Below are 72,089 nucleotides of genomic sequence, written 5' to 3'. Positions count from 1 at the left end.
GGGTGTGGCCACTTCTGAATTGCCTCAATCTTGTTTATCTGAGACTTAATTTTGCCCCTCCCGATGACATAGCCTAGGTAATTGGCATATTCTTTCCCTATGGCACATTTTTTAGGGTTTACAGTGAACCCCACATTCCTCAATGTGTCCAGGATTGCCTGTACCTTTGTTAGATGAGTACCCCAGTCAGGGCTGAGGACCACAATGTCATTTAGGTAGGTTGCAGCATACTTCTTATGCAGAGCCAGGACCAATTCCATAGCCCTCTGGAAGGTTGCTAGTGCCCCCTGCAGTCCGAAGGCCATTCTGGTGTATTGGAAACACCCATCAGGCATCGAGAAAGCCATCTTCTCCTTGGCACTCTGGGACATGGGGATCTGGCAGTAGCCCTTAATCAGGTTAGGGGTTGTAATGTACCTCACAGTCTCTCAATAAATTCATCCACATGGGGCATCGGATATGCATCACATTTGGAGACCTCATTCAGCTTGCGGTAATCATTGCAAAACCGCCACTCACTGTCGGGCTTCGACACGAGGACAATGGGACTCATCCATTCACTTTTCAACTCACCAGTCACACCAAGGTCTAATATCCTTTTTACCTCATTGTCAATTACCTCCTGAAGTGCTTCGTAAATTTTATAGGGCCTGAGGTTCACCCTTACATGTGGCTCTGTCAGCACGTCATGCTTCACCACCTGCATATGCCTTGGCCACTACGAGAACAGGTCACAGTTCTGCTGTAACAGTTTCCGATACTGTTGTCTCTGGGCTGGCCTTAGTATTTCTGCAATGGTGACATCGTCTACTGTGACTTTGGGATTGGCTCCCATGCAAGGAGTTTCCAGCGGCTACGGATCTCGCCATGGCTTGAGCAAAATTCACATGGTATATTTGGTGCATGCAGTCCCCGGTTGGAACTGCCTCAGCCTCACTGAACGGTTATACACCATTACCTGCGCCTCCTGTGCCTGGAGAAAATGCTCCTTCACAATCAACATGACCCTTGCGACCTGGTCCTGCATTTGGGCCACATGCTCAATGATGCTTCGGTGGGGTTTATCTTCTGCTTCCCAGGTCACCTTTACAACATTGAGAAATCTCCGAGAGTGTCATTCATATAGCAGGAAATTCCCTGAAAGAGAACAACAGGTACAGTAGTAGGCAATCCCAGTCTCGGCCATCTCTTTCCATGACCTTCTTAAGCATCAACTTCAAAGTTCTGTTGAATCTCTCCACCAGGCCATCGGTCTGTGGATAGTACACCGATGTGCGAAGTTGTGTAGCCTGGAAAGCCTTACACAACTCCCTCATCACTTTAGACATAAATGGAGTTCTTTGGTCTGTCAGGATCTCCATTGTCAGGCCTGTTTGAGAAAAAAGATATGGACTAACTCCTGAGCGATGCTCCTGGCGAAGGAGTTTCTAAGTGGTACCACCTCCGGATACCGTGTGGCACAGTCCATCACTGCTAGGATGTATTGGTGCCCTCTGACTGGCTTATCTAGGGGCCCTACAAGGTCCATGGCAATCCAGTCATACGGGACCTCTATAAGGGGTAGCGGCACTAGGAGACTTCGGAAATGGGACATGGGAGCAGTAAGCTGGCAAGTAGGGCAGGGCGGCAGTAGTTAACAATTTCTCTGTGACAGTAGCATCTCCTAACAACCTGTTTATGAGTTTTGTCTACTCCCAGCTGTCCACCCAAAACATGAGAATAGGCCAGGTCTAACACCCTACGTTTATAGGGACCTGGGACTAACAACTGCTCCACCATGAACGGGTCCCTCAGCTTAGTGACCCAATATAACAGCTCCCCATTTAAAGCAAAATGTGGAAACCTGGTGTCAGCCCCCAGCTCTTGGGCAACCCCATTTATCACAGTCACATTTTCCAATATCATTTTTTAGTGTAAGATCCCGCATTTGCTCAGTCTCAAAATTTCCACCAGAAACCCCCAGTTCAGGAAACTCGGCCTCACTGGTCACTGTTTCATCCTCATCAGCAGCAAGGACACACAATTGGAAATCTTCCACCTCTCACTGATGGGAATTATCAGGGTTGAGCTGGCTTATGTCTGAGTCACTTAGCATTCCCCCTTTCCCAAGTCCCAAAACAGGCTGAAGTCCCGCCCAATTATCACAGGCTGTAATAAGTCTTTCACCACCCCTACCTTATGGGACTCAGTATCCCAGCTTGTTTTTATTGACACTCTGGTGATGGGGTAGTCCTTGGCATCCCCGTGGATACAGTGGATGCCGTGTTTTCCTGGGATCAACTGGTGGGGGAATGTGGCCCTTATCAGGGTCACCAAACTCCCTGAGTCCAACAGTCCTGAACCCAGCACTCAATTTAATCAGCCCTTTCAAGGCTGATAATCCACATTGCAGGTGGGATGAGCATAGTATGACCAGTGCCTGCCTAATCTACAATCCATTTGCTCGGAAGACAAAGGACAGTGGGCTGCTATGTGTTCAGGACCATGACACTGTCAGCAGATCAGGTTTTTACCAGCATACTTTTGCAACCCCTCAACGGCTCCTTGGGACCTCAGACTTCCCCTAGTGGTGCCTCTGCTATCCCTCTTTTTGGACTCGGACTTGCGTTTGGTACCCTAGTATGGAGATGCCCCACCCCTGACTTCCTTAGGGACCTCTCGACCACCTAGTACCTTTCTACTAGGCTGACCAGGTCATCCACATTTCGGGGTTTCACTTGGGAAACCCATGCATGCACCTGCCTTAGAAGGGAGTGGATAAATCTGTCTATTACAACCCACTCCACCATCTTGTCTGGGGTGGAGGACTTCAGTTCCAATCATTTCTGCACCAAATGCAGCAAATCGAACATTTGGGAGCGAGGAGAATTATCACCGCAATACACCCAGTGATGAACCCTTTGCACTTGGACAGATATAGTCACCCCTGAGTGTGCCAGCATCTCAATTTTTAGTTTGGCTTATTCCTGTATTCCTGCATCTTGTAAGGTTAGGTCATATTAAGGCTTCTGGGGCTCCCAGGTTAGATAGGGGGCCAGAACCTCCGCCCATTGGCGGCAGTCTCTCTCGCTCCGCTACCCACTCAAAACAGTCAGAAATGCCACTCTATCATCACCCCGGGTCATTTTATGCATTGCTCATCTTAAATAAATAAATAAACCGCTTTCTGAACATGTGTATCGTCACCTGGACTTGTGGAATGGGCTTCCGATCCCCACAAACCGCCTCGGCAAGCGTAATGACACATATCTCCTCTCCAGTACTCTACCAGTGATTTTGTCACACTGCATATAGGCAATTTACATAGTTGTATAAGTTAATCAAGTCACCCACTTGACATCTCTTCTCAAGAATAAATAAATATATTCATTTAAATCTTTCCTCATAACCAAGATCCTTCATGCCCCTTATCAGCTATGTGGCTCATCTTTTGAACCTTTTCTAACTCCAGGGCATCCTTTCTTTAAAATGGTGCCAAAAACTGAACTGCATAATCTGCATGATATTGTAATAAAGCTTTAAAGTAGTAGAATTACATGCCTGTCTTGAGAGCCCAAGCTTCTTTTAAAATATGACAATATCCTACTCATTTTAGAAAATACTGACTGACATTACATGCAGTTATTTACTTTGAGATTTACAAGTATACCAAGATCCTTCTCTACACCTAGATTCAGACAGAACCAATGGTGGATGATTCCCTATAATGAGGCAGATGGAGTCACTGTGGATGCCATAGGACCTGTGATTTGGTGGTGTCCGTCTTTTCAGGCGTGCATAAAAGCACAGTCGACCACAGTTTTGAGCACTTGTAAAAAAGACAATGCTGAACAGAGGCCAGATGTAGTCCAGAGTAAGTCTGCTGCCTCATTATAATGAATGGATCACTTGGGGATTTCATCTGTCTCATCACTCGGAGATTTAGGTGGAAAACCCAAAGTAAGTGCTCAGCATGGAGCGCAGAAAAAAAAATGTGATCCTATATTTTCCAAATAAAAGCTTCCACTCAATTCACAAAAAAGCAAGTACCCACTCAGGTCCGTCATCTGAAATATACTGGCCTCCATGTTACTGGTAGGACAAAGGCTCTGGAAAATCTAAATGGCTCCTCGCCCCTCAAAAGAAATTCAGCAAATTCTGCATTCCCAAATCCAAATGTCCCACCTCTCTTCTGAGCCGCAGTGTGTCTAAAACACATATACCGCCCACATGTATGGCATTCCTGTAGTGATAAGAGCCTGCCTAATTTATGGGTGCATGTATCCAAACGTATGAGCTCGGCATAATGTACTGGTCACTACAACGTACTGGTTACTACAATGGCAGTTTGCTATTTTCAATCAGCAACATCCACTACTGCTTGGAAATATAATTTCCAAAATGTCGTTACCTGTGGGGGAGTCTGCTTTTCTAGCACTTAGGGGCTCTGCATATGGAGTCCGCAAACAGTGCCGCCATCAGGGGTACTACTGCCCTGACTGGCGTATGGGGCCCGATGACCAGAGGGAGCCCACATTGGGCACCGTCTCTTCTTGTAATCAGGCCTCAGCTTAAGGTGATATTAGTATTTTTTTATTAATGATCAGTATTGTAGTATTCAGTCACTAAGTGGTGGTAATATGGTGTCTGGCCACGGTGTGATGGTATTTGTTCCTTGTATGTGCTATTATTTGGTGACAATATGGTGGTAATATGTGGTCTGGACATGGTGTGGCAGTATTTGTTTCTTGTATGTGGTATTGTAGGTCACTGTGTGGTGGTGATATTATTGGTCTTTTTAAAAATAGAAAAATAAATAAAAATATACCAAAAGTGTATTGGATACTTTAACAAATGATTAATAGGATAGGGTAGAGTAGTGCTCTGCCAAAAGAGTCTACCTTGTCTTGGTGGTTCTAAAAAATATTTTGGCCAAAACAAAATCTGCTGGCTATATGTGTGATATGGTGATGGGAACTGTTAATGTGTGATTGGTGAGAAGTGGAGTTTTTCCAAGAGAGTGCAGTGGGGCTGTGAACATTCAAGGGGTGGAGCCTGGATGGAGTCTCAAGGGGCCCCTGAAAATTTTGCCAGTATGGGGCCCCAAAATTCCTAGTGGCAGTCCTGCCACAAACTATGCTGGGATAATCTGTGCTCCAGGAGGCAAATAGCGCTCCGTTCCTCCCGAGTCTCTTCGTGTGGCTAGGCAGTACTGTACAGCCATATGTAGGATTCCTTCTACATTCAGCAAAAATAGTGGGAAACTTTTGGTGCCATTTTTACCCATTTCCCAGTATGAAAATTTTAAATTTGGGGTTAACACACAATCTTGGTGGTAAAAATTGCCCAATGGTATAAAATTCTGTGACACACCTGTGGTGTCAATATGATCACTGCACCTGTAGATAACTTAATTGAGAGGTATAGTTTGTAAAATGGGGTCACTTATAGGGAGATCTATTGTTCTGGCTCCTCAGGGACTCTGCCAATGTGATATGGCACCCTCAAGCCAATACAGAAAAATCTGCACTGTAATATGGCATTCCTTCCCTTCTGAGCTTTGCACTGCGCCTCAAATGTTGTTTTCGACTAAATATGGGGTATCGGTGAACTCAAGAGACACTGCACAACAAATTTTGGGGTTAATTTTCTCCTGTTACCCTGTGAAAATATAAAATTTGGAGCTAAACATTTTTGAGGGAAAATTTTTTTTTTATTTTCATGGCTCAACATTATAGACTTCTGTGAAGCACCTGGGGGTTCAAGGTGCTCAATACACATCTAGATAAGCTCCTTGAGAGGTCTAGTTAACAAAATAGTGTCCTTTGTGTTGGGTTTCTACTGTTTAGGCAAATCAGGGGCTCTCAAAAAGCGACATGGCGTCCGCTAATTACGCCAGCAAATTTTGCATTCAAAAAGTCAAATGGCACGCCTTCCCTTCAAAGCCCTGCCATGCACCCAAACAGTAGCTTTCCTCAACTTATTAGGTATCCGCGTACTCAGGAGGAATTGCACAACAAACTATATGGTGCAATTTCTCCTGTTACCCTTATGAAAATGCAAAATTTGGAGCTAAAAAACATTTTTGGGGAAAACGTGTTTTTTTTTATTTTCACGGCTCAATGTTATAAACTTCTGTGAAGCACCTGGGGTTTCAAGGTATTCAATACACACCTAGATAAGTTCCCCGAGGGGTCTAATTGACAAAATGGTGTCACTTACATAGTTACATAGGTTTAGAAAAGACCTAGGTCCATCAAGTTCAAACTTTCTCCATCAAATCTACATTTTGTCACTAATTTAACTATAACCAGCAATGTTATGTGTATCAAGAAAATTGTCCAGCCATTTTTTAAAGCTGTCATAGTGTCTGCCACTACTACCTTTTGTGGTAGGTCATTCCACAGTCTGATTGCTTTAACTGAAAAGAACTCTTTCCTGTTTAGCTGCCGGATTCTCATTTCTACCACCCATAATTAGTGCTCCCTAGTAGGGTTGAGCGAAACGGGTCGTTCATTATCAAAAGTCGCCGACTTTTGGCTAAGTCGGCGTCTCATGAAACCCGATCCGACCCCTGTGCTTGTCGGCCATGCGGTACGCGACTTTCGCGCCAAAGTCGCGTTTCAATGACGCTAAAAGCGCCATTTCTCAGCCAATGAAGGTGAACGCAGAGTGTGGGCAGCGTGATGACATAGGTCCTGGTCCCCACCATCTTAGAGAAGGGCATTGCAGTGATTGGCTTGCTGTCTGCGGCGTCACAGGGGCTATAAAGGGGCGTTCCCACCGACCGCCATCTCACTGCTGCTGATCTGAGCTTAGGGAGAGGTTGCTGCCGCTTCGTCAGAAGCAGGGAGAGCGTTAGGCAGGGTCCACTAACCACCAAACCGCTTGTGCTGTACCGATTTCCACTGTCCAACACCACCTTCGGTGTGCAGGGACAGTGGAAGCTACATTTTTTTTTTTTCTCTCAGCGCTGTAGCTCATTGGGCTGCCCTAGAAGGCTCCGTGATAGCTGTATTGCTGTGTGTACGCCACTGTGCAAACCAACTGCTTTTTTCAAAGCACATATCCTCTTGTTCCTTCCTTTCTGCACAGCTATCTTTTTTGTTTGTCCACACTTTTTATTTAATTTGTGCATCAGTCCACTCCTATTGCTGCCTGCCATACCTGGCTGAGATTACTGCAGGGAGATAGTAATTGTAGGACAGTCCCTGTTTTTTTTTTTTTTTTCTTTTTTTTGTGGGAGATTAAGATTTGCATTTCTGCTACAGTGCCATCCGTGTGTGTGCCATCCCTGTGTGCGCCATCTCTCACTCAGTGGGCCATAGAAAGCCTATTTATTTTTTTGCTTGATTTGGGTTCTAAAATCTACCTGAAAAAAAAAACACTACATCCATCAGTGGGAGATTAATACTGTCCTCAGGGCTTGTGTGCCACTCCTGATCCTGACTCCTGTGAGCGCCATCTCTCACTCAGTGGGCCATAGAAAGCCTATTTATTTTTTTGCTTGATTTGGGTTCTAAAATCTACCTGAAAAAAAAATCACTACATCCATCAGTGGGAGATTAATACTGTCCTCAGGGCTTGTGTGCCACTCCTGATCCTGACTCCTGTGCGCGCCATCTCTCACTCAGTGGGCCATAGAAAGCCTATTTATTTTTTTGCTTGATTTGGGTTCTAAAATCTACCTGAAAAAAAAAAACACTACATCCATCAGTGGGAGATTAATGCTGTCCTCAGGGCTTGTGTGCCACTCCTGATCCTGACTCCTGTGAGCGCCATCTCTCACTCAGTGGGCCATAGAAAGCCTATTTATTTTTTTGCTTGATTTGGGTTCTAAAATCTACCTGAAAAAAAAACACTACATCAATCAGTGGGAGATTAATATTGTCCTCAGGGCTTGTGTGCCACTCCTGATCCTGACTCCTGTGAGCGCCATCTCTCACTCAGTGGGCCATAGAAAGCCTATTTATTTTTTTGCTTGATTTGGGTTCTAAAATCTACCTGAAAAAAAACACTACATCAATCAGTGGGAGATTAATATTGTCCTCAGGGCTTGTGTGCCACTCCTGATCCTGACTCCTGTGAGCGCCATCTCTCACTCAGTGGGCCATAGAAAGCCTATTTATTTTTTTGCTTGATTTGGGTTCTAAAATCTACCTGAAAAAAAAACACTACATCAATCAGTGGGAGATTAATATTGTCCTCAGGGCTTGTGTGCCACTCCTGATCCTGACTCCTGTGAGCGCCATCTCTCACTCAGTGGGCCATAGAAAGCCTATTTATTTTTTTGCTTGATTTGGGTTCTAAAATCTACCTGAAAAAAAACACTACATCAATCAGTGGGAGATTAATATTGTCCTCAGGGCTTGTGTGCCACTCCTGATCCTGACTCCTGTGAGCGCCATCTCTCACTCAGTGGGCCATAGAAAGCCTATTTATTTTTTTGCTTGATTTGGGTTCTAAAATCTACCTGAAAAAAAAAAACACTACATCCATCAGTGGGAGATTAATGCTGTCCTCAGGGCTTGTGTGCCACTCCTGATCCTGACTCCTGTGAGCGCCATCTCTCACTCAGTGGGCCATAGAAAGCCTATTTATTTTTTTGCTTGATTTGGGTTCTAAAATCTACCTGAAAAAAAAACACTACATCAATCAGTGGGAGATTAATATTGTCCTCAGGGCTTGTGTGCCACTCCTGATCCTGACTCCTGTGAGCGCCATCTCTCACTCAGTGGGCCATAGAAAGCCTATTTATTTTTTTGCTTGATTTGGGTTCTAAAATCTACCTGAAAAAAAAAAACACTACATCCATCAGTGGGAGATTAATGCTGTCCTCAGGGCTTGTGTGCCACTCCTGATCCTGACTCCTGTGAGCGCCATCTCTCACTCAGTGGGCCATAGAAAGCCTATTTATTTTTTTGCTTGATTTGGGTTCTAAAATCTACCTGAAAAAAAAACACTACATCAATCAGTGGGAGATTAATATTGTCCTCAGGGCTTGTGTGCCACTCCTGATCCTGACTCCTGTGAGCGCCATCTCTCACTCAGTGGGCCATAGAAAGCCTATTTATTTTTTTGCTTGATTTGGGTTCTAAAATCTACCTGAAAAAAACACTACATCAATCAGTGGGAGATTAATATTGTCCTCAGGGCTTGTGTGCCACTCCTGATCCTGACTCCTGTGAGCGCCATCTCTCACTCAGTGGGCCATAGAAAGCCTATTTATTTTTTTGCTTGATTTGGGTTCTAAAATCTACCTGAAAAAAAAAAAACACTACATCCATCAGTGGGAGATTAATGCTGTCCTCAGGGCTTGTGTGCCACTCCTGATCCTGACTCCTGTGCGCGCCATCTCTCACTCAGTGGGCCATAGAAAGCCTATTTATTTTTTTGCTTGATTTGGGTTCTAAAATCTACCTGAAAAAAAAACACTACATCAATCAGTGGGAGATTAATAATGTCCTCAGGGCTTGTGTGCCACTCCTGATCCTGACTCCTGTGAGCGCCATCTCTCACTCAGTGGGCCATAGAAAGCCTATTTATTTTTCTGCTTGATTTGGGTTCTAAAATCTACCTGAAAAAAAAACACTACATCCATCAGTGGGAGATTAATGCTGTCCTCAGGGCTTGTGTGCCACTCCTGATCCTGACTCCTGTGCGCGCCATCTCTCACTCAGTGGGCCATAGAAAGCCTATTTATTTTTTTGCTTGATTTGGGTTCTAAAATCTACCTGAAAAAAAAACACTACATCCATCAGTGGGAGATTAATATTGTCCTCAGGGCTTGTGTGCCACTCCTGATCCTGACTCCTGTGAGCGCCATCTCTCACTCAGTGGGCCATAGAAAGCCTATTTATTTTTTTGCTTGATTTGGGTTCTAAAATCTACCTGAAAAAAAAACACTACATCAATCAGTGGGAGATTAATATTGTCCTCAGGGCTTGTGTGCCACTCCTGATCCTGACTCCTGTGAGCGCCATCTCTCACTCAGTGGGCCATAGAAAGCCTATTTATTTTTTTGCTTGATTTGGGTTCTAAAATCTACCTGAAAAAAAAACACTACATCAATCAGTGGGAGATTAATATTGTCCTCAGGGCTTGTGTGCCACTCCTGATCCTGACTCCTGTGAGCGCCATCTCTCACTCAGTGGGCCATAGAAAGCCTATTTATTTTTTTGCTTGATTTGGGTTCTAAAATCTACCTGAAAAAAAAAAACACTACATCAATTAGTGGGAGATTAATACTGTCCTCAGGGCTTGTGTGCCACTCCTTATCCTGACTCCTGTGTGTGCCATCTCTCACTCAGTGGGCACTGGGCCATAGAAAGCCTTTTTTTTTTATTATTATGATTTGGTTTCTAAATTATCCCTGAAAAAAACAATTTATCTTATTTGGTTTCCAAAGTCTCCCTGAGGAAAAAAAAAAAAAAGGTGGGAGATTAATATTGACATTTGTGCTTGAGTGACAGTCCTGCGTGTGTGGCATCTCTGTGATTTTGTGCCACAGAAAACAGAGTGTGTAACATTGTGCCTGATTTTCCTTGTGGTCTCACCAACCTGTTAAGGGATATTGAAATCATACTGAAGTTATAGCTTACCGTGTAAGTTGTTTGACAGCAACAAATAAAGTTACTTTGGTTAAGTTTTTAAAACAATGAGGAAGTCTGGTGCAAGAGGTCGTGGCCGTGGGCGTTCATTGTCAGCTGGTAATGATGGTAGTGGTAGTGGAGCATCAGGTGGTCGTGGGGATAAAAATATTCCACGTAAGTCTGGAGCTGTGGAGCCAGTTTCGTCGTCTGGCTACACAAGGCCTCGAACGCTCTCTTTTCTGGGAGTAGGAAAACCGCTTTTAAAGGCGGAGCAGCAACAGCAAGTTTTGGCTTACATTGCAGACTCAGCCTCTAGCTCTTTTGCCTCCTCTTCTGAAACTGGTAAATGAAAAAGCAGCGCGTCGCTTGTGGATGTCCACGGTCAGGGACAAGTCGCTTCCTTGTCCTCTTCAGCAAAAACTACAACAAGAGAGAAGGATGCAGCAGGCGACACAACGGGTTACTCCATGGAGCTCTTTACACATACCGTCCCTGGCTTACAAAGTGAAACACTTAACAGGCCATGGCCATTACAAGTTGATTCTGACATGGAGTGCACTGATGCACAGCCACAGCCAGAGTACTATGCTGCTCCTTTGACTCAGACCACCACATTGCCCTCTCAGGGTACTGATCCACAATCAGACCCTGATGAGACTATGTTGCCCCGCCACGAACGCTATACCACCGACCGACACAGTGACACAGACGAAGTTGCACATGAGCTCGAAGAGGAGTTAATAGATGACCCAGTTATTGACCCCGATTGGCAGCCATTGGGGGAACAGGGTGCAGGCGGCAGTAGTTCAGAAGCGGAGGTGGAGGAGGGGCCACAGCAGGCATCAACATCGCAACAGGTTCCATCTGCCGGGCCCGTATCTGGCCCAAAATGCGTGTCAAAGCCAAAAACTGTTGGAGGACAGCATGGCCATCCGGTTAAAGTTCAGTCTGCAATCCCTGAAAAGGGATCCGATGCTAGGAAGAGTGCAGTCTGGCATTTTTTTAAACAACATCCAATTGATCAGCGCAAAGTCATCTGTCAAAAATGTTCAACTAGCTTAAGCAGAGGTCAGAATCTGAAATGTCTCAATACTAGTTGCATGCATAGACACTTAACCACCATGCATTTTCAAGCCTGGACTAACTACCAAATGTCCCTTAAGGTTGTAGCACCCTCGGCCAATGAAGCTAGTCAGCAACGCAACATCCCTTCCGTCACTGTAAGGCCACCATTTTCCGCACCACCGGCAGTATCTGTGCAGGTTTCTTTGCCAGCCAAAAGCACTCAGGGTCAGGGAATCACCAGTTTTGTAGGAGGAAATATTGCATCTAGGTCACCGGCGGAAACAATACCATCTCCAACCGTCTCGCAGTCTGCCATGTCCACCGGCACACCCGCAAGTTCCACGATCTCCATCTCTCCAGTTCAGCTCACACTACATGAGACTCTGGTTAGAAAAAGGAAGTACTTATCCTTGCATCCGCGTACACAGGGTTTTAACGCCCACATAGCTAGACTAATATCGTTAGAGATGATGCCCTACCGGTTAGTTGAAAGCGAAGCTTTCAAAGCCCTGATGGAGTACGCTGAACCACGATACGAGCTACCCAGTCGACACTTTTTTTCCAGAAAAGCCATCCCGGCCCTGCACCAGCATGTTAAACAGCGCATCGTCCATGCACTCAGGCAATCTGTGAGTACAAAGGTGCACCTGACTACAGATGCATGGACCAGTAGGCATGGCCAGGGACGTTATGTGTCCATCACGGCACACTGGGTGAATGTGGTGGATGCAGGGTCCTCAGGGGACATCAATTTCGGGACAGTTGTGCCTAGCCCACGGTCTAGGAAACAGTTGGCTGTAGGCGTTCGCACCACCTCCTCCTCCTCCTCCTCGTCCTCCTGCAGAAGCTACAGCTCTTCCACAGATCACAGTCGGCCAACCACTCCATTGGCAGATGACACTGTTGCACACCAGTTGTCCCATTATGGGCCAGCTACTGCCAAGCGTCAGCAGGCTGTATTGGCTATGAAGTGTTTGGGCGACAACAGACACACCGCGGAAGTTCTGTCCGAGTTCTTGCAACAAGAAACGCAGTCGTGGCTGGGCACAGTAGATCTTGAGGCAGGCAAGGTAGTGAGTGATAACGGAAGGAATTTCATGGCTGCCATCTCCCTTTCCCAACTGAAACACATTCCTTGCCTGGCTCACACCTTAAACCTGGTGGTGCAGTGCTTAGTGAAAACTTATCCTGGGTTCTCCGACCTGCTCCTCAAAGTGCGTGGACTTTGCTCACATATCCGACGTTCGCCTGTACACTCCAGCCGTATGCAGACCTATCAGCGGTCTTTGAACCTTCCCCAGCATCGCCTAATCATAGACGTTGCAACAAGGTGGAACTCAACACTGCACATGCTTCAGAGACTGTGCCAACAGAGGCGGGCTGTTATGTTTTTGTGGGAGGATACACATACACGGGCAGGCAGTAGGATGGCAGACATGGAGTTGTCTGGTGTGCAGTGGTCCAAGATACAAGACATGTGTCAAGTCCTTCAGTGTTTTGAGGAATGCACACGGCTGGTTAGTGCAGACAATGCCGTAATAAGCATGAGCATCCCCCTAATGCGTCTGCTGATGCAAAGTTTGACGCACCTAAAGGAGCAGGCGTCTGCACCAGAGGAAGAGGAAAGCCTTGATGACAGTCAGCCATTGTCTGGTCAGGGCAGTGTACAGGACGAGGTAGCGGGCAAAGAGGAGGTGGAGGACGAGGAGGATGATGGGGATGAGTATATTTTTAATGCGGAAGCTTTCCCGGGGGCACTGGAAATTGGTTGCGTGGCAAGGCCGGGTTCTGGTTTTTTGAGGGACACAAGTGACGTAGATTTGCCTGAAACTGCCCCTCAACCAATCACAACCGGAGATTTGACAACTGGAACTTTGGCCCACATGGCGGATTATGCCTTACGTATCCTAAAAAGGGACACACGCATAACGAAAATGATGAACGATGACGATTACTGGTTGGCCTGCCTCCTTGATCCACGCTATAAAGGCAAATTGCAAAATATTATGCCACATGAGAACTTGGAACTAATATTAGCAACCAAACAATCAACTCTTGTTGACCGTTTGCTTCAGGCATTCCCAGCACACAGCGCACGTGATCGTTATCACACGAGCTCCTGGGGGCAGCAGATTAGTAGAGTTAGGGGTGCACACATCAGAAGTGGCGTTGGACAAAGGGGTTTTCTGACCAGGTTGTGGAGTGATTTTGCTATGACCGCAGACAGGACAGGTACTGCTGCATCAATTGAAAGTGACAGGAGACAACATTTGTCCAGTATGGTTACTAACTATTTTTCATCCCTTATCGATGTTCTCCCTCAACCGTCATTCCCATTTGATTACTGGGCCTCAAAATTAGACACCTGGCCAGAATTGGCAGAATATGCATTGCAGGAGCTTGCTTGCCCGGCAGCAAGTGTCCTATCAGAAAGAGTATTCAGTGCTGCAGGTTCAATATTAACCGAAAAAAGGACTCGTCTGGCTACCCAAAATGTTGACGATCTAACATTCATTAAAATGAACCACAACTGGATTTCAAAATCTTTTGCCCCACCTTGCCCGGCCGACACCTAGCTTTCCTATGAAAAGCTCTTGCCTGTGGACTACTGTGAATTACTTTTCTAATGTCTAATTTTCTGCAGCTGATTGTCCGGCATATGACATGTTTACACCTCCCTAAATGGCCAAACTCACCACACGGGGCCGTGGTATCGCGACTTGGCGCAAGCACCCGTGAGACAGCTGTTTGCCTGAAGAGGTGGGTGTGCTCGCTTTTGGTCGACAGCATTGGTACTGGGTCCCTCATAGTACAATAAAGTGTCTCTGGCGGTGGTGGTGCGCACCCAACGTCAGACACACTGTTGTAACATGAGGGGCCCTGGGCCTGTACCGCCGGCCACAAGAGAGTTCACCCACCCCCAGGTCAAACATTGCTCTACCACTTCCACAGTTATCTCTCACACTTCCACCAATGTTTAGTCTATGCGCTGACATCCTTCCATACCTGCCACTGACAATACCATTGTGTTGACATGTATGATGGTACATAACATAGTCAGGGGCAGTGTCCTCTATTTACCACAGTAAATACTTTGCGCTAAATTAGTAGGTCTGAAACAACGCAGAGGATCCCACCCCTGAACCTAATGATTGCACCCTTTAGTGTCTTTGTTTTAATGCGAGACATTCACATTTATTTGTTGTTTTTTGACTACTAACTGGCAGACACTCATTACAATCGGCCTCCGTTGACCACACCACTGCTGCCCGTGTACCCCTGGAACCTATTTTACAGTGCCTACAGCCAGCCCATTTTATTATGTTAGGCCTTCGAAGCCTGTCTGCGGTCCTTCCTTCCACTAGGCCTCCACTGACCAGACCACTGCTGCCCGTGTACCCCTGGAACCTATTTTACAGTGCCTACAGCCAGCCCATTTTATTATGTTAGGCCTTCGAAGCCTGTCTGCGGTCCCTCCTTCCACTAGGCCTCCACTGACCAGACCACTGCTGCCCATGTACCCCTGGAACCTATTTTACAGTGCCTACAGCCAGCCCATTTTATTATGTTAGGCCTTCGAAGCCTGTCTGCGGTCCCTCCTTCCACTAGGCCTCCACTGACCAGACCACTGCTGCCCGTGTACCCCTGGAACCTATTTTACAGTGCCTACAGCCAGCCCATTTTATTATGTTAGGCCTTCGAAGCCTGTCTGCGGTCCTTCCTTCCACTAGGCCTCCACTGACCAGACCACTGCTGCCCGTGTACCCCTGGAACCTATTTTACAGTGCCTACAGCCAGCCCATTTTATCATGTTAGGCCTTCAAAGCCTGTCTGCGGTCCTTCCTTCCACTAGGCCTCCACTGACCAGACCACTGCTGCCCGTGTACCCCTGGAACCAATTATAAAGTGCCTACAGCCAGCCCATTTTATCATGTTAGGCCTTCGAAGCCTGTCTGCGGTCCCTCCTTCCACTAGGCCTCCACTGACCAGACCACTGCTGCCCGTGTACCCCTGGAACCTATTTTACAGTGCCTACAGCCAGCCCATTTTATTATGTTAGGCCTTCGAAGCCTGTCTGCGGTCCCTCCTTCCACTAGGCCTCCACTGACCAGACCACTGCTGCCCGTGTACCCCTGGAACCAATTATAAAGTGCCTACAGCCAGCCCATTTTATTATGTTAGGCCTTCGAAGCCTGTCTGCGGTCCCTCCTTCCACTAGGCCTCCACTGACCAGACCACTGCTGCCCGTGTACCCCTGGAACCAATTATAAAGTGCCTACAGCCAGCCCATTTTATCATGTTAGGCTTTCGAAGCCTGTCTGCGGTCCTTCCTTCCAGTAGGCCTCCACTGACCAGACCACTGCTGCCCGTGTACCCCTGGAACCTATTTTAAAGTGCCTACAGCCAGCCCATTTTATTATGTTAGGCCTTCGAAGCCTGTCTGCGGTCCCTCCTTCCACTAGGCCTCCACTGACCAGACCACTGCTGCCCGTGTACCCCTGGAACCAATTATAAAGTGCCTACAGCCAGCCCATTTTATCATGTTAGGCCTTCGCAGCCTGTCTGCGGTCCTTACTTCCAGTAGGCCTCCACTGACCAGACCACTGCTGCCCGTGTACCCCTGGAACCTATTTTAAAGTGCCTACAGCCAGCCCATTTTATTGTGTTAGGCCTCCGAAGCCTGTCTGCGGTCCCTCCTTCCACTAGGCCTCCACTGACCAGATCACTGCTGCCCGTGTACCCCTGGAACCAATTATCAAGTGTATAAGCGTGTCCCGAGGAACACTCCGGTATAAAACATCAGAAAATATAAAAATAAGTATTTTGCTTATAATAAAGAAAATACTGGAGAGATATCAAATGCATACATTTTAACATTAAAAACAAAAACACATACAACCAAAAACTGGTACAGTACCAAAATTAGCCACCAGCTACAAAAACTTTCTCCTGCAAGTAGTTAACTGAAAGGTTTTTTTCCATTGAAAACACAGATATGGCATCCACCGAGTGTTGTCCTGTCGTGTCTTCTTTATATTATTGCAAAGAAGCTGCAACTGAATAAAGCTGTGCTTCAACCTTCTGGCTTTCGGCCTATAGTATCAGATATTAAACTGCATTTGGCCTTCAACTTTGGTTACGGCCTACTAACGGTGTCTGCCCCTCCCTGGTGTTGCCCTCAACTGAATAAAGCTGAGCTTCAACCTTCTGGCTCTCATTAAGTGCTGTGTTTTTAAAAATTGGTGGTTAGGGCCTACTAACGGTGTCTGCCCCTCCCTGGTGTTGCCCTCAACTGAATAAAGCTGTGCTTCAACCTTCTGGCTTTCGGCCTATAGTATCAGATATTAAACTGCATTTGGCCTTCAACTTTGGTTACGGCCTACTAACGGTGTCTGCCCCTCCCTGTTGTTGTCCTCAACTGAATACAGCTGAGCTTCAACCTTCTGGCTCTCATTAAGTGTTTTTTAAAAAACAAAATGGTGGTTAGGGCCTACTAACGGTGTCTGCCCCTCCCTGGTGTTGCCCTCAACTGAATACAGCTGAGCTTCAACCTTCTGGCTCTCATTAAGTGCTGTGTTTTTAAAAATTGGTGGTTAGGGCCTACTAACGGTGTCTGCCCCTCCCTGGTGTTGCCCTCAACTGAATAAAGCTGTGCTTCAACCTTCTGGCTTTCGGCCTATAGTATCAGATATTAAACTGCATTTGGCCTTCAACTTTGGTTACGGCCTACTAACGGTGTCTGCCCCTCCCTGGTGTTGTCCTCAACTGAATACAGCTGAGCTTCAACCTTCTGGCTCTCATTAAGTGTTTTTTAAAAAACAAAATGGTGGTTAGGGCCTACTAACGGTGTCTGCCCCTCCCTGGTGTTGCCCTCAACTGAATAAAGCTGAGCTTCAACCTTCTGGCTCTCATTAAGTGTTTTTTAAAAAACAAAATGGTGGTTAGGGCCTACTAACGGTGTCTGCCCCTCCCTGGTCTTGCCCTCAACTGAATAAAGCTGAGCTTCAACCTTCTGGCTCTCATTAAGTGCTGTGTTTTTAAAAATTGGTGGTTAGGGCCTACTAACGGTGTCTGCCCCTCCCTGGTGTTGCCCTCAACTGAATAAAGCTGTGCTTCAACCTTGTGGCTTTCGGCCTATAGTATCAGATATTAAACTGCATTTGGCCTTCAACTTTGGTTACGGCCTACTAACGGTGTCTGCCCCTCCCTGGTGTTGTCCTCAACTGAATACAGCTGAGCTTCAACCTTCTGGCTCTCATTAAGTGTTTTTTAAAAAACAAAATGGTGGTTAGGGCCTACTAACGGTGTCTGCCCCTCCCTGGTGTTGCCCTCAACTGAATAAAGCTGAGCTTCAACCTTCTGGCTCTCATTAAGTGTTTTTTAAAAAACAAAATGGTGGTTAGGGCCTACTAACGGTGTCTGCCCCTCCCTGGTCTTGCCCTCAACTGAATAAAGCTGAGCTTCAACCTTCTGGCTCCCATTAAGTGCTGTGTTTTTAAAAATTGGTGGTTAGGGCCTACTAACGGTGTCTGCCCCTCCCTGGTGTTGCCCTCAACTGAATAAAGCTGTGCTTCAACCTTGTGGCTTTCGGCCTATAGTATCAGATATTAAACTGCATTTGGCCTTCAACTTTGGTTACGGCCTACTAACGGTGTCTGCCCCTCCCTGGTGTTGTCCTCAACTGAATACAGCTGAGCTTCAACCTTCTGGCTCTCATTAAGTGTTTTTTAAAAAACAAAATGGTGGTTAGGGCCTACTAACGGTGTCTGCCCCTCCCTGGTGTTGCCCTCAACTGAATAAAGCTGAGCTTCAACCTTCTGGCTCTCATTAAGTGTTTTTTAAAAAACAAAATGGTGGTTAGGGCCTACTAACGGTGTCTGCCCCTCCCTGGTCTTGCCCTCAACTGAATAAAGCTGAGCTTCAACCTTCTGGCTCTCATTAAGTGCTGTGATTTTAAAAATTGGTGGTTAGGGCCTACTAACGGTGTCTGCCCCTCCCTGGTGTTGCCCTCAACTGAATACAGCTGAGCTTCAACCTTCTTGCTCTCATTAAGTGCTGTGTTTTTAAAAATTGGTGGTTAGGGCCTACTAACGGTGTCTGCCCCTGCCTGGTGTTGTCCTCCACTGAACAAAGCTGAGTTTCCACCTTCTGGCTCTTTTTTTTTTTTTTAAATTGCTGGATGGGGCCTAATAGCTCTGTTTGCTCCTCCCTTGTGTTTGTCCTCAACTAAAAAAAGCTGAGCTTCAACCTTATGGCTTTCGGCCTATAGTATCAGATATTAAACTGCATTTGGCCTATTAGTGTGTTTGGGCCCTTAAAACAGTGTCTGCTGCTCCTGGGTTTGCTACTCCACTCAACAAAGCAATGCCGCCTGTTTAGTCCTGTTACCAATTTTGAACTGCATTTAGCCTACTTTATTCTTTGGCCCTATATCTGTTTCCTCCTCATCCTGCCCACTGCCCAGCCACTGCTACATGAGTCTGCTGGTACATTGACCTAGACCACTACATTCCCCTTGCACTCTACACAGCCAGAATCTGACCCTGCTGAAAGTCAGGTTCCCCTTCCCGCATGTTATACCAGCTTACACAGGGACAAAGAGGAAGGTGCAGATGAAAGTGCAGGTTCCTTCATCAGGTGGGGGGGCATACTCGTTGGCGACGTCACTGGCACATGGCCCCTCAGAGTACGCAAAAGTGTCGCTGCTGGTGGGAGGCGCCCCCGCCGTGCAAACACACCGCTGTACTTTGAGGGGCCCTGTGCCAGTGCCAATGCCAACGAGTGGGCCCCCCTGCTTGCTTAGGATCACAGCACTTGCAAACTTGACATACTTACCTCTCACTGCTCCACCGCCGTGAGTCCATGTTTCCTGTGCCCACTAAAACCTTGAACCAGCCCTACCCCCCACAACTTTTGCCAAATCACCCCCAATTTCCAGTGCCCAACTATTATTATAAAGTTAATTTAGATTGACAAGCTTCAGAAAACAAGAATGGATGTTTTTGGCATTAAAATGGGCACTGTAGGTGTTTTCCTGGCCTCCACTCACTGCCGGCTATGCTTCCCCATTGACTTGCATTGGGTTTCGTGTTTCGGTCGATCCCCGACTTTTAGCGATAATCGGCCGACTTCACTCGACTCGACTCTGGACTAAGTCGGGTTTCACAAAACCCGACTCGATCTTAAAAAAATGAAAGTCGCTCAACCCTACTCCCTAGTCCTCAGTATGGTCTATGGACGGAATAAGTCATGTGCTAGTGTTTTGTACTAGCCACACATACATGTAAATGAGATCCCCTCTGAGGCGTCTTTTTTCTACGCTAAACAAGCCCAACTTTTTCAACCTCTCCTCATATGAGAGGCATTCTATCGCCCGTCGATGAACTGATTCTAACTTCTGAATATCCTTTTTAAATTGTGGAGCCCAAAACTGGATTCCATATTCTATTTGTGGCCTCACCAGTATTTTATAAAGGGGTAATAATATGTTGGGATTGCAAGATTTTCTCTCTATTTTTATACATCCTAAAATATTGTTTCATTTTGCAGTTGCTGCTTGACGTTGCGTACTGCTGCTCAGCTTACTTGTAATCAGAATACACAAGTCCTTCTCCTGTTCTGTAGTTCTGAGTATTCTCCCATTTAATGTATATGCAGCAATAGGATTACTCTGTCCTAGGTGCATTACTTTACACTTATCTACGTTAAATCTCATTTGCCATGTGTTTGCCCATTCAGTCATCTTAAGGCCCCGTCTCACATAGCGAGATCGCTAGCGAGATCGCTGCTGAGTCACAAGTTTTGTGACGCAACAGCGACCTCCATAGCGATCTCGCTATGTGTGACACGTACCAGCGATCAGGCCCCTGCTGCGAGATCGCTGGTCGTGTCGGAATGGCCTGGACCTTTTTTTGGTCGTTGAGGCCCCGCTGACATTGCTGAATCGGTGTGTGTGACACCGATCCAGCGATGTCTTCACTGGTAACCAGGGTAAACATCGGGTTACTAAGCGCAGGGCCGCGCTTAGTAACCCGATGTTTACCCTGGTTACCAGCGTAAATGTAAAAAAAAACAAACAGTACATACTCGCCTTCTGATGTCCGTCAGGTCCCTTGCCGTCTGCTTCCTGCTCTCACTGACTCCCGGCCGTACAGTGAGAAGTGAGAGAACAGCAGTGACGTCACCGCTGCGCTCTGCTCTCAGTGTACGGCGGCTCAGTCAGAGCAGGAAGCAGACGGCAAGGGACCTGGACACCGAAAGGCGAGTATGTACGGTTTGTTTTTTTTGGTAACCAGGGTAAACATCGGGTTACTAAGCGCGGCCCTGCGCTTAGTAACCCGATGTTTACCCTGGTTACCCGGGTGCTGCAGGGGTACTTCGGCATCGTTGAAGACAGTTTCAACGATGCCGAAGTCGTTCCCCTGATCGTTGGTCGCTGGGGAGAGCGGTCTGTGTGACAGCTCCCCAGCGACCACACAACGACTTACCAACGATCACGGCCAGGTCGTATCGCTGGTCGTGATCGTTGGTAAATCGCTTAGTGAGACGGGGCCTTTATTCAGGTCATTTTGCAATATTTTAATGTCAAGGTCAGATTTTAATATCCTACATAGTTTGGTGTTGTCAGCAAAGACTGACACTTTACTCTCAATCCCATCCACAAGGTAATTAATAAAGAGGTTAAAAAAATTTGGTCCTTGCACAGATCCCTACGGTACCCCACTGCTGATTATATCCCATTTAGAGAATGTACCATTTATGACAACTCTTTATTTCCTGTCATTTAGCCAATTCCTTACCCATCTGCATATATTTTCCCCAGTTCTTGCTTCTGTAGCTTCACTGTAAGGCTGTTATGTGGAACAGTATCAAATCCCTTTGCAAAGTCCAGATTATTCACATCAGCCGCTTTACCAACATCCAGATTTGAACTTACTTCCTCATAGAAACCCAACATGTTAGTAAGACTCGATTTATTCTTCATGAATCCATTCAGGCTGTCATTTATTATATTATTATCTACAGTAATGTATATTTCTGCAGCTCATCTCTTATAATGCCCTCAAAAATTTTGCACACTACTGATGTCACGTTTATCAGACGGTAGTTGCCTGGATCCACCTTCTTACCTTTCTTTAATATTGGTACCACGTGAGCCATCCTCCAATCCTGTGGCACCACCCCTGTTACAAGAGAGTCTAAGAATATGAGATACAGTGGTCTGTCAATTATTGAGCTCAATTCCCTCAGTATCCATGGATGAATGCCATCTGGGCCAGTGGATTTGTCAATGTTTAAATTGCTCAGACGTAGATGCACTTCTTTTTGTGTTAAACTAGTTATATCAGATTATGAATTTAGATTTTTGCCCTTTGAATGATCCTTGTAACAGACAGTTCATGGAAACTTACCATGTTATGGTCACCGATTCCCAAATGCTCCCTGATCTGTAGATATTAAATTGTATCTGGTCTATTTGACAGAACCAGATCCAGAAGATTACCTCCCCTGGTTGGTTCATCAACCAGCTAAGTGAGGTAATTGTCCTGAACTGTGGATAAGAAATTGTAAGTTTTAGCACAACCAGAAGATTCTATGTCCCATTGAATGTCTGGATAGTTAAAATCCCCATTATAAGAACCCTATTATTGTTTTCTGCCTTTTTAATTTGCTGAAGCATTTCATCCTCTAACTGTTCAGCTAGGAGGCTTGTAGCAAACTCCAATTAGCAGCTGTCACATCTTCAGATACTTACCTGTCCAGCCAGCGTGCTCCTGACAATGTCCCTCGCTGTTCTCCACCCATATTCTCTGGCTCATGGCGCTTCGGCGGCTCGCGCATGAGCTACTAGGGTTTCTGGGAGGTTCTGACCCAGTGGCTCCTCCCAAACATGGCGGTGCCCAATGGGTATTTCTGTCCGGCATCTACTCTGGTAAGACACCTGTGTATCTATTGCGGTCCCATTAGCATTCTTGCTGGCGCTTTCCCTCGTTCTCAGGCTCCCTCTCTCTGTTTTATCTGCTTAGTCTCAGCCGTGCTTTGCTTGTCTTGTGTCTCAACCTTGCTTGTTCTGTGTCTTAGGTGCTTTCTCTGTGTCCCTGCTGTGCCCACCCAGTGTCTAGTCTTGTCTGTCATTTACGACCATACCTGCCACTGATTACTATTTTCATTTTCCCTTTTTTACAGCATCGTGCCACTGTCATCTCTGGTCATCCTGGTTCCACCTATCTTCCATATTCCTTTGTTTCCGGTTGTCCTCCATTTCCTATCCATACCGACTATACCCTGGTTTCTTCTTTTCCTTGACCTGCCCTTAGTCGCCGCTTTGCCTCCGGCAGTTGTGGTTACTATTGATGCTGGCATAGGCAGCATCAATAGTAAAAAGTTGGTCACACAGGGTTAATAGCATTAACGGAGTGCGTTACACCGCGGCATAACACGGTCCATTAGCGCTGCCATTAACTCTGTGTGAGTGCTGACTGGAGGGGAGTATGGAGGGGGCATTGACTGCAGGGGAGTAGGGAGCGGCCTTTTCACGGCCGGACTGTGCCAGTCGCTGATTGGTCGTGGCCGTTTTGCCGCGACCAATCAGCGACTTGGGATTTCCGTGACAGACAGAAAGACAGACAAAAAGACAGACAGAAAGACAGACAGAAAGATGGAAGTGACCCTTAGACAATTATATAGTAGATAAATAACAAGAAAAAAAATAAAGCAAAGGGACAGACAAAAAAACAAACATAAACATGATATACAATGGGGGAAATAAGTATTGATTCCCTGCTGATTTTGTAAGTTTTCTCACTGACAAAGACATGAACAGTCTATAATTTCAACCCCTTTCTGCCCTCAGATGGGATAGTACGTCCGAGGTCAGATCCCCTGCTTTGATGTGGGCTCCGGCGGTGACCCCATATCAAAGCCATGACATGTCAGCTGTTTTGAACAGCAAACATGTGTGCACAATTGCGGCGAGTGGAATCGCGATCCACCCGCCGCTATTAACTAGTTAAATGCCACTGTCAAATGCTGACAGCGGCATTTAACTACTGCTTCCAGCCACACGGCCGGGAATGCACTCATCGCCAACCCTGTCACATGATCGGGGGTCAGCGATGCGTCAGGATAGTAACCGTAGAGGTCCTTGAGACCTCTATGGTTACTGATGCCAGCTTGCTGTGAGCGCCACCCTGTGGTTGGCGCTCATAGCAAGCCTGTAATTAAGCTACATAGGAGCAATCTGATGTAGCAGAGCCGATCGCGTTGTGCCAGCTTCTAGCCTCCCATGGAGACTATTGAAGCATGGCAAAAGTAAAAAAAAAAATGTTTCAAAAAATATGAAATAAATAAAAAAATATAAAAGTTTAAATCACCCCTCTTCCGCCCCATTCAAAATAAAACAATAAAAATAAAATCAAATATACACATATTTGGTATCACCGTGTTCAGAATTGCCCGATCTATCAATAAAAAGAAAGGATTAACCTGATTGCTAAGCGGCGTAGCGAGAAAAAGATTCAAAACGCTAAAAATTAAGTTTTTTTGGTTGCCATGACATTGAGTTAAAATGCAATAACGGGCGATCAAAAGAATGTATCTGCACCAAAATGGTATTACTAAAAACGTCAGCTTGGCACACAAAAAATAAGCCCTAACCCGACCCCAGATCATGAAAAATGGAGACGCTACGGGTATCGGAAAATGGCGCAATTTTTTTTTTTAAGCAAAGATTGGAATTTTTTTTCCCACTTAGATAAAAAAAATAACCTATACATGTTTGGTGTCTATGAACTCGTAATGCCCTGGAGAAGAATCATAATGGCAGGTCGGTTTTAGCATTTAGTGAACCTAGCAAAAAAGCCAAATAAAAAACAAGTGTGGGATTGCACTTTTTTTGCAATTTCATTGCACTTGGAATTTTTTTACCATTTTCTAGCACACATCAAGGTAAAACCAATGATGTTGTTCAAAAGTATAACTCTTCCCACAAAAAATAAGCCCTCACATGGCCATATTGACGGAAAATTAAAAAGTTATGGCTCTGAGAAGGAGGGGAGCCAAAAACGAACACGGAAAAACGGAAAATCCCAATGTCATGAATGGGTTAAAGGTAGGTTAATTGTAACATTGAGAGATAGAATATAATAAATAAAATCCAGAAAATCATACTGTAAAAATTATATCAATTTCTTTGCGTTTGGTTTTATAGCACATTCCATTGTGCAGGTCTATGATCTTGTCCCTGACATCCTTGTAAAGCTCTTTGTTCTTGCCATGTTGTAGAGTTGGGGTACGTGTCCACGTTGAGGAAACGCTGCGTGTTTGACGCTGCATGGGGCCGCAGCGTCAAACACGCAGCGTCCAGATGTTCCAGCATAGTGGAGGGGATTTTTTGAAATCCCGTGTCCACTATGGGTGGAAACACGCATCCATCGGTCCTGCGACTTCGGACATGCTGCACGTCTTTTAAGATCGCAGCATGTCCGTGTTCCTTGCGGCGACGCTGCAAGGAATAACACAGGGCCCTATGCGAGGGGTGCGATGATCCCGGATGTGTACAATGAACACATCTGGCATCATTGCGTCCCAGAAGGGGGCGGGGCTTAGCGCCGAGCAGGTTTGCCGCTCCGACGATACCGCCGGCCATCCTGATCGTGGACACATACCCTTAAAGTCTGACTGATTAATTGAGTCTTTGGACAGGAGTCTTTTATAAAGGTGACTATGTAAGAAAGCTGTCTTTATTGCAGGTAACGAGTTGATTAGGAGCGTCTAACTGGTCTGTAGGAGACAGAACTCTTAATGGTTGATAGGGGAAAAAATACTTATTTCTCAATGCAAAATACAAATAAATTTATATCATTTATACAATGTGATTTTCTGGATTTTATTTTTGATATTCTATCTCTCAATGGTAAAATTAACCTATCCTTAAAATTATAGACTGTTCATGTCTTTGTCAGTGGGCAAACGTACAAAATTAGCAAGGGATCAAATACTTATTTCCCCCACTGTAATATTCTAGCCTTCAGGTATATAACAATCTGTACTGCAGCCATGTCCTAGGACAGCGAGCTCCAAAGCATACTTGGACTGTGATAGGACCCATACACTAGTATATAGTTGTATGTTAAAAGATAAAAATGAATGAGGCAATACTTACCTTTCATCTATAGAATTAAAAGAAAAAAGTAAATGGGAAAGAAAAAAGAAAAAAAGGGAGAAAAAAAGGAGAGAAGGGCGATCTGATATTGATATCCTATTCTGAAAATACGCTATCAACATCAGAGTAGTGGAAATTCCGTTTCCAAAAACTGTGCTCCAAAATGAGTTTGGGGCCAATGGCCTACAGTATAAGACTTCTCTTCCCTAAATTCATTTTGCCAGAACACGTTCCAAGCTGTTATTGACCCCAAAGGAAAAATTTAGGGATTTCAGCTCCGGAGTACCATATGGGTTGTAGTTTAGTATCAGTACCAAATCTACCTGTTAACTGCTTGTATAATTTTTTCTGCAACAGAAGTATCAGTATACAATATATAATTCCTTTTGATGCTCTCAGATAGACAATAACCTAACATGTTGATCAGACTATTTTGCACATTAAGCAACAAAGAGTAAAACATATTCTTAACTTTGAGTTATATAGTTAAATAATTTTTGACTTAACAGTGTACAAAAAGTATAATGTAAAACGTAGTTATCTCAATGACATTCAATACTTTCCAGGAAATCAGGTTTCCCACTTGCAGAATATTGTCCTTTCCAGAATAATGTGTATATTGAAATATTGATGTTCTTAAACTATATAGAGATAATTACGGTATAAGCATTTACATTCTTTGATTTAAAAAATTATGAGACGCATAGTAAGTTGTGAGAATGGTATCATAAAATCAAATTAGCTTATTATCTTGTGTTCATAGAGAAATCAAATGACAATACATTAAATAGTATTTATGATATTTTTTAATATTTATTTATTTTCTATTATGACATAAGTGTGTTTCTAGGGAAAAAATAAGATTGTCATACTGTATTTTTTACATTGCTACACTATAAGTTATGCTAAACAAATACAACTTATATAAAACAGAATCAGATTTATCATATATCCATTAAAAAGAGATGATAGTTTGAGGACAGTCAGTTTAAGTTTTATTTATTTTAAGTATCTTTTTACAGTAATTCTATAATTCCAAAACTTTGCCTTACTGGTGTTGCAATTTCAATTTTGAAGCGTGTATAATTTTATAATGCTTTATAATTTTACTTATAAAATGTATGCATAATTTTGTAATATAATTATTTATTTTTTAAAATTTATCAGCAGGATTATTTTTTATACTTTAGCATGGAACAGTTAGCTTCAGTAAAGAGTTTCTGCTCTCTAGCTGGCATAGGAGTTCCATGTTGCTTTCATCCGAACATTCTTAGATCACTTTAAATCATTTAGATAAAATAAATCATGAAAAATATTTACTGGAATATTCCAGTATGGTAGACCACTAACAAAAGAGCAGATAAATAAGTTAGAGACATATACATTGAAATTAAATGAATGAATAAATAAATAAATAATTTGAACTCATAAATATTTACTTCTAATTATTTTATTTAAAAATGTGATTGCACTACAGCAGGGGTGGGGAAACTCAGGCCCCAGGGCCTTATACGGCCCTCGAAGACCTTTTATCAGGTCCCTGAGGATATTCTCAGGAACCGCATTCTTGGGCAGGGAGGTGTACTTTGTTTACAACCAGCTCATTAATTTCTTCTTGCTCTGTTAGCACACACATGTAGTGTTGACTACAGAACATTGAAGGGCATGCAATGAAAGATTACTTCTGGAAACCAGTGCTAGAGTCAGGATGTACTTTGTGGGCGGAGTTTGTACGGCCCCCGAAGGGTGGTATAAATATCCAAATGGCCCTTGGCAGAAAAAAGATTCCCCACTCCTGCACTACAGTAAAAGTGAAGCAACCAGTTGTCTTAGTGTAAAACGCTTGTGGCTTCGTTGTTCAGAAAAATTTCAAAAGATTTTCTGCATTTTCAAGCTAAGATTAGAGATGAGCAAACTTGTTCTGAAAACGTTTGCCAATCTCAAAGTCAGCATGAGCATTGCACATTTGGATTCATGTTCAGATTCCCAAACATTTTCTGCATTTTCCACTAAGGTTGGAAAGTAAGATCATTACCGTCAGTCAGAGTACTGCAGGGACATACTGTCAGATGTCAGCGTGACCCCACAGCTGTGACTGTGAAAGGTGGTGTGGTAAATCATTACTGCCGGTCAGAGAGCCAAGGTTTCCACACTGTCAAATGACATTGTGAGCCCTTAGCTGTAATTGGAGGTAAAAAGTTTACTACTACTACTCCCATCAGCCGACAGCTGTTGCCGCTAATAACAGCAAGAGCAGAAGCGACTGATGGGAGTATTCATCAGCCACTACCTGTGCTCTAAATAAATAATTGAAAAAAAAAAAAAAACAGCGTGAGTTCCCCTGTATTTTTAATAACCAACCAGGCAAAACTGACAGCTGCATGCTGCAACCCTCAGCGTTAGCAAGGCTGGTTATCAAGAATAGAGGGGTCCCCACACTGTTTTTTTTTTGAAAATTTTAAATAAATAATTAAAAAAAAAACGATGTGAGTCCCCCCATTTTTGACACCCAGCCAAACTAAAGCAGACAGCTGGGAGCTGGTATTCTCAGGATGGTAAGAGGCCATGGATATTGCCACCCCCAGCCTAAAAATAGCAGCCTGCAGCTGTCCAGAAAATGTGTCAATACTGATGCTTTGCCTGACTCTTCCCAATTGCCCAGTGGCGGTGGCAAGTGGGGTTCATATTTGTTGGGTTGATGTTTTGTGTGTCGGTGTCATTAAGCTCACGGCTTATTAACCGGGTGGCATCTATAATTATCATTACTAATTCTAAAGTTATATTGCAAATAAACACACAGCAAATATAAAGTCCTTCATTTGAAATATAAACAAAATACACATGTCCATTTTTATTCAAAAATAACAAACACAGTTATACTTACCTAACACCTATTCCAATGAACTCTCATCTTCTGTAATAAGCAGAAAATAATAAACAACAAAAATACTCATCTAATGTCCATTCCAGTGAAGCCCTCATCTCCTGAAATCAAACAAAAATAAAAAACAACAATTTCCCTTACCTGTCGGTCGTTCTGTCCCACGCCGTAATCCATGTCTGGGGATAAACAGTTCTCAATCTGGATGGTGTCAGGATGTGACCATCCAGGCTGAGAACCACTGGTGAATGAGCTGCTGCGAATGCAGCATCAGTGACTAGCGGTGACATCATCGAGGTTGCTACCCATCCTCTAGTGTTGTGATCCGCTTTTTGGCTCCCCTGGTGGTGGCTGGTGGTACTGGAGACTTGTGTGTGCTTTTCTGCCTCAGCTCACCTGCTTCCATCAGTTTTGGGAGTTCCCTATTTAGCCTTGCTCTCCAGTCACTTCCTTGCCGGTCATCATTGTAACCTGAGTCTTTCAGTTGCATGTTCCTGCTACTAGTCTGCTGATCAGCTAAGTGGACTCTTGTCCTTATTGTTTTGTTTTTCTTGTCCAGTTTACAGTTTTGTCATTTCCTGTTACTGGAAGCTCTTGTGGACTGAAATTGCCACTCCTGTGTCATGAGTTGACACAGGAGTCTTAAAGTAATTTCAGGATGGGTTTTTGAAAGGGTTTTTCAGCTGACCGTGAAGTCCTCTTTTGTATCCTTCCTCTATCTAGTAAGTGGACCTCGCTTTGCTAAATCTACCTTCATACTGTGTATGTCTTTTCCTCTGAACTCACCGTCAATATACGTGGGGGCTACTATCATCTTTGGGGAATTTCTCTAGAGGTAAGCCAGGTCTGTTCCTTCCTCTTCCAGGCATAGTTAGTTCTCCGGCTGGCGCATGGCATCTAGGCAGCCGTAGGAATGCTTCCTGGCTACTGTTAGTTGTGTGGTAGATTTAGGTCACGGTCAGCTTGAGTTTCCATCACCCGAGAGCTAGTCTTTTATTTTTGTGTTTCTGATGTTCCCATGCCATTGGGGAATCATGACAGTATGACCGGCCAACAAAGTGTTAATTGTTTGGGCTGAAGCTGGAGAAAAAGAAGTGTTGAAGGGAAATTTTTTTTTTTTTTCTTTCCCTCAGAGTTTTGCTGCCTAGCCCTTAATTGCTGTCTAGCTGCTTCTTACCTCCTCTTAACCCTTGAATGGCTCTGACCTTAGCTGTTTAACATGGATGTCCAGAGTTTGGCTGCAGGTTTAAATAATCTTGCTACGAAGGTTCAGAATTTACAAGATTATGTTATACGTACTCCTATTTCTGAACCTAAGATTCCTACACCAGAGGTATTTTCCGGAGATAGATCTCGGTTTCTGAATTTCAAATGTAATTGTAAATTATTCCTTTCTCTCAGACCTCACTCCTCTGGAGATCCTGTTCAGCAGGTTAAGATTGTGATTTCTTTGCTGCGAGGTGACCCTCAAAATTGGGCATTTTCATTGACACCAGGGGATCCTGCGTTGCTCAATGTGGATGCGTTTTTTCTGGCTTTAGGGTTGCTGTATGAGGAACCTAATTTGGAGATTCAAGCTGAAAAAGCTTTAATAGCCCTGTCTCAAGGGCAAGATGAAGCTGAGATATACTGCCAAAAATTTCGTAAATGGTCTGTGCTTACTCAGTGGAATGAGTGTGCCCTAGCGGCAAATTTCAGAGAGGGCCTTTCTGATGCCGTTAAGGATGTCATGGTGGGGTTTCCTACGCCCACAGGTCTGAATGAGTCCATGACAATGGCGATTCAGATTGATCGGCGTTTGCGGGAGCGCAAACCCGTGCACCATTTGGCGGTATCTTCTGAAGGGACGCCAGAGAAAATGCAATGTGACAGAATTCTGTCAAGAAGCGAGCGGCAGAATTATAGGCGCAAAAATGGCTTGTGCTTCTACTGTGGTGATTCCGCGCATGTTATATCAGCATGCTCTAAACGTACTAGGAAGGTTGACAAGTCTGTTTCTATTGGCACTTTACAGTCTAAATTTCTTCTGTCTGTAACTCTGATTTGTTCATTATCTGTTATTACCGTGGATGCCTATGTGGACTCTGGCGCCGCTCTGAGTCTCATGGATTGGTCCTTCGCCAGGCGCTGTGGGTTTGATTTGGAGCCTCTGGAAGTCCCTATACCTCTGAAGGGTATTGATTCTACACCTCTGGCTTGTAATAGACCACAGTTCTGGACGCAAGTGACTATGCGTATGACTCCAGACCATCAGGAGATGATTCGCTTCCTCGTGTTGTATAATTTACATGATGTTTTAGTGCTTGGATTACCATGGTTACAATCTCATAACCCAGTACTGGACTGGAAAACTATGTCTGTGTTAAGCTGGGGATGTCGGGGGGCTCATGGGGACATACCTTTGGTTCCTATCTCGTCATCTATTTCCTCTGAGATTCCTGCATTTTTGTCGGATTTTGGGGATATTTTTGAAGAGCCTAAAATTGGTTCTCTCCCTCCCCACAGAGAGTGTGATTGCGCCATAGATCTGATTCCAGGCAGTAAATTTCCAAAGGGTCGTTTGTTTAACCTATCTGTACCTGAGCATGCTGCCATGCGAGAATATGTTAAGGAGTCCCTGGAAAGGGACATATTCGTCCTTCTTCATCACCTTTAGGAGCTGGGTTTTTCTTTGTCTCTAAAAAGGATGGCTCGCTGAGGCCTTGTATTGATTATCGACTCCTGAATAAAATTACTGTCAAATATCAGTATCCGTTGCCGCTGCTTACTGATTTGTTTGCTCGCATAAGGGGGGCTAAGTGGTTCTCCAAGATTGATCTCCGTGGGGCGTATAATTTGGTGCGAATTAAGCAAGGGGATGAGTGGAAAACCGCATTTAATACACCTGAGGGCCACTTTGAGTATTTAGTAATGCCTTTCGGCCTTTCTAATGCGCCTTCAGTTTTTCAGTCCTTTATGCATGATATTTTCCGTGAATATCTGGATAAATTTATGATTGTGTATTTGGACGATATTTTGATTTTTTCGGAGGACTGGGAGTCTCATGTTCAGCAGGTCAGGAGGGTTTTTCAGGTCTTGCGGGAGAATTCTCTGTGTGTAAAGGGTTCTAAGTGTGTTTTTGGGGTTCAAAAGATTTCCTTTTTGGGGTACATTTTTTCCCCTTCTTCTGTTGAGATGGACCCTGTCAAGGTTCGGGCTATTTGTGACTGGACGCAGCCTACTTCTCTAAAGGGTCTTCAGAAGTTCTTGGGCTTTGCTAATTTTTATCGTCGATTTATAACAGGTTTTTCTGGTGTTGCTAAGCCTCTTACGGATTTGACTAAGAAGGGTGCTGATGTTGCCAATTGGTCCTCTGCCGCTGTGGAGGCCTTTCGGGAACTTAAGCGCCGCTTTTCGTCTGCCCCTGTGTTGCGCCAGCCCGATGTCTCTCTCCCCTTTCAGGTTGAGGTCGATGCTTCCGAGATCGGAGCGGGGGCGGTTTTGTCGCAGAAAGGTTCCGATTGCTCAGTGATGAGACCTTGTGCGTTCTTTTCTCGAAAATTTTCTGCCGCCGAAAGAAATTATGATGTCGGTAATCGGGAGCTTTTGGCCATGAAGTGGGCATTTGAGGAGTGGCGTCATTGGCTTGAGGGTGCTAGACATCAGGTGGTGGTTTTGACTGATCACAAGAATCTGATTTATCTTGAGTCTGCCAGGCGCCTGAATCCTAGACAGGCGCGCTGGTCGTTGTTTTTCTCTCGGTTTAATTTTGTGGTCTCATATCTACCAGGTTCTAAGAATGTGAAGGCGGATGCCCTTTCTAGGAGTTTTGAGCCTGATTCCCCTGGTGATTCGGAACCTACAGGTATCCTTAAGGATGGGGTGATATTATCCGCTATTTCCCCAGATCTGCGACGTGCTTTGCAAGAGTTTCAGGCGGATAGACCTGATCGCTGTCCACCTGGTAGACTGTTTGTTCCTGATGATTGGACCAGTAGAGTCATCTCGGAGGTTCATTCTTCTACGCTGGCGGGTCATCCTGGAATTTTTGGTACCAGGGATTTGGTGGCTAGATCCTTCTGGTGGCCATCTCTGTCTCGTGATGTGCGTGTTTTTGTGCAGTCTTGTGATGTGTGTGCTCGGGCCAAGCCTTGTTGTTCTAGGGCTAGCGGGTTGTTGTTGCCCTTGCCTATTCCGAAGAGGCCTTGGACGCACATCTCGATGGACTTTATTTCTGATCTTCCTGTCTCTCAGAGGATGTCTGTTATCTGGGTGGTGTGTGACCGTTTTTCTAAGATGGTTCATTTGGTGCCATTGCCGAAGTTGCCTTCCTCGTCTGAGTTGGTTCCTTTGTTTTTTCAAAATGTGGTTCGCTTGCATGGTATTCCTGAAAATATCGTTTCTGATAGGGGTACCCAGTTCGTTTCTAGATTTTGGCGGGCATTCTGTGCCAGGTTGGGCATTGATTTGTCTTTTTCGTCTGCCTTCCATCCTCAGACTAATGGCCAGACGGAGCGAACTAATCAAACTTTGGAGACATATTTGAGGTGTTTTGTGTCTGCGGATCAGGATGATTGGGTTGCCTTTTTGCCGTTGGCGGAGTTTGCTCTTAATAATCGGGCCAGTTCTGCCACTTTGGTTTCCCCTTTCTTTTGCAATTCGGGGTTTCATCCCCGTTTTTCTTCTGGTCAGGTGGAGTCTTCGGATTGTCCTGGAGTAGATGCTGTGGTGGATCGGTTGTATCGGATTTGGGAACAAGTGGTGGACAATTTGAATTTGTCCCAGGAGAGGACTCAGCGGTTTGCTAACCGCCAGCGTCGGGTTGGTCCTTGCCTTCGTGTTGGGGACTTGGTGTGGTTGTCTTCCCGTTTTGTCCCAATGAGGGTTTCTTCTCCTAAATTTAAGCCTCGGTTCATCGGTCCCTATAGGATTTTGGAGATTATTAACCCTGTTTCCTTTCATTTGGACCTTCCGGCATCTTTCGCTATCCATAATGTGTTCCATCGGTCGTTGTTGCGGAGATACGAGGTGCCGGTGGTTCCTTCTGCTGGGCCTCCTGCTCCTGTGCTGGTTGAGGGTGAATTGGAGTACGTTATAGAGAAGATCTTGGACTCCCGTATTTCCAGGCGGAGACTCCAGTACCTGGTTAAATGGAAGGGCTATGGTCAGGAAGATAATTCTTGGGTAACTGCCTCTGATGTTCATGCCTCGGATTTGGTTCGTGCCTTTCATAGGGCTCATCCAGGTCGCCCTGGCGGTTCTTGTGAGGGTTCGGTGCCCCCTCCTTAAGGGGGGGGTACTGTTGTGATCCGCTTTTTGGCTTCCCTGGTGGTGGCTGGTGGTACTGGAGACTTGTGTGTGCTTTTCTGTCTCAGCTCACCTGCTTCCATCAGTTTTGGGAGTTCCCTATTTAGCCTTGCTCTCCAGTCACTTCCTTGCCGGTCATCATTGTAACCTGAGTCTTTCAGTTGCATGTTCCTGCTACTAGTCTGCTGATCAGCTAAGTGGACTCTTGTCCTTATTGTTTTGTTTTTCTTGTCCAGTTTACAGTTTTGTCATTTCCTGTTACTGGAAGCTCTTGTGGACTGAAATTGCCACTCCTGTGTCATGAGTTGACACAGGAGTCTTAAAGTAATTTCAGGATGGGTTTTTGAAAGGGTTTTTCAGCTGACCGTGAAGTCCTCTTTTGTATCCTTCCTCTATCTAGTAAGTGGACCTCGCTTTGCTAAATCTACCTTCATACTGTGTATGTCTTTTCCTCTGAACTCACCGTCAATATACGTGGGGGCTACTATCATCTTTGGGGAATTTCTCTAGAGGTAAGCCAGGTCTGTTCCTTCCTCTTCCAGGCGTAGTTAGTTCTCCGGCTGGCGCATGGCATCTAGGCAGCCGTAGGAATGCTTCCTGGCTACTGTTAGTTGTGTGGTAGATTTAGGTCACGGTCAGCTTGAGTTTCCATCACCCGAGAGCTAGTCTTTTATTTTTGTGTTTCTGATGTTCCCATGCCATTGGGGAATCATGACACTCTAGCCCCTGAACTGCGGGACCTCGGCAAGATCACCGCTGTCATGGTGAGAAAAAGTTCACCATGATTTCTCCCAGTGAACTCTGATGATCTCACCACTGCACTGTGAGACTTTTTTCCCAGGGTTCTTTCACATATCAGTTTATCCGGTACGTGTGGTGACAGTTTTCACATGTACTGGAAACATTTACACACATAGATGCACATGTCAGTATGTTTCCACAGACTGTGTGTCCGTGGGCAAAACACTCTGACATGTCTGATTTTTAACTGCAGCATGGTCTTCAAAATGTCCCACACATGTGCACAGTGATGACACACAGATGACATCCATGTGTCATCAGTGTGGCACATACTGGCGGCTGGTAAACACCAGTACTGTTACCACTGTTCCTCGGAGCCAAGTGCTGAAGACCACTCTCATCATTCTCCCCTTGCGTTGGGATCAGTGCTAGCAGGAAACAATGTTGAGAGCTGTACTCAACTAATAACAATGAGAGCAGACGGCAGCTGATAGGACTACTACTCCCATCAGCCTACGCCTGGTGCCCTAATAACAGTAAGAGCAGGCGGCAGCTGATGAGAGTATTCATCAACCGGCCCCTGTGCTATAAATAAAAATAATAATAAATAACAAATTTAAAAAACGGTGATGTTACGCTGTATTTTTGATAACCAGCCAAGCAAAATTCACAGCTGTGGGCTGCAATTCTCAGCTGTCAGCTTCTGCATGGCTGGTTATCAAGAATAGAGGGGTCTCCACGCTGTGTTTTTACTTAATTAAAATCATAAAAAAAGCATGGGGTCCCCTCATTTTTGACAACCAGGCTTGCTAAAGCAGACCGCTGGGGGCTGGTATTCTCAGGCTGGTAAGAGGCCATTGATATTTCCCTCCAGCCTAAAAATAGCAGCCCACAACCACCCAGAAAGGGTGCATCTAATAGATGCACCAATTCTGGCACTTTGCCCAGCTCTTCCCACTTGCCCTGTGGCTGTGACAAGTGGGGTTCATATTTCTTTGAAAAAAAGTAAAAAAGACAAAAAAAAAATCTGCACATACAATGTTATTTATCCCACAAGTGTAACCCTGTCAAAAAAAAGCTGATAGAATTTGCTTTTTACATTTCACCTCCGAGTCCCCCCAAAATGGTATGCTATTGAAATTACAGTTTGCTACACAATAAAAAAAAATCAAGTAGAGTTTTTTTAACGTTATGGGTCTTGTAATGAAAATAAATAAAAAATAAACTATTGTGCATAAGTAATAAAAAATGTGAACACTGTAAAAGCAAATGAAAGAAATGGTATAATTGCTTTCTTTTTTTCTTTATTCCAAACTAAATTACAACAGCTGTCAATACAGTTTATATGTCTTAAAAATCATCTTGTTCCTCTAAAGTACACATATTCAACTATGTTAACAAGAAAAAAATTCTCCCGTTCAAAGTTTAGAGATAAAAAAAAGCACAGGACCAATTCATTCAGATGTACTGACTTAAATAGAAGTACATGCCACCTAATAAATTCGGCAAATCTTTTCAATGTTGTGTGCCTCGATGCGCCTCACCAGAAATGCTACTCTCTGGGATTAGAGGAACATTTCATAAAGTAACATAACGTAAGATGAATTCACCCCATGCCCCGTCGTGCCCGTGCTCTGCCCACTTAAAGATGCCAACATTCTCACAACTTTTGATTCAGTTTGCATATTTTTAATTAATTTAATTTTGCGACATCTGTTATAAGTCATAAACACTTTGATAAATCGGCCCCACGGTGCATAAAAAATATTTTAGCCCGACTACATTAGGGGTTTATATTTATAGAAAATATTTAAATAAAAATTGGCAAAACTATATATTAGAGTTCAGGGGAAAAGAATCAAAAGTGGACCCTCTAGGTCGCGGCTACAGTGACCCTAGGACAAGCGGACCAGATGGATCCACCCCCTACACAGGGAGTGTTTCGAACAGGCCCAAGGGAGATGAAACCATAACTGCTGGAGCCAAAGGGGCAACTAAGGGCTGGACAAGGAAGAGAAGAAACCGGAGTATGGATGGTGTGGATAGGCAACGGAGAACAACCGGAAACAGGGGAATATGGAAGACAGGTGGAACCAGGAGGGCCGGAGACGACAGCGGCACAATGCTGCAAAAAGGGAAAATGAAAATAGTAATGACTGGCAGGTATGGGCGGAGGTAACAGACAAGACTAGACACTGGGCAGGCACAGCTGGGACACAGGGACAAACAAGGCAACAACACAGGACAGGAACGACTGAGAAACAGAAAAGGCACAGCAGAGTCTAAGCAGAGACAACTGAGACAGTGAGCCTGGGTACGAGGGAAAGCACCAGCAAGAATGCTAACGTGACCGCAATAGATACACAGGCATCTTACTGAGTAGACACCGGACTGAAATATCCGATGGGCGCCCCAATGTTGGGGCGGAACCTCCGGGTCACGACCTCCCAGAATCCTTAGCGGTGGAAGAAGCGCGCCGCAGAAGCACCGCGAGCCAGAGAACCGTGCGGAATACAGCGAGGGACACCGTCGGGAGTGCGCCACCGGACAGGTAAGTATCTGAAGACGTGACACTATATATCTACAAGTCTCTATAAATAAATTGTTATAACTGTAATTTAGGCTGCAATTCATAGTTTGTAGTGTAAAGAGCCGGCAATTTTTAAATAACTATATGTACAATACAGACCAAAAGAGAATGCCAAGAGTGTGCAAAGCAGTCATCAAAGCAAAAGGTGGCTACTTTGAAGAACCTAGAATATAAGACATAATTTCAGCTGTTTCACACTTTTTTGTTAAGTATATAATTCCACATGTGTTAATTCATAGTTTTGATGCCTTCAGTGTGAATGTACAATTTTCATAGTCATGAAAATACAGAAAAATCTTTAAATGAGAAGGTGTGTCCAAACTTTTGGTCTGTACTGTATATATGTGTGTATATGATGTTCATACAGAACTATTATTTATTAGAAATCAATTTCATTCTACAGTTCCTTGCATCCATGTAGTTCTGAAAATCCATTGTAAAGGAAGGTCAAAGGAAAAGAAGAAAAAACTTGCAAAGTAACAACTTCTGAATTTGAACTGACAGACAAAGTTAATGTTGACAAAGTACAAAAAAAAAGATTTGGGAAGAAAAATCCCTCATGAGGCATTTGGGACTAGCTCCGAAGGGGTAAAGTTGCTCCTTTTGATGTGGGAGGTCTGAGAGCAACCTGCTGGGATGCTCCCTGGTACATCTCATTAACTGTGTCATCAAAGACCCCCAAGCTTCCGAGAATCATAACATTATCTCTGACATTACCACACAAGATACAAGGTCCCTCAGACAGTCTATAAACATGCCTGTAATAACCAATTCATCCTGGCTTGACACCCCTGCAAGGGCTGGATGCCCTTTAGTGAGCTGTGTGAATTACCCCAGTCATTCATCAAAGTTTCTCAGGAGTACATGTCACACAGCATTAAATTTAATTAAAGCAACATTGACTGCAATGCAATTCTCTGGGGTTTCCTTGCCTGAAGAACTGGATAACTTTTTCTTCCATATTTAAATATATACCATTTAAGTCTAAAATTCTAGACAAGTAGCAGTGTGAACAAAGTGCTTTTTAAAAAGATGTTTATTTTTACCAAAACTAGACAGTAAGAATTTGAAATCTGATATAATTGAAATGTAACTTTTCTGTCTCTTAAACGTAAGGAAGTCACAGTATTGACGTCTCCAAAAATTCTTGTTCAGCAAAATCAGAGTAAATGAAGTTTAAATTAAAAAAATGTATGTATATGTGTGTACATAATTAACTTTTTATACATATATACAGTATATATGTGTAAATATTTAATCACTTTCTCTGTGTATATATATACAGTGAATACGGAAAGTATTCAGACCCCTTTACATTTTTCACTCTGTTTCATTGCAGCCATTTGGTAAATTCAATAAAGTTCATTTTTTTCTCATTAATGTACACTCTGCATGACATCTTGCCTGAAAAAAAAACAGAAATGTAGAAATTTTTACAAATTTAATACAAAAGAAAAACTGAAATATCACATGGTCATAAGTATTCAGACCCTTTGTTCAGACACTTATATTTAAGTCACATGCTGTCCATTTCCTTGTGATCCTATTAGAGATGGTTCTACTCCTTCATTGGAGTCCAGCTGTGTTTAAACTGATTGGACTTGATTTGGAAAGGTACACACCTGTCTATATAAGACCTCACAGCTCACAGTGCATGTCAGAAAAAATGAGAACCATGAGGTCAAAGGAACTGGCCAAAGAGTTTTTTAGAGACAGAATTATGGCAAAGCATAAATCTGGCCAAGGTTACAACAGAATTTCTGCAATACTCAAGGTTCCTAAGAGCAAAGTGGCCTCCATAATCCTTAAATGGTGGAAGTTTGGGACCACCAGAAGTCTTCCTAGTCCTGGCCGTGCAACCAAACTGAGCAATCGTGGAAGAAGAGCCTTGGAGAGAGGTAAAGAAGAACGCCAATATCATTGTGGCTGAGCTCCAGAGATGCAATATGGAGATGGAAGAAAGTTCCACAAAGTCAACTATCCCTGCAGCCCTCCACCAGTCGGGCCTTTATGGCAGAGTGGACCGACAGAAGCCTCTCCTCAGTGCGAGACATATGAAAGTTCGCATAGAGGTTGCTAAAAAATACATGAAGGACTTCTAGACTATGAGGAATAAGATTCTCTGGTCTGATGAGACGAAGATAGACCTTTTTGGTGAAAATTGTAAGTGGTATGTGTGAAGAAAACCAGGCACTGCCCATCACCTGCCAAATACTGTCACAACAGTGAAACATGGTGGTGGCAGCATCATGCTATGGAGGTGTTTTTCAATTGCAGGGACAGGATGACTGGTTGCCATTGAAGGAAACATGAATGCGGCCAAGTACAGAGATATCCTGGATGAAAGCCTCTTCCAGACTGCTCTGGACCTCAGACTTTGCCAAAGGTTCACCGTCCAACAAGACAGTGACCCTAAGCACACAGCTAAAATAACAAAGTAGTGGCTTCAGAACAACTCTGTGACCATTCTTGACTGGCTCAGCCAGAGCCCTGACCTAAATCCAATTGAGCATTTCTGGAGAGACCTGAAAATGGTTGTCGACCAATGTTCACCATCCAACCTGACGGAACTGGAGAGAATCTGCTAGGAAGAATGGCAGAGGATCCCCAAATTAATAAATTAGCAAAAATTACAGCATTTCTGTTTTTTCTCAGTCAAGATGGGGTACAGAATGTACATTAATGAGAAAACATTTAACTTTTTGGAATTTATCAAATGGCTGCAATGAAACAAAGAGTGAAACATTTAAATGGGTCTGAATACTTGCCATACCCACTGTATATTATATATATAGTTGGAGCGCCCCCACTGCCGCAGGGCCGAGGGGTACCCGGTACCGGGCCTCTCTGTCTGAATCCTGGGGTTGTCACGGTGGCTAGACCCGGCCCGTGACCCTGCTGAGGGGCGTCCAATGAAGGTGGAAAGTGATGTGAGGTTGTGGTGCGGTACAGGTCGCAGTAAATAACGAGGACACCAGGTTGCAGTCTCTTTACCTCTTTACTGAAGGCTTCAGGATCCTCAGTCCGGAATACGGTTAACCGGGCTGCGTGAGTCCGGCCCGTCCGATGGCACCTCCAGAGTTCCCTTTGCAGGTGGAAATCTGTGCCTACCTTCTAGCGCTTGTGTGTTGTGGTCCTCCCTTGCTGTGCTTACGGGATAGTCCCCACAACTGTTGTGTCTGTTTCTGATGTTCCCTCACAACTCGATTCTGATGTTCTTCTTCGTCCCCCCAGAGGATATGGCTAGGACGCACCCGTATGACGGGTAGGCTCGGAGCTCTTCCGGGACCCTAGTGTCACCCCTCTCCAACTGTTGCCCCCTATGTCTTCTTAGGTGATTTGAGTGAGACAGCCCGCCTATAACTGACTGTCCTGCCGTAGGTTTGAAGTAAGGCCTGGAGCTCAATACTTCCTCGGCGTTCCGGCCACCGGCTACGCGCCTCAGTAGGATGTTGCCTCGTCTTACAGCACGACTCCTACTGGTAATTCTCCTTGTTGCATTGATCTCGTTTCTCACTCAGCACAATAAACCTCGCTTCTTGTCCTTTCTTGGGGTACCGCCGCGATGAAGTGCAGGCGCGGTCCCGTAACGTTCTTTCCTGTTCGCTAGGCCTCTGTCAGGATCCCACCCCTGACAGGGACCCCCTTGAATCTTCCCTTGCAACACCCTCTGCCACAGGATGTTGCCTGGTTCCAACCCAGTCAGCTTCTCACTAACTTCCTATCTAACCCCCAGTTTTACCAGATTGTGAGGAGTGGCCTAATACATAGCACCCTTAGCTCCCCCTGGAGGCCAGACTGTGAAGTGTATTGGTGTCTGTGATACCTGGTCAGGTGAACTCCTTCGGTGCCATCAGGCATACCATAGCCCCCCTTAGCGGCGGAGCATCAGTACTGCAATGACCAGGACTCTGGGGCGCTGCACTCCCCCCCGGTTAAATCCAGTACTCCTGGACTGGGAAGAAAACAACAATACAAGTCAGCAAAAAGACATACAATTTTGAAATGCAATAACAATAAGCAAATTTGAACAGAGCTTCCCTTTATGGGAGGTGAGAACACTTGAACGTTACAAACATGGTTAAATACTTTAACCCCTTCCCGACATTTGACGTACTATCCCGTCGAGGTGGGGTGGGCCCCCATGACCGCCGACGGGATAGTACGTCATACGCGATCGGCCGCGCTCACGGGGGGAGCGCGGCCGATCGCGGCCGGGTGTCGGCTGCATATCGCAGCTGACATCCGGCACTATGTGCCAGGAGCGGTCACGGACCGCCCCCGGCACATTAACCCCCGGCACACCGCGATCAAACATGATCGCGGTGTACCGGCGGTACAGGGAAGCATCGCGCAGGGAGGGGGCTCCCTGCGGGCTTCCCTGAGACGATCGGTACAAGGTGATGTACTCACCTCGTACCGAACGTCTTCTCCCTGCAGGCCCCGGATCCAAAATGGCCGAGGGGCTGTATCCGGGTCCTGCAGGGAGCACTTCCGGGTCGGAGCAGGCTGCAGATGAAAGCTGCAGCCTGCTCCGATGAAAGTATGATCGCGGATCTGATAGAGTGCTGTGCACACTATCAGATCTGTGATCTGTGATGTCCCCCCCTGGGACAAAGTAAAAAAGTAAAAAAAAAAATTTCCACATGTGTAAAAAAAAATAAAAAAAATTCCTAAATAAATAATAATAAAAAAAAATATTATTCCCATAAATACATTTCTTTATCTAAAAAAACAAACAAAAACAATAAAAGTACACATATTTAGTATCGACGCGTCCGTAACGACCCAACCTATAAAACTGGCCCACTAGTTAACCCCTTCAGTAAACACCGTAAGAAAAAAAAAAAAACGAGGCAAAAAACAACGCTTTATTACCATACCGCCGAACAAAAAGTGGAATAACACGCGATCAAAAAGACGGATATAAATAACCATGTTACCGCTGAAAGCGTCATCTTGTCCCGCAAAAAACGAGCCGCCATACAGCATCATCAGCAAAAAAATAAAAAAGTTATAGTCCTCAGAATAAAGCGATGCCAAAATAATTATTTTTTCTATAAAATAGTTTTTATCGTATAAAAGCATCAAAACATAAAAAAATTATATAAATGAGGTATCGCTGTAATCGTACTGACCCGACGAATAAAACTGCTTTATCAATTTTACCAAGCGCAGAACGGTATAAACGCCTCACCCAAAAGAAATTCATGAATAGCTGGTTTTTGGTTATTCTGCCTCACAAAAATCGGAATAAAAAGTGATAAAAAATGGTCACGTGTCCGAAAATGTTACCAATAAAAACGTCAACTCGTCCCGCAAAAAACAAGACCTCACATGACTCTGTGGACCAAAATGTGGAAAAATTATAGGTCTCAAAATGTGGAGACGCAAAAACTTTTTTGCTATAAAAAGCGTCTTTTAGTCTGGTTTCACACTTGCGTTTTTATCTGCATGCGTTTTTTAAAAAAAACACATGTGTGAAAAAATGCATGTAAACGCGGTAAAACGCATGCGTTTTTATAGAAAAACACAAGAAAACAAGAAAAAAACAAAAAACCCTAACCCTACCCCTAACCCTACCCCTAACCTGAAATACGTGGCACTGAAATACGTGGCACTGAAATATACGTTTATATACGTATATAAGTGCCACGATATTTCAGTGGCCACGTATATAAGTGTCACGTATTTAAGTGCCACGTATTTAAGTGCCACGTATTTCAGTGCCACGTATTTCAGTGCCACGTATTTCAGTGCCACGTATTTCAGTGCCACGTATTTTTCAGTGCCTGAAATACGTGGCACTGAAATACGTGGCACTGAAATACGTGGCACTGAAATATCGTGGCACTGAAATATCGTGGCACTGAAATATCGTGGCACTGAAGTATTTACGTGCCACGTATTTTTCAGTGCCTGAAATACGTGGCACTGAAATATGTGGCACTAAAATACGTGGCACTAAAATATGTGGCACTGAAATATCGTGGCACTTAAATACGTGGCACTTAAATACGTGGCACTTAAATACGTGGCACTTAAATACGTGGCTCTTAAATACGTGGCACTTATATACGTGACACTTATATACGTGGCATTTATGACTGTCAGAAAATGTTCAGTAAACAGTTAGGGGTGAGGTTAGGGGTAGGGTTTCAGGTAGAATTGGGGAGTTTCCACTGTTCAGGCACATCAGGGGCTCTCCAAACGCGACATGGCGTCCAATCTCAATTCCAGCCAATTCTGCGTTGAAAAAGTAAAACAGTGCTCCTTCCCTTCCGAGCTCTCCCGTGCGTCCAAAAAGGGGTTTACCCCAACATATGGGGTATCAGCGTACTAGGGACAAAAATTTGGGGGGCTAAAAATCATTTTTGTGGGAAAAAAAATATGTTTTATTTTCACGGTTCTGCGTTGTAAACTGTAGTGAAACACTTGGGGGTTCAAAGTTCTCACAACACATCTAGATAAGTTCCTTGGGGGGTCTAGTTTCCAATATGGGGTCACTTGTGGGGGATTTGTACTGTTTGGGTACATCAGGGGCTCTGCAAATGCAACGTGACGCCTGCAGACCAATCCATTTAAGTCTGCATTCCAAATGGCGCTCCTTCCCTTCCGAGCTCTGTCATGCGCCCAAACAGTGGTTCCCCCCCACATAGGGGGTATCAGCGTACTCAGGACAAATTGGACAACAACTTTTAGGGTCCAATTTATCCTGATACCCTTGTGAAAATACAAAACTGGGGGCTAAAAATCATTTTTGTGAAAAAAAAATAATTTTTATTTTCACGGCTCTGCGTTATAAACTGTAGTGAAACACTTGGGGGTTCAAAGTTCTCACAACACATCTAGATAAGTTCCTTGGGGGGTCTAGTTTCCAATATGGGGTCACTTGTGGGGGGTTTGTACTGTTTGGGTACATCAGGGGCTCTGCAAATGCAACGTGACGCCTGCAGACCAATCCATTTAAGTCTGCATTCCAAATGGCGCTCCTTCCCTTCCGAGCTCTGTCATGCGCCCAAACAGTGGTTCCCCCCCACATAGGGGGTATCAGCGTACTCAGGACAAATTGGACAACAACTTTTAGGGTCCAATTTATCCTGATACCCTTGTGAAAATACAAAACTGGGGGCTAAATTTCATTTTTGTGAAAAAAAAAAAAAATTATTTTCACGGCTCTGCGTTATAAACTGTAGTGAAACACTTGGGGGTTCAAAGTTCTCACAACACATCTAGATAAGTTCCTTGGGGGGTCTAGTTTCCAATATGGGGTCACTTGTGGGGGGTTTGTACTGTTTGGGTACATCAGGGGCTCTGCAAATGCAACGTGACGCCTGCAGACCAATCCATTTAAGTCTGCATTCCAAATGGCGCTCCTTCCCTTCCGAGCTCTGTCATGCGCCCAAACAGTGGTCCCCCCCCACAAATGGGGTATCAGCGTACTCCAGACAAATTGGACAACAACTTTTGGGGTCCAATTTATCCTGATACTCTTGTGAAAATACAAAACTGGGGGCTAAAAAAATCATTTTTGTGAAAAAAAAAATAATTTTTATTTTCACGGCTCTGCGTTATAAACTGTAGTGAAACACTTGGGGGTTCAAAGCTCTCAAAACACATCTAGATAAGTTCCTTAGGGGGTCTACTTTCCAAAATGGTGTCACTTGTGGGGGGGTTTAATGTTTAGGCACATCAGGGGCTCTCCAAACGCAACATGGCATCCCATCTTAATTCCAGTCAATTTTGCATTGAAAAGAAAAATAGCGCTTCTTCCCTTCTGAGCTCTGCTATGCGCCCAAACAATGGTTTACACCCACATATGGGGTATCGTCGTACTCAGGACAAATTGCACAACAACTTTTGTGGTCTAATTTCTTCTCTTACCCTTGGGGAAATAAAAAAATGGGGGTGAAAAGATCATTTTTGTGAAAAAATATGATTTTTTATTTTTACGGCTCTGCATTATAAACTTCTGTGAAGCACTTGTTGGGTCAAAGTGCTCAACACACATCTAGATAAGTTCCTTAAGGGGTCTACTTTCCAAAATGGTGTCACTCGTGGGGGGTTTCAATGTTTAGGCACATTAGGGGCTCTCCAAACGCAACATGGCGTCCCATCTCAATTCCAGTCAATTTTGCATTGAAAAGTCAAATGGCGCTTCTTCCCTTCTGAGCTCTGCCCTGCGCCCAAACAATGGTTTACACCCACATATGGGGTATCAGTGTACTCAGGACAAATTGCACAACAATTTTTGGGGTCCAATTTCTTCTCTTACCCTTGGGAAAATAAAAAATTGGGGGTGAAAAGATCATTTTTGTGAAAAAATATGATTTTTTATTTTTACGGCTCTGCATTATAAACTTCTGTAAAGCACTTGTTGGGTCAAAGTGCTCACCACACATCTAGATAAGTTCCTTAGGGGGTCTACTTTCCAAAATGGTGTCACTTGTTAGGGGTTTCAATGTTTAGGCACATCAAGGGCTCTATAAATGCAACATGGCGTCCCATCTCAATTCCAGTCAATTTTGCATTGAAAAGTCAAATGGCGCTCCTTCCCTTCCGAGCTCTGCCCTGCGCCCAAACAATGGTTTACACCCACATATGGGGTATCAGCGTACTCAGGACAAATTACACAACAATTTTTGGGGTCCAATTTCTTCTCTCACCCTTGGGAAAATAAAAAATTGGGGGTGAAAAGATCATTTTTGTGAAAAAATATGATTTTTTATTTTTACGGCTCTGCATTATAAACTTCTGTAAAGCACTTGTTGGGTCAAAGTGCTCACCACACATCTAGATAAGTTCCTTAGGGGGTCTACTTTCCAAAATGGTGTCACTTGTTAGGGGTTTCAATGTTTAGGCACATCAGGGGCTCTCCAAATGCAACATGGCGTCCCATCTCAATTCCAGTCAATTTTGCATTGAAAAGTCAAATGGCGCTCCTTTGCTTCCAAGCTCTGCCATGCGCCCAAACTGTGGTTTACCCCCACATATGGGGTATCAGCTTACTCAGGACAAATTGCACAACAACTTTTGGGGTCTATTTTCTCCTGTTACCCTTGGTAAAATAAAACAAATTGGAGCTGAAATAAATTTTGTGTGAAAAAAAGTTAAATGTTCATTTTTATTTAAACATTCCAAAAATTCCTGTGAAACACCTGAAGGGTTAATAAACTTCTTGAAAGTGGTTTTGAGTACCTTGAGGGGTGCAGTTTTTAGAATGGTGTCACACTTGGGTATTTTCTATCATATAGACCCGTCAAAATGACTTCAAATGAGATGTGGTCCCTAAAAAAAAATGGTGTTGTAAAAATGAGAAATTGCTGGTCAACTTTTAACCCTTATAACTCCGTCACAAAAAAAAATTTTGGTTCCAAAATTGTGCTGATGTAAAGTAGACATGTGGAAAATGTTATTTATTAAGTATTTTGTGTGACATATGTCTGTGATTTAAGGGCATAAAAATTCAAAGTTGGAAAATTGCAAAATTTTTAAAATTTTCGCCAAATATTCGTTTTTTTCACAAATAAACGCAAGTTATATCGAAGAAATTTTACCACTAACATGAAGTACAATATGTCACGAGAAAACAATGTCAGAATCGCCAAGATCCGTTGAAGCGTTCCAGAGTTATAACCTCATAAAGGGACAGTGGTCAGAATTGTAAAAATTGGCCCGGTCATTAACGTGCAAACCACCCTTGGTGGTGAAGGGGTTAAATAACATACTATAAATAACTTTTCTTACCCAACCGGGTATTCTACTAAGTGCAAATTTTTGAACAATAATTTAATGTTGCCTTTAAGGACGTACACACTGAATCCACTAAAGACCTTCTTATAAAACACTATAAGGCTAATCAACTTTTTCTTCATTTTCCATCTTTACATCTGCAGGACCGCCTGTCTATCTGCCCCAGGCCTACTGCCTCTCGTTCTGTTGCAGGACCGCCCCTTTCCACCCGGGCCTACTGCTTTTCTGCTACTATACACAGTATAGAACTTATCAACCTTCTCTCAGTTCAAGATCACTGAGCCATCTCGGTATGGCTCCTAGGAGGACTCACCGACTAACCCCATACGGGTTCACTTCCTGTCCTCATTCTTCTAGCAACATCATTAAACATTTCTCACAATTAACTAGCTCACTACATATAACTTTTATATGTAAGCATTATCAGTACTTCTTTTTAAAGCATCATCATTCTTTAAGTGCTATTGATGAACGTTCCCTTTAAGAAGGGACCAAGTCTCACGGAGGTAGTGCAACTTCTCAAGCTGCAAGTCCGTATGCAGCAAGGACTCCAGTACTCTTTCCAGGAACAGTTTCTTCGCAAAGTCCTTTTCTTTGTAAAACCAGTAGAGGGCACCTTTAAGAAGGTGCAAACTATTTACAATGAGTTTGCAATCTGTTGTGAATTCCGTTCTCCAACTTCCTCTTGTGGTCATGAATGGTACTTCGGCGAGTTCTGTCTGTGGACTCCCTCTGGTGGCTGTGAGTGGAACTGCTGGTTCTTGAGGTTGCTTCCTCAGCTGCCCTCGTTTGCGGCTAGGCTGGCTTCTCTATTTAACTCCACTCAGATCGTTACTTCATGCCAGCTCTCAATGTATCAGTTCTGGTTCAGATCTCTCTCGGATCTTTCTGATGACCTGTCTACTCCAGCAGAAGCTAAGTCCCTGCTAGTTCATTTGTTGTTCATTGTGTACTGAATATATTTCTTAGTACTTGCTAAGTTCTAGTCCAGCTCGCTAACATGATATTGCCTTGCTAGCTGGAAGCTCTGGGGTGCAGAGTGGCACCTCCGCACCGTGAGTCGGTGCGGGGGTCTTTTTGCACCCTCTGCGTGGCTTTTTGTAGTTTTTTGTGCTGACCGCATAGATCCCTTTCCTATCCTCTGTCTATTTAGTGAAGACTGGCCTCCTTTGCTGAAACCTGTTTCATTCCTGTGTTTGTGACTTTCCTCTTAACTCACAGTTAATATATGTGGGGGTCTGCCTTTTCCTTTGGGGAATTTCTCTGAGGCAAGGTAAGACTTTATTTCCTATCTTTAGGGGTAGTTAGCTCTTAGGCTGTGAAGAGGCGTCTAGGGAGAGTTAGGTACGCTCCACGGCTATTTCTAGTTTGTGAGATAGGATTAGGGTTTGCGGTCAGCAGAGATCCCACTTCCCAGAGCTTGTCCTGTCGTCTAGTTTAACCATCAGGTCATTCCAGGTGCTCCTAACCACCAGGTCCATAACAGTACAGCTGGCCCACAAAGTGTTAATGCATCTCAATAGAGGGATAAGAGAAGTTCTGAGACCATTTTTTTTTCTCTGCAGTGTGTTTTGTCTTTCTTTTCCCCTTAATCTCTGGGTGGTTCAGGACTCAGGTGTAGATATGGACATTCAAGGTCTGTCCTCTTGTGTTGATCAACTCACTGCAAGGGTACAAAGCATTCAAGATTATGTAGTTCAGAATCCTATGTTAGAGCCTAGAATTCCAATTCCTGATTTGCAAGTAAAAATCATTATTTCTTTGTTACGTGGCGACCCTCAAGCCTGGGCATTCTCCCTTAAACCACGAGATCCTGCATTGCTTAATGTAGATGCGTTTTTTCTGGCGCTTGGATTGCTTTATGACGAACCTAACTCTGTGGATCAGGCAGAGAAAATTTTGCTGGCTTTGTGTCAGGGTCAGGATGAAGCGGAGGTATATTGCCAGAAGTTTAGAAAGTGGTCTGTGCTTACTCAATAGAATGAGTGTGCCCTTGCAGCAATTTTCAGAAAGGGTCTTTCTGAAGCCCTTAAGGATGTTATGGTGGGGTTCCCCACGCCTGCTGGTCTGAATGAATCAATGTCCTTGGCCATTCAGATCGATCGGCGCTTGCGTGAGCGCAAGGTTGTGCACCATTTGGCGGTATCCTCTGAGCAGAGGCCTGAGCCTATGCAATGTGATAGGACTTTGACCAGAGCTGAACGGCAAGAATACAGACGTCAGAATGGGCTGTGTTTTTACTGTGGTGACTCCACGCATGCTATCTCTGATTGTCCTAAGCGGTTCGCTAGGTCTGTCACCATTGGTACTGTACAGCCTAAATTTCTTTTGTCCGTTACTCTGATTTGCTCTTTGTCGTCCTACTCTGTTATGGCATTTGTGGATTCAGGCGCTGCCCTGAATTTGATGGACTTGGAGTTTGCCAGGCGCTGTGGTTTTTTCTTGGAGCCCTTGCAGTATCCTATTCCATTAAGGGGAATTGATGCTACGCCTTTGGCCAAGAATAAACCTCAGTACTGGACTCAGTTGACCTTGTGCATGGCTCCTGCACATCAGGAAGATATTCGCTTTTTGGTGTTGCATAATTTGCATGATGTGGTTGTGTTAGGTTTGCCATGGCTGCAGGTCCATAACCCAGTATTGGATTGGAAATCAATGTCTGTGTCCAGTTGGGGTTGTCAAGGGGTACATGGTGATGTTCCATTGTTGTCAATTTCTTCTTCTACCCCTTCTGAAGTCCCTGAGTTTTTGTCGGATTACCAAGATGTATTTGATGAGCCCAAATCCAGTGCCCTACCTCCTCATAGGGATTGTGATTGTGCTATTAATTTGATTCCTGGTAGTAAATTTCCTAAGGGACGACTTTTCAATTTATCTGTGCCGGAACACGCTACTATTCGGAGTTATATAAAGGAGTCCTTGGAGAAAGGGCATATTCGCCCATCGTCGTCACCGTTGGGAGCAGGGTTCTTTTTTGTGGCCAAGAAGGATGGTTCTCTGAGACCTTGAAGAGATTACCGCCTTCTCAAAAAAATCAAGGTCAAATTTCAGAACCCTTTGCCTCTACTGTCTGATTTGTTTGCTCGGATTAAGGGGGCTAGTTGGTTCACCAAGATAGATCTTCGAGGGGCGTATAATCTTGTGCGTATTAAACAGGGCGATGAATGGAAACCAGCATTTAATATGCCCGAGGGCCATTTTGAGTACCTGGTGATGCCATTCGGGCTTTCTAATGCTCCATCTGTGTTTCAGTCCTTTATGCATGACATCTTCCAAAAGTATTTGGATAGATTCATGATTGTATATTTGGATGATATTTTGGTCTTTTCGGATGATTGGGAGTCTCATGTGAAGCAGGTCAGAATGGTGTTCCAGGTCCTTCGTGCTAATTCTTTGTTTGTGAAGGGGTCTAAATGTCTCTTCGGAGTTCAGAAGGTTTCCTTTCTGGGCTTCATTTTTTCCCCTTCTACTATCGAGATGGATCCTGTTAAAGTTCAGGCCATTTATGATTGGACTCAGCCTACATCTGTGAAGAGCCTTCAGAAATTCCTGGGCTTTGCTAATTTTTACCGTCGCTTCGTCGCTAATTTTTCTAGTGTTGTTAAACCGTTGACTGATTTGACCAATAAAGGTGCTGATGTGGTGAATTGGTCCTCTGCGGCTCTTGAGGCTTTTCGGGAGTTGAAATGTCGTTTCTCTTCGGCCCCTGTTGTGAAATTGGATTTTGGGCTTCCCCGGTGGCCACTGGTGGAATTGAACTGGTGTGCATCATCCCCTCTGTTCACCTGTTTCCATCAGGATGTGGGAGTCGCTATTTAACCTTGCTCCTCTGTCACTTCCATGCCGGTCAACATTGTAATCAGAAGCCTTTCTGTGCATGTTCCTGCTGCTAGACAACTCCCAGTTAAGTTGGACTTTAGTCCTCGTTTGTTTTTGCATTTTGTTCCAGTTCACAGCTGTAGTTTCGTTTCTGTGTCTGGAAAGCTCTTGTGATCTGAAATTGCCACTCTGATGTTATGAGTTAATACTAGAGTCTTAAAGTAATTTCAGGATGGTATTTTGATAGGGTTTTCAGCTGACCATGAAAGTGCCCTTTCTGTCTTCCTGCTATCTAGTAAGCGGACCTCAATTTTGCTAAACCTATTTTCATACTACGTTTGTCATTTCATCTAAAATCACCGCCAATATATGTGGGGGCCTCTGTCTGCCTATCGGGGAAATTTCTCTAGAGGTGAGCCAGGACTATATTTTCCTCTGCCAGGATTAGTTAGTTCTCCGGCCGGCGCTGGGCGTCTAGGGATAAAAAACTTAGGCAACGCTACCCAGCTACTGTTAGTTGTGCGGCAGGTTTAGTTCATGGTCAGTTTAGTTTCCATCCTTCCAAGAGCTAGTACTTATGTTTGCTGGGCTATGTTCTCTTGCCATTGAGAACCATAACAGTTTGACCGGCCACAAGGGGTTAAATTAATTGACAGAGAAAGGAGAGAAAAGAGAAGTCTGCTGAAGATTTTTTTTTTTTTCCCCTTCCCTTCAGTTCTGAGTGTGCTTGTAATTGAATCTCTTGCAAGTCTGCCTATATTGCAGCCTTTCTCTCTCTCTCTCTCCTTCTAATCCTGGAATGGCTCTGTGTTCACCTGTTTAAAATGGATATTCAGAGTTTAGCTGCAGGTTTGAATAATCTCACCACGAAAGTTCAAAATTTACAAGATTTTGTTGTTCATGTTCCTATATCTGAACCTAGAATTCCTTTGCCTGAATTTTTCTCGGGGAATAGATCTTGCTTTCAAAATTTCAAAAATAATTGCAAGTTGTTTTTGTCCCTGAAATCTCGCTCTGCTGGAGATCCTGCTCAGCAGGTCAGGATTGTGATTTCCTTGCTCCGGGGCGACCCTCAGGATTGGGCTTTTGCATTGGCTCCAGGGGATCCTGCATTGCTCAATGTGGATGCGTTTTTTTTGGCCTTGGGGTTGCTTTATGAGGAACCTCAGTTAGAGCTTCAGGCGGAAAAGGCCTTGATGTCCCTATCTCAGGGGCAAGACGAAGCTGAAATATACTGCCAGAAATTCCGTAAATGGGCTGTGCTTACTCAGTGGAATGAGTGCGCCCTGGCGGCGAATTTCAGAGAGGGTCTCTCTGATGCCATTAAGGATGTTATGGTGGGGTTCCCTGTGCCTGCGGGTCTGAATGAGTCCATGACAATGGCTATCCAGATCGATAGGCGTCTGCGGGAGCGCAAACCTGTGCACCATTTGGCGGTGTCTACTGAGAAGACGCCAGAGAATATGCAATGTGATAGAATTCTGTCCAGAAGTGAACGGCAGAATTTAAGACGAAAAAATGGGTTGTGCTTCTATTGCGGTGATTCAACTCATGTTATATCAGCATGCTCTAAGCGTACTAAGAAGCTTGATAAGTCTGTTTCAATTGGCACTTTACAGTCTAAGTTTATTCTATCTGTGACCCTGATTTGTTCTTTATCATCTATTACCGCGGATGCCTATGTCGACTCTGGCGCCGCTTTGAGTCTTATGGATTGGTCCTTTGCCAAACGCTGTGGGTATGATTTGGAGCCTCTTGAAACTCCTATACCCCTGAAGGGGATTGACTTCACCCCATTGGCTAGTAATAAACCACAATACTGGACACAAGTAACTATGCGGATTAATCCGGATCATCAGGAGATTATTCGCTTTCTTGTGCTGTATAATCTACATGATGTGTTGGTGCTTGGATTGCCATGGCTGCAATCTCATAACCCAGTCCTTGACTGGAAAGCTATGTCTGTGTTAAGCTGGGGATGTAAGGGGACGCATGGGGACGTACCTGTGGTTTCCATTTCATCATCTATTCCCTCTGAGATTCCTGAATTCTTGACTGAATATCGTGACGTTTTTGAAGAACCTAAGCTTGGTTCATTACCTCCACACCGGGAGTGCGATTGTGCCATAGATTTGATTCCGGGTAGTAAATACCCTAAGGGTCGTTTATTTAATCTGTCTGTGCCTGAACATGCTGCTATGCGAGAATATATAAAGGAGTCCTTGGAAAAGGGACATATTCGTCCTTCGTCATCTCCCTTAGGAGCCGGTTTTTTCTTTGTGGCTAAGAAAGATGGCTCTTTGAGACCGTGTATTGATTATCGGCTTTTGAATAAAATCACGGTTAAATATCAATATCCGTTGCCACTGCTGACTGATTTGTTTGCTCGCATAAAGGGGGCCAAGTGGTTCTCTAAGATAGATCTCCGTGGGGCGTATAATTTGGTGCGAATTAAGCAGGGGGATGAGTGGAAGACCGCATTTAATACGCCCGAGGGCCACTTTGAGTATTTGGTGATGCCTTTTGGTCTTTCAAATGCCCCTTCAGTCTTTCAGTCCTTTATGCATGACATTTTCCGTGATTATTTGGATAAATTTATGATTGTGTATCTGGATGATATTTTGATTTTTTCGGATGACTGGGACTCTCATGTCCAGCAGGTCAGGAGGGTTTTTCAGGTTTTGCGGTCTAATTCCTTGTGTGTGAAGGGTTCTAAGTGCGTTTTTGGGGTTCAAAAGATTTCCTTTTTGGGATATATTTTTTCCCCCTCTTCCATCGAGATGGATCCTGTCAAGGTTCAGGCTATTTGTGATTGGACGCAACCCTATTCTCTTAAGAGTCTTCAGAAATTTTTGGGCTTTGCTAACTTTTATCGTCGATTTATTGCTGGTTTTTCTGATGTTGTTAAACCATTGACTGATTTGACTAAGAAGGGTGCTGATGTTGCTGATTGGTCCCCTGCTGCTGTGGAGGCCTTTCGGGAGCTTAAGCGCCGCTTTTCTTCCGCCCCTGTGTTGCGTCAGCCTGATGTTGCTTTTCCTTTTCAGGTTGAGGTCGACGCTTCTGAAATCGGAGCTGGGGCAGTTTTGTCGCAGAGAAGTTCCGATTGTTCCGTGATGAGACCTTGTGCCTTTTTCTCGCGTAAATTTTCGCCCGCCGAGCGGAATTATCATGTTGGGAATCGGGAGCTTTTGGCCATGAAGTGGGCTTTTGAGGAGTGGCGTCATTGGCTTGAGGGGGCTAGACATCAGGTGGTGGTATTGACTGACCACAAAAATCTAATTTATCTTGAGTCCGCCAGACGCCTGAATCCTAGACAGGCGCGCTGGTCGTTGTTTTTCTCTCGGTTTAATTTTGTGGTGTCCTACCTGCCGGGTTCTAAGAATGTTAAGGCGGATGCCCTTTCTAGGAGTTTTGAGCCTGACTCCCCTGGTAACTCTGAACCTACAGGTATCCTTAAGGATGGAGTGATATTGTCTGCCGTTTCTCCAGACCTGCGGCGGGCCTTGCAGGAGTTTCAGGCGGATAGACCTGATCGTTGCCCACCTGGTAGACTGTTTGTTCCTGATGATTGGACCAGTAAAGTCATTTCTGAGGTTCATTCTTCTGCGTTGACAGGTCATCCTGGAATCTTTGGTACCAGGGATTTGGTGGCAAGGTCCTTCTGGTGGCCTTCCCTGTCTCGAGATGTGCGAGGCTTTGTGCAGTCTTGTGACGTTTGTGCTCGGGCCAAGCCTTGTTGTTCTCGGGCTAGTGGATTGTTGTTGCCCTTGCCTATCCCGAAGAGGCCCTGGACGCACATCTCGATGGATTTTATTTCGGATCTTCCTGTTTCTCAGAAGATGTCTGTCATCTGGGTGGTGTGTGACCGTTTCTCTAAGATGGTCCATTTGGTTCCCCTGCCTAAGTTGCCTTCTTCTTCCGAGTTGGTTCCTCTGTTTTTTCAAAATGTGGTCCGTTTGCATGGTATTCCGGAGAATATCGTTTCTGACAGAGGAACCCAATTCGTGTCTAGATTTTGGCGAGCATTCTGTGCTAGGATGGGCATAGATTTGTCTTTCTCGTCTGCTTTCCATCCTCAGACTAATGGCCAGACCGAGCGGACGAATCAGACCTTGGAGACATATTTGAGGTGTTTTGTGTCTGCAGATCAGGATGATTGGGTTGCTTTTTTGCCTTTAGCGGAGTTTGCCCTCAATAATCGGGCCAGCTCTGCCACCTTGGTGTCTCCTTTTTTCTGTAATTCGGGGTTTCATCCTCGATTTTCTTCTGGTCAGGTGGAATCTTCGGATTGTCCTGGAGTGGATGCTGTGGTAGAGAGGTTGCATCAGATTTGGGGGCAGGTAGTGGACAATTTGAAGTTGTCCCAGGAGAAGACTCAGCTTTTTGCCAACCGCCGGCGTCGGGTTGGACCTCGGCTTTGTGTTGGGGACTTGGTGTGGTTGTCTTCTCGTTTTGTCCCTATGAGGGTTTCTTCTCCTAAGTTTAAGCCTCGGTTCATCGGCCCGTACAAGATATTGGAGATTCTTAACCCTGTGTCCTTCCGTTTGGACCTCCCTGCATCTTTTTCTATTCATAATGTTTTTCATCGGTCATTGTTGCGCAGGTATGAGGTACCGGTTGTGCCTTCCGTTGAGCCTCCTGCTCCGGTGTTGGTTGAGGGCGAGTTGGAGTACGTTGTGGAAAAAATCTTGGACTCCCGTGTTTCCAGACGGAAACTCCAGTATCTGGTCAAATGGAAGGGATACGGTCAGGAGGATAATTCTTGGGTGACTGCCTCTGATGTTCATGCCTCCGATCTGGTCCGTGCCTTTCATAGGGCTCATCCTGATCGCCCTGGTGGTTCTGGTGAGGGTTCGGTGCCCCCTCCTTGAGGGGGGGGTACTGTTGTGAAATTGGATTTTGGGCTTCCCCGGTGGCCACTGGTGGAATTGAACTGGTGTGCATCATCCCCTCTGTTCACCTGTTTCCATCAGGATGTGGGAGTCGCTATTTAACCTTGCTCCTCTGTCACTTCCATGCCGGTCAACATTGTAATCAGAAGCCTTTCTGTGCATGTTCCTGCTGCTAGACAACTCCCAGTTAAGTTGGACTTTAGTCCTCGTTTGTTTTTGCATTTTGTTCCAGTTCACAGCTGTAGTTTCGTTTCTGTGTCTGGAAAGCTCTTGTGATCTGAAATTGCCACTCTGATGTTATGAGTTAATACTAGAGTCTTAAAGTAATTTCAGGATGGTATTTTGATAGGGTTTTCAGCTGACCATGAAAGTGCCCTTTCTGTCTTCCTGCTATCTAGTAAGCGGACCTCAATTTTGCTAAACCTATTTTCATACTACGTTTGTCATTTCATCTAAAATCACCGCCAATATATGTGGGGGCCTCTGTCTGCCTATCGGGGAAATTTCTCTAGAGGTGAGCCAGGACTATATTTTCCTCTGCCAGGATTAGTTAGTTCTCTGGCCGGCGCTGGGCGTCTAGGGATAAAAAACGTAGGCAACGCTACCCGGCTACTGTTAGTTGTGCGGCAGGTTTAGTTCATGGTCAGTTTAGTTTCCATCCTTCCAAGAGCTAGTACTTATGTTTGCTGGGCTATGTTCTCTTGCCATTGATAACCATAACAGGCCCCTGTGTTGTGTCAGCCAGATGTTTCGCTCCCTTTTCAGGTCGAGGTTGATGCTTCTGAGATTGGAGCAGGGGCTGTTTTGTCTCAAAGAAGTTCTGATGGCTCTGTGATGAAGCCATGTGCTTTCTTTTCTAGAAAGTTTTCGCCTGCTGAGCGTAATTATGATGTTGGAAATCGGGAGTTGTTGGCTATGAAGTGGGCATTCGAGGAGTGGCGAAATTGACTTGAGGGAGCCAAGCATCGCGTGGTGGTCTTAACGGATCACAAGAATCTGACTTATCTCGAGTCTGCCAAGCGGTTGAATCCTAGACAGGCTCGATGGTCGCTGTTTTTCTCCCGTTTCGATTTTGTGGTTTCATACCTTCCGGGTTCTAAGAATGTGAAGGCCGATGCCCTTTCAAGGAGTTTTGTGACTGATTCTCCGGGAGTTCCTGAGCCGGCTGGTATTCTCAAAGAGGGGGTAATTCTGTCCACCATCTCACCTGATTTGCGGCGGGTGCTGCAGGAGTTTCAGGCTGATAGACCTGACCGTTGTCCAGCGGAGAAACTGTTTGTTCCTGATAGATGGACTAGTAGAGTTATCTCTGAGGTTCATTGCTCGGTGTTGGCTGGTCATCCTGGGATTTTTGGTACCAGAGATTTGGTGGCTAGGTCCTTTTGGTGGCCTTCCTTGTCACGGGATGTGCGTTCTTTTGTGCAGTCCTGTGGGACTTGTGCTCGGGCCAAGCCCTGCTGTTCTCGTGCCAGTGGGTTACTTTTGCCCTTGCCAGTCCCGAAAAGGCCTTGGACGCATGTTTCCATGGATTTTATTTCAGATCTCCCTGTCTCTCAAAGGATGTCGGTCATCTGGGTGGTTTGTGATCGCTTCTCTAAGATGGTTCATTTGGTACACTTGCCTAAATTACCTTCCTCCTCTGATTTGGTTCCATTATTTTTCCAGCATGTGGTTCGTTTGCATGGCATTCCGGAGAACATCGTGTCGGATAGAGGTTCCCAGTTTGTTTCAAGGTTTTGGCGGTCCTTTTGTGCTAAGATGGGCATTGATTTGTCTTTTTCTTCGGCTTTCCATCCTCAGACAAATGGCCAAACCGAACGAACTAATCAGACTTTGGAGACCTATCTGAGATGCTTTGTTTCTGCTGATCAGGATGATTGGGTGACCTTCTTGCCATTGGCTGAGTTCGCCCTTAATAATTGGGCCAGTTCGGCTACTTTGGTTTCGCCTTTTTTTTGTAATTCTGGTTTTCATCCTCGTTTTTTTTCAGGGCAGGTTGAGCCTTCAGACTGTCCTGGTGTAGATTCTATGGTGGACAGGTTGCAGCAAATTTGGACTCATGTAGTGGACAATTTGACATTGTCCCAGGAGAAGGCTCAACGTTTCGCCAACTGTCGTCGCTGTGTTGGTCCCTGACTTTGTGTTGGGGATGTGGTTTGGTTGTCGTCTCGTTATGTCCCTATGAAGCTTTCTTCTCCTAAGTTTAAACCTCGTTTCATTGGTCCTTATAAGATTTCTGAAATTCTCAATCCTGTGTCGTTTCGTTTGGCCCTTCCAGCTTCTTTTGCCATCCATAATGTGTTCCATAGGTCGTTGTTGCGGAGATATGTGGCGCCTATGGTTCCCTCCGTTGACCCTCCTGCTCCGGTGTTGGTCGAGGGGGAGTTGGAGTATGTGGTGGAGAAGATTTTAGATTCTCGTATTTCGAGACGGAAACTTCAGTACCTGGTCAAATGGAAGGGCTATGGTCAGGAGGATAATTCCTGGGTTGTTGCCTCCGATGTCAATGCTGCCGATTTGGTTCGTGCCTTTCATTTGGCTCGTCCTGATCGGCCTGGGGGCTCTGGTGAGGGTTCGGTGACCCCTCCTCAAGGGGGGGGTACTGTTGTGAATTCCGTTCTCGAACTCCCTCCTGTGGTCATGAATGGTACTTCGGCGAGTTCTGTCTGTGGACTCCCTCTGGTGGCTGTGAGTGGAACTGCTGGTTCTTGAGGTTGCTTCCTCAGCTGCCCTCGTTTGCAGCTAGGCTGGCTTCTCTATTTAGCTCCACTCAGATCGTTACTACATGCCAGCTCTCAATGTATCAGTTCTGGTTCAGATCTCTCTCGGATCTTTCTGATGACCTGTCTACTCCAGCAGAAGCTAAGTCCCTGCTAGTTCATTTGTTGTTCATTGTGTACTGAATATATTTCTTAGTACTTGCTAAGTTCTAGTCCAGCTCGCTAACATGATATTGCCTTGCTAGCTGGAAGCTCTGGGGTGCAGAGTGGCACCTCCGCACCGTGAGTCGGTGCGGGGGTCTTTTTGCATACTCTGCGTGGCTTTTTGTAGTTTTTTGTGCTGACCGCATAGATCCCTTTCCTATCCTCTGTCTATTTAGTGAAGACTGGCCTCCTTTGCTGAAACCTGTTTCATTCCTGTGTTTGTGACTTTCCTCTTAACTCACAGTCAATATATGTGGGGGTATGCCTTTTCCTTTGGGGAATTTCTCTGAGGCAAGGTAAGGCTTTATTTCCTATCTTTAGGGGTAGTTAGCTCTTAGGCTGTGAAGAGGCGTCTAGGGAGAGTTAGGTACGCTCCACGGCTATTTCTAGTTTGTGAGATAGGATTAGGGTTTGCGGTCAGCAGAGATCCCACTTCCCAGAGCTTGTCCTGTCGTCTAGTTTAACCATCAGGTCATTCCAGGTGCTCCTAACCACCAGGTCCATAACAGTAATCATGCAGTGTTCATGATCCAGCAGTTCTTTTCAACAGTGATAAACAAGAAACAAGGACAAAAGCAAAAAGGCAAAATAGGGATCCCGGGTAAACTAAGGGACCCCTTTAAGAGTTAACCCTAATCGGGTTGTAGCAGCAAGAAGACACATAAAAGGACGGACAGTTAACTATATACAGTTTGCAAAGCACTTTAAAGCTTCATAGTAAATTGCAAGACATCAGCCGGTAGTGGACATCTCCTGACCATGGCGGCTTTGGTCCCTGGTCTCTGGCTGATGCAGTGTCAGTATCGGTGGTTGGTCTCTCGGGTGCAGTCAGGTCACCCGGTGTCTGGATTCGAAGGCTAACCTTGGCTGCAAGCTTGGTAGCTGCAACAAGGCGTACGGTGGCGATAGTAGCAAGATCTGTCAAGTCTGGTTCAATCATGGTCGAGGCAACAGGTGACATCCCCTCAGGCCCACATCGTTGGACGTTCCGAGCGCACCATCCTTGTGCACTCCGGTGGCCGGTGTAGGTCACCTGATCCCCCCTTTGCAATAGTGGGTCACCATATCGGTTGCGGAAAGGAGTCTTCACGCTGCAACCGGTAACGAAGACGTCAGTCGGTAGTCCCGGTTCCTGTATGGAGCCCCAACCCCACTTTGGGTGAAAGGCCAGCACAGTTCCCCACTTTACCACATCTTTCCTGCCGTGCGCAGGCTTTGGGTGTTTCACTTTTGGCGCGTCAGTTTGTTCTGTCTCTTTTCGGTGTTTCCAGTGTAAGATCAGGCATTGTTTATATTGTTCCCAAGTGAGCACAGCAAGGGTGAGGCCTTCCTCCTGAGCTCCATCTGGCCCAATCCGGAGGGGTATCCCACTGAAAGATCACCCCCTCTGAGCTCACATCTAGGGGTTCCCCCATCTTGATCGGTAGCGGAGGCACCAGCTTCCCCATCGTGTCGGGGGTTAGCACCACCAGCTCCGCTGAGAGGAACTGGTCATTGTTGGGGTGAGGAGCGGTCGCGGGATCGGTCAGGAGAGCAGGATCGGTCGGGGAGCAGAATCAGCCGGGGGAGTAGGGGCGTCTTCCATACCTGCGCCTGATGTGATTCCACCGATGTCGATCCGTTCCGCTGACAAGGACACTGGAATCGGCTGCAGCCCGGACCGCGGCTCCTCCAAGGTGGCCTGTCGATGTGGCTCCGCTCTCCACGGCTCCGCACCTGCTGGCTCCATGGTCAGGATAGGTAGGCTCGGCTCCTCCGCCGGCGGCTCCAAGGAGTTCAGATCCTTCAGCTGCGGTGGATGCGGTTCTGCCTCTGATGGGTGAGGGTAAGCCGGGATCACTTCGCCGTCGCTCGGGCACCTGCTGATCATCTTCGCTGTCTTGAGATCGGCAGCCGTGCATGCACCTGACTCCGCCATTTCTCCGAGGTCGAGCTCCCTCTTCACATCGTTCCCGCCGTTGCAAATCAGGGGGCGGTTCTCCTCTGCTATTGGGCAGGTCGCCATCTCGCAGCAGAAGTTGGAGGGGGCGGTCGCTGCTTTTGGTGCCGCTTTGGTAGTCTCCTCCCATGACACGCCCTTCTTCTTCCTCTGCGCTGTAATGGCGGTGGTTCTTGGCGAGAACTTTTGGCGGCAAGTGGCAATACACAGTCTTTGCAATAAGTCACAGTCCAAGTATAATAAATCACAGTTCCAAGGCACACATGACCTGATTCTTCAGGCTTAAGTAGATCCTGTTCATGACGCCAAGTTGGAGTGCCCCCACTGCCACAGGGCCGAGGGGTACCCGGTACCGGGCCTCTCTGTCTCAATCCTGGAGTTGTCACGGTGGCTAGACCCGGCCCGTGACCCTGCTGAGGGGCATATAATGAAGGTGGAAAGTGATGTGAGGTTGTGGTGCGGTGCAGGTCGCAGTAAATAACGAGGATACCAGGTTGCAGTCTCTTTACCTCTTTACTGAAGGCTTCAGGATCCTCAGTCTGGAATACGGTTAACCGGGCTGCGTGAGTCCGGCCAGTCCGATGGCACCTCCAGAGTTCCCTTTGCAGGTGGAAATCTGTGCCTACCTTCTAGCGCTTGTGTGTTGTGGTCCTCCCCTGCTGTGCTTACGGGATAGTCCCCACAACTGTTGTGTCTGTTTCTGAAGTTCCCTCTCAACTCGATTCTGATGTTCTTCTTCGTCCCCCCAGACGATATGGCTAGGACGCACCCGTATGACGGGTAGGCTCGGAGCTCTTCTGGGACCCTAGTGTCGCCCCTCTCCAACTGTTGCCCCCTATGTCTTCTTAGGTGATTTGAGTGAGACAGCCCGCCTATAACTGACTGTCCTGCCGTAGGTTTGAAGTAAGGCCTGGAGCTCAATGCTGCCTCGGCGTTCCGGCCACCGGCTACGCGCCTCAGTAGGATGTTGCCTCGTCTTACAGCACGACTCCTACTGGTAATTCTCCTTGTTGTGTTGATCTCGTTTCTCACTCAGCACAATAAACCTCGCTTCTTGTCCTTTCTTGGGGTACCGCCGCGATGAAGTGCAGGCGCGGTCCTGTAACATTCTTTCCTGTTCGCTAGGCCTCTGTCAGGATCCCACCCCTGACAGGGACCCCCCTGAATCTTCCCTTGCAACACCCTCTGCCACAGGATGTTGCCTGGTTCCAACCCAGTCAGCTTCTCACTAACTTCCTATCTAACCCCCAGTTTTACCAGATTGTGAGGAGTGGCCTAATACATAGCACCCTTAGCTCCCCCTGGAGGCCAGACTGTGAAGTGTATTGGTGTCTGTGATACCTGGTCAGGTGAACTCCTTCGGTGCCATCCGACGTACCATAGCCCCCCTTAGCGGCGGAGCATCAGTACTGCAACGACCAGGACTCTGGGGCGCTGCATATGCACACATATGCAGAGAGAGAAACTAAATATATAATAGCAATATTATTATATACAGATACAGTGGGGAAAATAAATATTTGATACACTGACGATTTTGCAAGTGTTCCCACCTACAAAGAATGGAGAGGTCTGTAATTTTTATCATAGGTACACTTCCACTGTGAGAGACAGAATCTAATAAAAAAATAGAAAATTACATTGTATGATTTCTAAATAATTAAATTGCATGTTATTGCATGAAATAAATATTTGATCACCTAACAACCAGCCAGAATTCTGACTCTCATAGACCTGTTAGTTTTTCATTAAGAAGCTCTCCTACTCTGCACCCATTACCTGTATTAATTGCATCTATTTCAATTTGGTGCCTGTATAAAAGACACCTGTCCACACACACAATCAGTCCCACTCCAACCTCTCCACTATGACCAAGACCAAAGAGCTGTCTAAGGACACCATGGGCCAAAATGTAGACCTGCACAAGGCTGGGATGGGCTTCTGGACAACAGGCAAGCTGCTTGATGAGAAGGCAACAACTGTTGGTATAATTATTATTAAATGAAAGAAGCACAAGATGACTGTCAATCCTCTTTGGTCTCTTGCTCCATGTAAGATCTTGCCTCGTGGGGCAAGCATGATTCTCAGAAAGGTCAAGAATCATGCCAGAACTATTTTGTAGGGCTTGGACAATGACCTAAAGAGATCTCGGACCAGAGTCTTGAACATTACAGTTAGTAGCACATTATGCCATCATGGATTAAAATCCTGCAGGGCACGCAAGGTCCCCCTGCTCACACCAGCACATGTCCAGGCCCATTTGAAGTTTGCCTATGACAATCTGCATGACCCAGAGGAGGCATGGGTGAAGGACATGTCATCAGATAAGACCAAAATAGATTTTTTTTGGCATTAACTCCACTTGCTATTTTTGGAGGAAGAAGAAGGATGCGTACAGCCCCAAGAATACCATCCCAACTGTGAACTATGGTGGGGGAAATATCATACTTTGGGTGTGCTTTTCTGCAAAGGGGACAGGATGAATGCACCATATTGAAAGGAGGATGGATGGGGTCATGTATCACTAGATTTTGTCCAACAACCTCCTTCTCTCAGTAATATCTGTGATTCACCAGTTAATGGTATTCACAGGACTTGTGGGAGACAGGAGCTCCTCTACAGCAGGAGGATGAAGAGCTCTCTGAGGATGGGGTTGGGTATATTATGGCACTTACACCTCCGAACATTGACAGGTTATAGGGGTGACCGGTGGAAGAATTACGTCAAATGTACTGACCTGACGTCACCTGAACTGTACCACAGCATTACTGGGAGTGATGTGGGAGTTGGAAAGAGTGGAGAGGACACCACGTAAGAGAGCAACTTTGGGGTTCACCAGACTGGGGTGTGACACAGACTCCGGCGGTGACTGTGACTCCAAGAAGGAAAGGTAGTACAGTAAGGAAGGGCAAATCCTCTTTTCACTGAGGGAGTAAGTGCCACAAAGAAGGTGAAGTGTCATTGCCAGTAGCAACTGATGGGGCTGACACAAATGTTGTGCTGTCTGAGGAACTGACACAATGTAACACAAATGCCCCACAAGAGGAGGTCAGGGAGATTGAGCCAGCCCAACAGATGGGGTGGGTGTCCTCTCCAGTTTGTGTCAAGCAGCTGATGGTTGGACAGTGGATGGCACTATAGGAGAAGAAACCCTGGAAAGCACTGGTGGAGCAGGAGTCCACAATGTTCAGGGAGAGCAGACCAATAAGAAATCCATCTCCAGAGAGACTGGAAATAAAAACAGTGCCAGGGATAAAGAAGTGGACAAGGTTGAAGACTCCAAAGACCCTGAGAGGGAAGAGTTGGAATGAGCACTGAAGATGACACTGCTGAGGCCCAGGTGAAGGCTGAGGGGCCAGAAACAGAGGAAGCCACCAAAGAAGGGATGCCTGAAGCAGGTACCTCTTTGGGTTATGGAAGCTCACCCAGTCCAGAGGTTGGAAAAGGCAAGCTAAGGAGGCTCTAGGACACTATACATGGCCATTGGCAAGCTAAGCTTTGGAGACAGGCTGCTGAAGGCCGAGTGAGTGCATTGGAATGAGAGGTGTCCGAGCTCAAAGACCACCTAGCAGAAAGCCAGGCAAGAAATACAACAGCCCTGAAGAAAATGTAGTGGCAGGTGTCTGTACTGGCCAACCGACTCAAAGAGGTGGAGGTCCGGCGAGAGCCGAAGCCGGAGGCTGAGACTGGTGATCATTTCGGTGCAGTGGAGAAGGTTGAGACTCCCTTGCTCAAATGCCTTGTAGAAGTCCTGGAAGAACAGAGAGAGGAGTGTATCAGAGACTCGGTGCATGATGACTTTAAGAAGGCTATGGAAGCCTGTAGGGTGTACTGGTCCCCAGAAGCTAAACCGTTGGTGTTCTGTCCACATATGAAGTTATGGTGATTTGAGTGGCTATCCTGAAAGACATGCACTTGAGGTGCATGTGCATGAAGCTGTTGATCCAGTGGAAGAACAAGGAAGCCACTAGGCGGCTGCAGCTTATGAAAAAACCTCGGAATCTACTAGAAGATGTCGTCCAGGTGCCAATTTCTCTGCTGGAAGAAGTCGTCGGGTCCAACGGGCGACTCATGCAGGAAATGGTCAATAAATCGGGGGTGTGACGAGAGTGAGAATTCCTGATAAAGATCTTCATCTTCCTGATTAAGCTTTTCATCTTCACAAGGTACCCAGGGAAGTGGGTATGGTTCCATTCCTCATGGTGGGGACAGGGGAGAGTTTCGCATATAGACTGGTTCATCTTAAAGAACTACAGCAGTTAAGGTTGGAAAGAGTTATGATCGAGAGTCAGCATCGCTCCCAAAGATGGAAGCCTTCTTTGGAGCATGGTACCCAACGACGTGGAGGTCCTCACAGTAATAGATGGGCCACAGCAGAAGATAGAGACAGCTGGTGCAACAGGTCTCTAGGCAATGGAGGAAAATGCCATCTGAGAGCTTGACAGAGGATAGGAAGCATGCTAGGTTGAGGGCAAGTAATTCCCCTGTTAAAAAAATACTGAGAATCTTAGACAAGAGACCCAATCATGTGTGTGACAATACTGAGTAGATCCTGACCCTAAGTCCAGAGAGAGGTGAATTACACTGCTGTATTGACAGCCGGGGGTGGGGGATGTTTAACCAAGTCACGACTCAGGATTGGGGAATGACACAGTCTGATAACACAAAAAGGAAGTGGGTGACAGTGACAGATGGTAGGTCTCTAAAGGAACCAGTGACGTTGAGGGATTTGGTTACAGGAGCCAATGATTATAGTAGATGGAGAGGGTCCTCTCGATTGGTAGCTCGAGACGACAGGGACATCTTTTCCTGAGGCTCTGGACTGTCGTCATGTGCTCATCCCCACTGGTTTGAACAGAGGAGGAGGGTATGTGATGTTCTAGTTAGTGGTATTCGCAGGAATAGGTGTGTATCGCACAAACAGAAGTCTGTTGCGTTTTGAATCCAGGCCAGATTTCTGGGGTTTGTAGTCCCACAAGCCTGTTTTCTTCGTAAAGAGCTGGATTTAGGGTTATCCAGAAGTGATGGGTGGGACTGGTTAACAACACAGCTCCGAAGGGGTGTGCTCCTGGAAGGTTGTATTTGTTTCCTGTGTGAAGCACATGGGGGAGGATGCCCATGTGTGAGAAAGGAGCTGGCTAGTGCTCCTTTCAGTCCAGGAACCACTGAGGATCTGGGCTACTGACAGGACCTATATGAAGCCAGGCTGGTAAATCCTGAGGAGCAACTGTTAAGAAGGTAACCCAGAGCCTGGGGAACAGTGTGTGTTTGGCTCAGACCAAGCCTGAGTACTGGACTGTAACCGATTGTGTGTGGCCACGGGCCTGATGGAGCAGAGTCCTGTTATGGACACTGTTGTTTTGTTTTGCCAGATCTGAAGGCTGTTTATTTTGTGTTTGTGTTGCTGGGTTTTATGGAGTAATAAATCCACACGAACGTTTAAGGAAAGACAGTCTTGCCATCTGTTTTGTCACTGCCAAGCGAGTATACCCTAATCCGCTAGTGAGCGCTACATCACAAATCATTAAAGATGGGTTATGGCTGGGTCTTCCAGCATGACAATGACCCAAAACACACAGCCAGGGCAACTAAGGAGTGGCTCGGTAATAAGCATTTCAAGGTCCTGACGTGGCCAAGCCAGACTCCAGACCCGAAGTCATTAGAAAATCTTTGGAGGGAGCTGAAACTCAATATTGCCCAGCGAGAGCCCCGAAACCTGAAAGAGCTGAAGAAAATCTGTATGGAGGAGTTGGCCAAAATTCCTGCTGCAGTGTGTGCAAACTTGGTTAAGAACTACAGGAAAAGTCTGACCCCTGTAAATGCAAATAAAGGTTTCTGTACCAAATATTTTAATTTAGGTTTTCTATTGTATGAAATACCTATTTCAAGCAATAAAATACAAATTACTTATGTAAAAGTCATACCATGTGATTTTCTGCTTTTTTTTTAAGATTCTGTCTCTCACAGTTAAAGTGTACCTATGCTAAAAATTATAGAACTCTCCATTCTTTGCAGGTGGCAACACTTGCAAAATCGGCAGTGTATTAAATAGTAATCTGCTCCACTGTATAGATAAATATATATGTATGTATATATATATATATATATATATATATATATATGTGTTAGGGCTAGCGAAACGCACTGAGTATAGGTAGGAAGCAACAAGGTACGTTCGCAGCCCGAGATCCACCGTGCAGTGATATCTGCTGCAAAGTAATGGCGGATAAAGTCTGAGCTCACACGTGGGTTAAGCTTCACCCCGAGTGAACTGAAAGTGATCTCTGTTGCCACACAGAGTCACGCTGTACACAAAAACTATTACCCTAACTAGGGTTGTGCTTGCAAGCAAGCCAGCGGCTAATTGCCCCCACTGACGCTATCTGCCTGCCTGAGTGTACAGTCCCAGCGCTACAATCTCACACCACATATATATAAAGAGTGGTAAAGTATCCACTGGCATAAGCCAAATACATTTGATACTAGCGCATGGCCGTGCGGCCATGCAAACCTTTTATAGTTGCAGCTCTTTCAGGACCTTCCTGGAGGACCAATAGGAGATGCTACAGGGCCTGAGTGTGTGACCCCCGACCTCCAATGAGAGGTCCTCCCGTGGGCATGGTCAGTGTGTGCAAAGCAGGACTTCGTCCCAGAAAAGCCTGCTCGCCGCTGACCAGTGCTAGCTACAAAGGGAGAGCCTGGAAAGACAGCAGTAACCTTTTGCACAGTATCAGGCTATAACACTATAGTATTTTCTTGACTATTTACCACACTTACTACTTTATATTAAAGGGGTTGTACAGTTTACAAAATACACAGCAGTTTTTACTTTGCTATATTTTATTCTTTTTGGAGACCTAAACACTTCAGCCAGGTATAGTGGTGCTTGAAAGTTTGTGAGTTTTCAATATTTCTAAATAAGTTTTGCCTAAAATCACATCAGGTTTTCACAGTACTCCTAAAAGTAGAAAAATCAAACAAATGAGCCAAAAAAATTACACTTGTTATTTTTTTTATGAAGGAAAGTGATCCATATCACATGTCTTTTAGTAGAAACATTTTATGAACCTTTGCTGTTAGTATATAATGTGACCTTTTTATGCCTCAATAATTGCAGCTAAACATTTTGAGTAATTGTTGATTATTCCTCTCTGCATGTCAAGTTTCCTTTGTTGCACTTTCATTTTTTCATCCTCTTCCTCCAAGAGCCATATCTTTTCTGATTTTACATTGACATTACTGTATAAGGGCTTGTTTTTTCAGGATGAGTTGTACTTTTGAATCACACCATTCAATTTATCATGTGATGAACTGAAAATCAGGAAAACATTTGGATGTTCAGCGAAATAGCAAAAAAAGTGCAATTCCACAATTGTATTTTGACCTTTTTATTTACAGCATTAATTAGATGGCAAAAATAAACTGAAAAATTGATTCAGGTCAGTTCAATTGTAGCACATAAAGGTACAGTGGCATGTAAAGGAAGCTCTGGATCATGGCACTGTACCACGTTGTGGAGCACCAGGCAAGGTGTACCCCTATACAGGGATTTCCTTTCACAACACCAGGTGGCCTGAATGCCGTGAATCCTGGACCAAAGGACGACCCGTATTGACAGACTAGAAACACTGCGGAATACTTGGCTCTGCTGGTTGAGAGAATCCCGGAAGCTCCATGAAATCCCAGAAAGGCTGAACCCACCGGTAGCAGTATTTGGAGGGTTCCATGAGGAGAGGCTAAGTCAGCTTGAAGTGGGAACCAGAGTGACCAGAGGGATCCAGGATAGGAATCGCCAGATGTGGATTCTGTGAAAATAGAGACATCAGTATAGTGCAGAGCACAGCAGAGCGTGGCCTGAAGCTGAGGCAACAATCCCTGAGAATGAACACGTTGCCCAGGCACCACCCTTAAGGGGAGGATGCATTTTATGCACAGGGCATCACAGCACAGACAGCCCTAATAGAGAACAGGTGCCCTGCAGTTTTAAGTATGTGCAGGAAGCGCCTACTAAGAGCATTTCCAGGAGGCCTGCCAAAAGGATGCAGGTTCTTGGCAGAGAAAGGAGCTGCTGATCGTCTGGAGCCACGAACAGGGTGAGTAGTAGCAGTGGAGCTGCGTGATAGGCACCTGTCTCCCTGCGCAGTGGAGATCGGGCCTGCGGCCTAGGGCATGTGTAATAATTATAGGGGATAACTCAGGAGACTCTTTGCATGGAACCAAAACACAAGGATCCCTAAAATGTAACCTTTATTGTTTATAAAAGCTAAAATCAGTTTGCTCCAATATAAGAGACAATAATGTTAGGAGAAAAAAATTCCAAAAGATTAAAAACTAACTTAAGGTACTGTCACACAGTACCATTTTGATCGCTACGACGGTACGATTCGTGACGTTCTAGCGATATCGTTACGATATCGCAGTGTCTGACACGCAGCAGCGATCAGGGATCCTGCTGAGAATCGTACGTCGTAGCAGATCGTGTGGAACTTTCTTTCGTCGCTTGATCACCCGCTGACATCGCTGGATCGTTGTGTGTGACAGCGATCCAGCGATGTGTTCGCTTGTAACCAGGGTAAACATCGGGTAACTAAGCGCAGGGCCGCGCTTAGTAACCCGATGTTTACCGTGGTTACCAGCGTAAACGTAAAAAAACAAACAGTACATACTTACATTCCGGTGTCTGTCCTCCAGCGTCTCAGCTTCTCTCCACTGTGTGAGCGTCTGCCAGCCGGAAAGCGAGCACAGCGGTGACGTCTGACGTCACCGCTGTGCTTGCCGGCTATGGCGCTTACACAGTGGAGAGAAGCAGAACGCCGGGGACAGACACCGGAATGTAAGTATGTACTGTTTGTTTTTTTTACGTTTACGCTGGTAACCACGGTAAACATCGGGTTACTAAGCGCGGCCCTGCGCTTAGTTACCCGATGTTTACCCTGGTTACCGGGGACTTCGGCATCGCTCCAGCGCCGTGATTGCAACGTGTGACCGCAGTCTACGACGCTGGAGCGATATTCATACGATCGCTGCGACGTCACGGATCGTGCCGTCGTAGCGATCAAAATGGTACTGTGTGACAGTACCCTTACCCTATCAGGTGTCCTAATTACTGCACCCTACCTGACAGCGGAGGTTGGCACCCTAAGTTTCTGCGGTAGGCGCCCCCACTCCTCGACGGCTGGCCCTAATAGCCCTATTTACACCCTATATTCCCTAGTAGAGACCTAATCGTTCTCAGAAAAAATGAAATAAATATAAAAAAACAAGAAAATGCACAAATGAACTAGAAAAAAGCAAAAAATTGAACTCAGCAAAAAAACAAAATTATTTTTATCATATTAGACAAAAAAGGTCCCTAGTAGGGCATAGCAAAACAAAATTATTGGATAACAATGCCAATATTTTGTAAAAATAAAAAATATCAATGTCTCGTTTATCCAACAAATATATCAGCGGGCCACTTCATCTCACACTGTTCCATATAGTCATATATATCCCGGGTTTTCAAACAATCAAATAGTACCCAAAGAAGATATAATGTCCCTAATAGGACTACAGCCCACAAAAACAAAAACATCCCCGCAGGGGACCACCAGAGCAGATTGAGCAGTCAAAAAATAATAATAATAATGTCACTCCACAGTATATTACTGTAGCATATGTTTCTACTCATCTGCATCCCAGAAGCGTTGTAGGTCCTGTGGTCATCCAGCTCCGCTGGTCTCCTGCCGGGATATTCACCCTAGATTGCCCGACGCGTTTCCCCCCCGTGGAAATCCTGAGGGTTCATCAGGGGACATGGAACAATGCCACAAAAAAAGATAGACATGCAGGAGCGTATTCCATACCGTTGCCGTGTTATATGCCTGTCAGCTTCCTCCACGTGGGGATAGGCCACGCCCTCTCCTCGCGCACCCGGAAGTGTGTCATTGGAACGCACAAGCGTCGCCGGGCGCCTGATATGACGCTCCAAACAGGAACACATACCAAGGGAATCACCCTCAATGGATACCTCTGCGCCTGCGTGTAGTCACAAACGAAAGTGCGTCACTGGAACGCACCTGCGCTCCAGCCATCTCACGTGACGTGTACCGAGGAAATCACCCTCACTTAATATAACACACCACGCATGCGTGGAGCTATAGCGTAGCGGTATACAACGCTGCGGGGCTGCAAATTACATACCCCACCAGAGAATAACGTATGCACCGATCCAACCACCACAAAGCCGGATACAGGGTATGGGGAGCACACTGTTACACGATGTAAATAAAAAAGGTTCGAACCCCTCACTCCTTATAAAGAGGAAGACACAGATTTTACAATGAATAAACCGACATTCACCAAAAAGTAGGTATATTATGCCCAGATACCATAAACTAGCACCCATTGGATATCAGACCGGCAACATGATGAACCAACACTCCAAAAAAGAACATAATAGAATGAACAAACACAGAAGAACAAACTAATACATAAAAAAGAAAGAGATTAATATCCCCATTTATTGTAAGGGTACGAATCTACCCGACAGGTTAAATACTCATAGGGACCAAGATGGTTTTCAGATGAAGCTCGCAAAGGAAATCTGCTCATTGAGGCCCAGAGGGCTCACCGACTTCAGCAGATAAATCCATCTCGTCTCCCGTTGTAGAATTTTTCTGTCCCAATCCCCCAACCTCACCGAAGGGGAAATCACCTCAATCACCCTAAAGACAAGGGACGCGGGATTCCCCCCATGTGTATCATTCACATGTCGTGCCAATGGGGTATCCCTATTGTGTCTGATGTCCCCTAGGTGTTCCCCTACACGTACACAGAGTTCCCGCTTCGTCTTCCCCACGTAGTCTTTTGGGCAAGAGCAAGTACATACATAGACCACTCCCACTGTTCTGCAATTTGCAAAACACCTCATCTGGAATGATCTTCCAATCGACGAGCTACTAAAAGTCTTGGACGGCAAAACATATTTGCAAAATGCACAGTGTCCACATCTGAATGTCCCAAAAGACCTATTCTCTAACCAGGTACCAGATCTTTTAGGGGGTGTATAGTGGCTATGTACGACCATGTCTTTAATAGATTTACCCCTCCTATATGTGACTGAGGGATATGGGGATATGTGCCCGCCAATGTCTGGATCCGATTTTAAGATCTGCCAATATTTTCTCAGGATTTCACAGACTCTACCTGATTGGTCATCATACGTGCCAATTAACCGTGTGATGGGAGCAGTATCCTCCTTCTTTCTTGGTACCAGTAAAGAGGTACGATTAGTCTTGTATGCAGCCTGATATGCGGAATCAATCACATCCCTGGGGTATCCCCTATCCTCAAATCTTTGTTTCAGGTCCAAGGACCTTGTTTCAAAATCTCCCATCCTGGAACAATTCCTCCGCAATCTGCAAAATTGTCCCTTGGGGATACCCCTTTTCAAAGGACACGGATGGTAACTCTCCCACCT

Source organism: Ranitomeya variabilis, chromosome 1 (genome assembly GCF_051348905.1).
Source record: "Ranitomeya variabilis isolate aRanVar5 chromosome 1, aRanVar5.hap1, whole genome shotgun sequence".
Classification (NCBI taxonomy): domain Eukaryota; kingdom Metazoa; phylum Chordata; class Amphibia; order Anura; family Dendrobatidae; genus Ranitomeya; species Ranitomeya variabilis.
The sequence above is the reverse complement of the archived record's forward strand: the minus strand, read 5'-3'. Positions refer to the sequence as shown.